The sequence below is a fragment of the Patella vulgata genome, chromosome 7 (assembly GCF_932274485.2).
Source record: "Patella vulgata chromosome 7, xgPatVulg1.2, whole genome shotgun sequence".
Classification (NCBI taxonomy): Eukaryota; Metazoa; Mollusca; class Gastropoda; family Patellidae; genus Patella; species Patella vulgata.
This window is the reverse complement of record NC_065885.2, coordinates 59,556,095-59,628,183: the sequence shown is the minus strand read 5'-3', so window position 1 is coordinate 59,628,183 and position 72,089 is coordinate 59,556,095. Positions and strand designations below refer to the sequence as shown.

The following is a 72,089-nucleotide window of genomic DNA, read 5'->3' as shown; positions in this document are numbered from 1 at the left end:
GGAGGACCGGGAGAAAACCGACGGGGTTGGACATGCGACCCTACTCCTTGTCACGTACAACCTGGGAATCGAAAACACGCCAGTTGACTCAATGACAGACTTTATGATACAGCGCGCACACGCTAACCATTCAGCCATCAACCCCCACCCACCCCATCCTAAGGACTATTGTCAGACACCCTATCCTGAACCACTACACGTACAAAGCTGGATAATTCCTGATCATACTCTACCGAGCCACTAGTCTTCCCCATTAAATGATCTAAACCGCTATGAGAGGTCTGGCGTATAGTTGTTCGGATGGGACCAAAAACCGTGTACACATTGGCGTGCACCGAAATTGTCACTTGCCGTAGCGTCGCTGTCCGGGTAAAATTACCCTCATAGCACACTATACGGCATATGCCCGCCTTCATTATCCCAGTCGGAGTAGAACAGTAGGACGTTAAACCCCATTTCATTTCTAAACCTCTTTGAGTTAGTTAAAATAATGTATTGAATTGGGGATGATATGTGACAAAATATATGTGACAAAATTAATTGCCCCCACCCCCACCCCACCACCCCACCACCCCATAAGATGTTTTATGGGTACTCGAATCCGTCGTCTACCTTTGATCAAAGTGAATTTAAATATCATAATCGTCGTTGTTGAGTATATAATGGTCGTTGTTGAGTATATAATGGTCGTTGTTGAGTATATAATGGTCGTTGTTGAGTATATAATGCGCTTTATAAATTCAACAAATTTGTTTTGAACGTTCGATTCTTCTTTTCTATCTTCACCAAAATAAACAAAATTTATCGGTGTAAATATTTCACACGGGGATCCAGAAGAATGCCGCTGTTTTGTGTACATCGTCACACTCTCCGAGTTTGATTTTGGCGAATTCTGTCGATTTGGCTAAAGATGTGTAACATGTGAAGAAAGAAGATGGCGTCGTTGTTGTGAAGTATGAAGTCAATGTAAAATACGTTTGATGTATCTAGAAAGTAGATATTTGTTTGTGGTATTTAAGCTAAACCCTTAGAATGTCTATTTTCTGTCTGGGAGATAAATGTGTAAACTCGAAGACTGGAGAGTTCAATTAAAGCCACAAATTTGACAGCTCTTTATTGAGAGCCGCGTTGGCTCGGCGAGTATACTGCACTGGATCAGAAACCAGACGGTCACGGGTTCATCCATGGTGTTCGCCCAGGAAGTTCCTTTAATGAGAGCCGCGCTGGCTCGGCGAGTATACTGCACTGGAGCCTAAACAGGAAGGTTTTGGCCAAAAAAGTTCCTTTATTGAGAGCCGCGCTGGCTCGGGGAGTATACTGCACTGGATCAGAAACCAGAAGGTTTTGGCCCAGAAAGTTCCTATATTGAGAGCCAGGGTGATCATTAAAGTATTGTGCTGACTTCCAAACCAGAAGGTCAAGGGTTCGTTCCTGGTGTTGGCCGAGACAGTTTCTCGGGTTCTTACAGGAGCCACGGTCGCTAGCTGGGCAAGACGTTGGCTCGCTAGACTGAAGGTCACGTGTTCGATCCATGCATTGGCCGAGAAAGTCCATCGGGATTTTCCGACGTGAATTCCCCTTTTCAGTGGTGCAGGGCGGAGGGCCTGACAAGGACAGCTGTCTAGTCGTTCGGATGGGACGAATATCACAGGCCCCGTGTATACATTGGCGTGCACGTAAAAGATCCCTTGGGAATTGGAATTCGATAGTGCCGCTGCCCGGTCAGAATTTCCCCGCATAGCACACTTTTTTTGCTCGTCTTCATTCGCCCAGTATAGGAGCAAAATAGTAGGACGTTAAAATCCATTTCATTTCATTTAGGACAAGGAAAAACGAAAACACGAGATCCTGTGTGTACCTTCACGTTAAGTGGAAATCGAAAAACCCTCGAAGTTGTACAGCTGACTCTAGTCCTTGTCACGTACAAGCAGGGATTTGAAACCACGTCACTTGACTCATTGACAGACCTGTCCAACCTCGTGGGTTTTCTCCGGGTCCCCCGTGTGCCTCCTAATAATTGAAATAAAATTGAACCATATGTTAATCCCGAAATGACCTAGTTTGGGTCGAATGGACGTTAAATCCCATTTCTCTCTTTTTCTACAGGTCATCGGAAATCCGGTTTAAAACCAAAAGCTATAAATACATTGACAAGAGTCGTACACGAGGTAAGGTATGCTTACTCTTTATTTGATATGTTTGTTCTTAATGTAAATTCCAATGCGTAATAAATCTAATATAACAAATGTCTACCCTGTTCGTTCTATAAAGTAATAAAGAAATGTATTTGTCTACACTCATGTTACTACACAGGATGATGTCAAGCGAGAAATTGACTACAAACTTGTGGTATAAATAGACTTATATTATAAAGTATGAATATATTGTTATATTGTTATATTTCAACATCAAAGACAGATCGTCGGTCATTGAGTAATCGTGTTTCAATACGACCTATTATAACGTATGAAAATACTAAAGTCTCTACTGTGTAGTTCGTGGAGACCCGAGAGATAAGTTGTTGAGGGCTGTATTAATATAGATTTAATTAATTAAAAAAGATGCCAGTCTGGCTGGTGTTGACAATATCTTATATAAAGAAATGAAATGGAGTTTAACGTCCTACTGTTCTGCTCCCAACCTGGGCTAATGAAGACGGGCATACGCCATACAGTGTGCTATGAGGGAAATTTTGCCCGGGCAGCGGCACTATCGCCTACTCTTATATCGAATTCCAACTGCCAAGGGATCTTTTACGTGCACGCCAATGTGTACACGTTACCTCGGTTTTTCGTCCCATCCGAACGACTAGACAGCTTTCCTTGTCAGCCCCCCGTCCTGCATCACTGACAAGGGAGAACCAGGCCGGAAAATCTGGATGAACTTTCTCGGCCAATGCAGGGATCGAACACCCGACCTCCAGGCTAGCGAGCTAGCGTCTTACCCACTTAGCCACGTGATCCCCCATATCTTATATATTTATCATCATGTCCCTGAAGCAACACAGGGAGTAGGGTCGCCTGTCAAACTGGCATGGTTTCGATTCCCTGGTTGTACGTGACAAGGAGTAGGGTCGCCTGTCTAACCTCGCGGGTTGCCTCCTACTGCAAAAGACCCCTACGCGCAAGCGAATTATTGAAATAAAATCGAACCATATGTTAGTCCCAAAATGACCTAGTTTGTGTCGAGTGGACGTCAACTTCCCCCTCTCTCTCTCTCTCTCTCACTCTCTCTCTCTCTCCCTCTCGCTCTCTCTCTCCCCACCCCCCTGAAGCAACGACTGCGAGTTTTACAATATCTAGCCGTTGCTAGATTAGTCTGAAATTACTAAACTTTTAGTTGCGTTATCCCCCTTTATCACAGACATGCGATACAAACACGTAACGGAATAGATTTGTAAACAGTGAAGGGAATTGAAGCATTTCGAACTTATATTCCTTTAGACATTATCAAACTTTTAGAAATTATCATACTTTTTATAGAAAGTATCATACGTTTACAATATTGTAACTTGCAAGGCATTTAAAGTCTCTATGCGACTTTAATATATAAATAGTATTTCCCCAGAAAAAAAAACTAGGAACTTTTTGTTTTTAAAAACAGAATATCTACAAACAGGAAATTTAAACTGAAACAGTCGTAAATTCGATTTTCTCCTGCGTGTTTTTTTATCCGTCTGAAAAAGTATATTCCATATTCCCCTGCGTGTTTCTTGAAAAAGAGTTTAAAAATGTTGTTAGTTTTATCAGCTGCTTTACTTTATAAACAATGGCACGTTTATGAGAACCGAAAGCAACCAGTTATTTAATGTTTTTGTTATTTTATTTACGTTCTTGTTAACCTTTCGATTACATGTAACTAACTCTAAGCGTCTGCACTTCATAATATTAGCAATTTTGACATTTTAAAGCTTATTGAAAGAAATCTATTTAAGTACCGGTACGCAGGTATAGAAAAAGTAATTATGAATTGGGTAAAACTCCATTAATCGCTTTTGGGATCCAGTGAAGTTTTACCGGAATGGTTATTATAACGTTTATTTATCCTCGCAAATCTATGGCGAGCCAAAGCAGTAGCCCGTCATGCATTATCACTTGTCTGCGATATCACCTTAAGTGGAAGCGGGCGTAAAGCCACAAAAGAAGAACTGGAAGAATAGCTCTCTAGACAGTGCCGGGGGTGTATCATTCGGCTTAACCTTTTCACTTGCAAACGCTACACCCCCCTGGCTTAAACACACCGGCGTTTTACAATTAGTTTAGATATAAAAAGCACTTGAACGGCATATTTGTCTGTGATATCACCGAAGGAGGGAGTGGGTGTAAAACTCCACGAACGAACGAACGGCTACCATTAAAATATATGAAATGGGTTTAACGTCATACTGTTCTGCACCGACTGGGATAATGAAGACTGGCATACGCTATGTAGTGTGCTACGATGGTAATTTTGTTTTACTTGTCTTCACAACACTATGATCTGGAACAGTTGTTATATAATGGGCGTTCTAGTTGATTTGAGGAATTGGCAAATGAAACACTCTGTTATCGCTTGTTCTTGGCGTGTGGGTAAACCGCTAGAAACGTCAACGCTGATTGATTAATCAATGTCCGACGTCATAAGGTCAAAAACCTCTCTCATTACCCCTTACACGACCCCCTGTACAACTGGTCAGATCTTCATGTAGTGTAGGCCATCGAAAGTATGAAAAACGAAACGAAATACAGATCTATGTTTGAATCAATTGAAAGTATTTTCAACCAACTGCCATTTTTTTTGTCACTTTGCGATTGTATGTTGTTTCGCAGGAAGGGAGTTACAAACTAAATAAAAGGGTGTGTCATTTGGCTAATCATCATGTACCATCAAGAGAATTTCTAATCAATTTTAATCGCTACTTGCCAGCACTCGAAGTTAACCGTACCAGTTTTATCCTTTGGCCAAAAAAAGTCTCTCAATGGATTTTGTCACAGATAGAGATTTATAAATTTGGGTAAAAAATGGGTCGAGGAAAAAATTTAACAATCGTCTTGACACGTAGCCTATTAAACCATAAACCATTTAAGATAAATGGTTGCATTGACCCAATATCAAGAGAGAGAGAGAGAGAGAGAGAGAGAGAGTTTAACGTCCACTCGACACAGACTAGGTCATTTCGGGACTAACATATGGTTTAATTTTATTTCAATAATTCGCTTGCCCGTAGGGGTCTTTAGCAGTGAGAGTAAACCCACGAGGTTGGACAGGCAACCCTACTCCTTGTCACGTACAACCGGGGATTCGAAACCACGCCAGTTGACTCAATGACAGGCCTTATTATACAGCGCGCACGTGCTAACCATTCGACCATCCAAACCCCCTAGTCCCACATTTAACAGCGAAAGTATCTCGAAAGACAGTTCCTTTAGCAACGTATTACTCACAGAGGTTCCCATCATTAAAAGAACCAATCAACATACCCGTTTCACAAATAAACATTTGTGGACAGATGTGAAGGACGGGCGGCCTGCCATGGAAACATTCCTGTGGTGCGGAAACCCGTCGTCCTGTGTACAAATGTACAAATTGTAGATGAACGTTAAAGTTCCCTTGGCAGTTGGAATTCGAAATAATGGTATACAATAGCACACTACTTAGCGCACACCCGTTTTCATTAGCCTGGGTGGTGTTGAAGCGTTAAACCTCATCTCATTTCATTTAGTGGAGGACGGAGGACCTGGTAAGGACTGTGTCTAGTCCTGCGGATGGCACGAAAAACTGAGGTCCCGTTCACACTTTGGCGTGCGCGTAAAAAAACCCTCGATGCCTCAACAGTTGGAATTCAAAAAATAGGCCACCAGAAAAGTTAAACCTATTTTATTGCAAGCGTGTACACGTAAAGGAGTCCTCGGCAGTTGGAGTTCGATATAAGAGTAGACCATAGCGCCGCTGTCCGGGCAAAATGTCCCTCATAGCCCAGTCGGAGCAGAACAGTAGGACGCTAAACCCCATTTTATTTCATTTTATTTGTGAAAACAAACCGAGATCTTTCTATTTAGATGTGAAGCCTTTAGAGAATTTAACAAATATTATAGTTTATTTCCTAGTTTGATCACGTTATCACGTACTGTTGATGGGCAGCCATTAAAAATCTAATGGCGATATAATTCGTTCCTTCCTTCATTTAATGTCCAATGTGTTATTTTATTAAGTTAATTGTATTTCGATAGATTTATTTTAATACCAATTATAGCTGGAGCCATTAATCTGGCATGACTACATGCGTGGTAGTCGACGGTGATCATTCATTAATAGTTTGAATATTATGATACGCTTAAAACTTAATATTTGTAATTATTGTCTTTTATATGATATTGTTACCACGTTTTTTGATTGTTTAAATTTTAATCCTTAGATACTAGCTTCTTTAAATACCAAATTGTACATTCATTCAAGAGTCTAGGTTTTATCCCGTTTCCAGGACAGTCACTCTGTCTGTCGGACGTGCTGTTCTGTGTATATGATACCTTTCCATTATTTTAAAGGATAATTGCAGTGTGTATTTAGTACCGAATGATTCTAACTTCTACAATATGTTATTTACTTATTTTAAAGTTCAAACAGATCCACTAGTTTCATCACATAAACACGTACAGTTGATGGATAGCCATAAAAAAATCTGAAACTTCCTTTAAGGAAATCAACATAGAAACATGTTATGCAACAATTTTTAAAGTTTAGAAACATGCACATCACATAGGCACGTAATGTTGATAAGCAACTATTAAAAATCTGATTAAACTACAGATCTGTATTTCGTTTCGTTTTTTATTTTTATACTGTCGATGGTCTCTACTACATGGAAATCTGACCGGTTGTAGTGGAATGTCGCGTCAGAGGTCATACGAGCAGCTTTTGACCCTATAACGTCAGACATTTGATTAACCGATCAACGTCTGCAGCTCCGTGCACCTCACACCAAAAACTCTCCGTAACAGATCGTTTCATTGGATAATCCCTCACATCATCCAGAACGCGGGTTATATAACAACTTTTCCAGATCTTAGTGTAGTAATGACAAGTAAAACAAAATTTTGAACTAAAAAAATCGAAACGAAATAGGATCTGTGTTTTAATCATACTGTCTGTTGTTCAACTATATCTAAAGTCTGAACAGATTCCTTAGTTTTATCATATAAACACGTATTGTTGATAAGTAACCATCAAAAATCGGAAACTTCTTCGCGTGAATTCTGTGAAAGTTAACAAAAATGTTAGATTTGGCAAAAAACAGACGTTTAATTAACAAATATGCATTAGTTGACATTTTCGCCAAAAAACCCAAAATGTTGAAAATCTCACACGACGATTAAACCTTACCCAATCGATAAAGCAAACATTTAAAATTAGCAATTAAATATTATTTTATTTATCTACTTTATGTTCCTAAGTATCTAAAATTACTTGATAAATATGAATTGTTAATTCGTGTTTGCTCAAATTACGGGATTGTTTTTTATTCAATCGACAAATTCACACCTAGGATGAAGGATTTGGTTTAATATTTGTCAATTAAGAAGAAGGGGGGTTGGATGGACGAATGCTTAGCATGTGCGTGTTGTATCTTAAGGTCTGTCATTGAGTCAACTGGCATGGTTTCGATTCCCCGGTTGTACGTGACAAGGAGTAGGATCGCCTGTCCAACCTCGTGGGTTTTCTCTGGGTCCTCCAGTTTCCTCCCATTGCTAAAGACCCCTACGCGCAAGCGAATTAGTGAAATAAAATTGAACCAAGTGTTAGTCCCGAAATGACCTAGTTTGTGTCGAGTGGACGTTAACCCCCCTCTCTCTCTCTGTCTCTCTCTCTCTCTCTCTCTCAAATTAGAAGAAAGTAAAAATTAACGTTATTCATATTAATTTATATGTTTGCTTAACACGTGCCCAACTGGAAAATGCAATCAAAGGATAGACAAAGCACAAAATGTTTAAGAAATGTGAGGAACAGCATTGAAGAAAACAAAATTAAAATTCAAATAACATATCGACATTTATCATATTTTGAATTCTTTCTTGGATCATCACCATTTCTTGTCAGTTGTTGTGAAGGATGGACGGCATGGCAAAAAGAAAACGTCTAATCGCATATTAAAGATCCCATGGCAGTCCTAAAAATAAAACAAGAGTAGGCCGTAGCGCCGATGTCATGACCCCCCACCCCACCCCATGGCATATAGGGGGGGTTGGATGGCTGAATGGTTAGCGTGCGCGCGCTGTATCATAAAGTCTGTCATTGAGTCGACTGGTGTGGTTTCGAATCCCCGGTTGTACGTGACAAGGAGTAGGGTCGCCTGTCCAACCTCGTGGGTTTTCTCCGGGTCCTCCGGTTTCCTCCCACTGCTAAAGACCCCTACGCGCAAGCGAATTATTGAAATAAAATTAAACCATATGTTAGTCCCGAAATGACCTAGTTTGTGTCGAGTGGACGTTAAACCCCATTTCTCTCTCTCTCTCTCCATGGCATATATCCGTCTTCTGCAGTCTTCACTATATCGGTTGGTGCAATAAAGGCGACATTTTTTAAATAAATTTATTTGCTTGTTTTAAAAAGCCTATAAATCTAAATAGCTACATACTATGCTTTGATCTGTAATCTTAAACCCTGTGATTTGAACTATTAAACTCTTTTGTTAAGGTATTTGGCAGGGTTAAGCTTTAAGTCTATAATCGTATAGCACGGTTATTAATTTTACCTTAAGAGAATCAGATAACATCGACTCACAAAATCCCCTGACGGAATACCACGCATAAAAGGCGTTCAACCACGCATAATTTCGAGTAACTTAAGCACCCTTTGGAAACAAAGCATATCAGAATAAATGGATTAATTCCTTCAAGGAGATTAATTAGAGATTATCTCGTTAATTGTAGTATCGGTTCACTAATCGTTGATCTAACCCGAGACCAGATTTCATATTAGATTGCCATGATCAAATTATAGGCTCACACAGGCGAAAGAGAGAGAGAGAGAGAGAGAGAGAGAGAGAGGGTAGCGTCCACTCGACACAAACTAGGTCATTTCGGGACTAACACTTGGTTTCATTTTATTTCAATAGTTCGTTTGCGCGTAGGGGTCTTTAGCAGTGGGAGGAAACCGGGGGATCAGGAGGAAATAGACGAGGTTTGACAGGCGACCCTATTCCTTGTCACGTACAACCGCGGAATCGAAACAACGCCACTGCCTGGGCTAAATTCCCCCACATCGCATGTAACCATAGAAAAAAAACCATATGTTTGTGAAATATATGGTGTTGGCGAGACGTTACATTCTATTCATATCCTTTTAAACAACTCTCATTAAAGATACCTTCCCGCGTACAAACTGTTTTATTTGATGATATATTTGGACTAAAAATATACTCAAACTAATTAATCTATCAAATATGTGCTTCATATCCCTCTCAAAACTTTGTATTCGCGAGGAGATACCACACGCTATACAAAATCTATTTTTAGAAGCCATGCTTGTCACCTAACTTTATTGAGGGAGGAGGGCATTTTTCAGAATGTTTTTGTCATTACTTACTGTCCATTTACTATACATATTGAGGCCTAATTATTGTCTGCCAACTTCTTTTTCTGAATTGCAGAGTCTATTATACTTTCACACCCCTCAATGTTCCCAAAACCGCCTAGAACCATTCGATCAAGAAGTAACAACCGCTCCTTAAGTCAAGCTGGTAAATAATAAGCCGTCTGGTAGCCAATAAGTGATACCCTGACATTTTCGCCCAGTGCTTGTCCCATAGGTGTTTTTCGGGTAATCCAGTATTTTTCTAGTAAGATTGGGCGTCTATACTTTCCATATATACCAAATTTGACATACTTTTATTGGAAATAACTACCTGATAAATACTTTCGTGAGAATGTATCTTTAAAGTAAAAATTATACTAGACGAGACCTCAAACTCATATCCATTCTATGATATTTACTATTTATAGCTCTTTGAATTGGTGTAAATTTACCACCCTTGTGTCCAAATATGGAGAAGTGTGACACTACGGGAACGGATGTGACTATCCTTCGGCTCGGCACCGAAAAGCGGTACTGTGACACTATCCTGTCCGCAGCCTCCAGAAACCGACCAGTGAAACTATCTTTCTTCTCGGTAGGACTTTACGCTGCGATCAATGAACTCTGGAACACTATGTTTATATATTAAATACAGGAAACTACAACATCTATGATAGTACATTAAGTTCCCTATCCCTTAGCGCGTGTTCTGTGGCGAGAACCATTCCGGCCTTTGAGCCGAGCGGCTAGTCGTATTGTAGTAGTGTATATTTTTATGTATAATTTGCATACGTATTGAATTAATAAGATTTAAATTGCGTATTTTATTTTAAAACTAAAGTAACATTTCTTTTCTGACGTTGATAGATAACAGTTTAATTCTGTTATATAACAATATTTTTTGATTAAAGAGACACTAGAAGAGGCCTTTATTGTGTATCATTTAGATTGGTTTTTATGAAAATACACTACTACAGTACGGCTTGGAGCGCCGGATGATTGTCTCTCCTAGGATCTCTAAATGATGTCTAAAAAACTTAAACCCGGCACGTTCCTTATAAAGAGGATACGTGCATGAATTATGTACTGACCCCGTGGAAATTGGCCAGGTACTTCCTTTGTCTGATTGGGCAGTTGCACAGAAGCTACCCTGGATTTGAACACAATGTTCTAATATGGGCACCGAGGAGGAGGAGGAGCGGATGACGGGTTATCACTTTTCTAAAGCGTGGGATTCCATATTTGGATAAGTGTTTCATTAATCCTAAGTTTATAAAAATGAGCTAATCTGTACTCCAGAGATCTCCGATCTGATGTCTTATCGTAATGTATATTTAACGTCTAATTAATAGTGTATATAACATTTCAGGCCTAAAGAAAAACCTGAAATAGGCAGATTTAGCTCTTGCATAATGTATGTTTAAGTATACAATTTTTTAAAAAGATTTTAGGGTTTTGATTATTTTTTTTTATTAAAAGTGGAAGAAAAGAATGATAATTATACGATCTAGCTTCTAATTAAACCAACAGACCGCTATTATATAACATGTGTTGAATTATCAAATTTCGTCAACATGTTTCATATTACCCTAATCAACATGGATCTTCTCCTTGATATATTTTATATTAAGTTAGGTCACCTTCAAGGTATTTAATAGCATGTCCGTGACTGTCAGTATTGTTTTATGTGAATATAATACTCCCACCATGTTGGGAATCAAGGTATTTAATAGCATGTCTGTGACTGTCAGTATTGTTTTATGTGAATATAATACTCCCACCATGTTGAGAGTCAAGGTATTTAATAGCATGTCTGTGACAGTCAGTATTGTTTTATGTGAATATAATACTCCCACCATGTTGAGAGTCAAGGTATTTAATAGCATGTCTATGACTGTCAGTATTGTTTTATGTGAATATAATGCCCCCATCATGTTGGGGGTCACGTTAAATGAAATGGCGTCAAACGTCCTACCGTTCTGCTCCTACTGGGATAATATAAACGACATACGCCATACTGTGTGCTATGGAAGAAATTTTGCCCGGCCTACTCTTATATCGAATTCCAACTGCCAAGGGATATTTTACGTGCACGCCAATGTGTACACGGGACCTCGGTTTTTCGTCCCATCCGAACGACTAGACAACTGTCACGGTATCACAGTGAGTAAGATGTTCGCTTGCTAACCTGGAGGTCCCGTTTTCGATCCCTGTGTTGACTAAGAAAGTTCATTGTGATTTTCGGGCGTGGTTCCCCTTTGTCAGTGGTGCCGTACCAAGGGCCTGATAAGGGATAGCGTATAGTTGTTCGGATGGGATGGAAAACCGAGGGCCCGTGTACACACTGATGTGCACGTAAAAAACAAAACAATGTCCCTCATAGCATACTGTATGGCGTTGCCCGTCTCCATTACAGTAGTTCCTATTTCATTTTATTTCCCACCATGTTGCTCGGAATACAGCGTTTCCGTACCCTTTTTCGACTTCCGGCATCGTGCCACGCCGGAAAACCCCAAGGAATTTTCGTACAACACCGAAGCGAACCTGCGACCTCCAGGCTAGCGAGCCAGCGTCTTACTCACTTAGCCATCGTGGCTCCCTAACAACTGAGAACCTGTTTTTGTTACTTTCGGCCCATGTCAGCATTCAAACAAGGAACTTTCAAGTCTAAAAAAAGTCAAAGTAAAAAACTAGTGCGGATAATAATATAAAATCTCGCAACATGGTAAAAAGGGTACGAAAAGGAGGGCCCTTGAACCCCGAGTAGTTGTCCATTGAGCCGTGTTTGCCCTTGTTTATTTAATATCATATATATATTCCATTTTACATATTTTTTAGAAAAAAAAAATCATGATTTATTTATTGTAAGCGTTTTTTGTTAAGTTATCTACACGTCTGTATCGACGTATCATGAAACTGCTCCATTTTCTTATCCTAAGCCGAGTATAGGACCTCAGTGTCATGTCAGTGAAACTGTTTTTTGAGAGTGCTTGAGTTAAAACGGGTTATTTATTATTCTACTTAACAGGGACTTCACAGCAGTCAATTTCCCTGTTTGTAGGAGAGAGAGAGAGAGAGAGAGAGAGAGAGGTTAACATCCCCTCGACACAAACTAGGTCAATTTGGGACTAACATATGGTTCAATTTTATTTCAATAATTCGCTTGCATGTATGGGTCTTTAGCAGTAGGAGGAATCCGGCGGACCTGGAGAAGTAGCAGTAGTAATAGTAATAGTAGTAGTTGTAGTAGTAGTAGTAGTGAGAGAGAGAGAGAGAGAGAGAGAAAAATGGGGTTTAACGTCCACTCGACACAAACTAGGTCATTTCGGGACTAACATATGGTTTAATTTTATTTGCATAATTCGCTTACGCGTAGGGGTCTTTAGCAGTGGGGGGAAACCGGAGGACCCGGAGAAAACCCACGAGGTTGGACAGGCGACCCTACTCCTTGCCACGTACAACCGGGGATTCGAAACCACGCCAGTCGACTCAATGACAGACTTTATGATACAGCGCGCGCACGCTAACCATTCAGCCATCCAACCCCCCAGTAGTAGTAGTAGTAGTAGTAGTAGTGGTAGTAGCAGTAGAAGGAGTAGTAGTAGTAGTAGTAGTAGTAGTAGTAGTAGTAGTAGTTGTAGTAGTTGTTGTAGTGGTAGCAGTTGTAGTTGTAGTAGTTGTAGTAGTTGTAGTTGTAGTAGTAGTAGTAGTGGTAGTCGTACTATTAGTAGTAGTAGTAGTTGTAGTAGTAGTAGTAGTAGTAGTAGTAGTAGTAGTCGTCGTACTAGTAGTAGTAGTAGTAGTAGTAGTAGTAGTTGTAGTAGTAGTAGTTGTAGTAGTAGTAGTCGTCGTACTAGTAGTAGTAGGGTTGGGTTTAACATCCGCTGTCACCTAGGGTAATATCGCAGATAAAAGTTTCCTTGCGAGAGGAGCCAGTCGCAAAAGCCTTGAACGCTCGACTTCTACGGCCCCAGAGGTAATATTAGGTTTTCCAGAATAACAGACCTATGGATATAAAAGAAACTTAATAAATAACATACAACGCAAGTGTGGGTTAGTGCGCTTCGAATTAATAATCGTAATATGTAACGCAATTGGCTGACAATCAAAATCATATTATACCTACTAAACACGAGCCAGTGAGCAACCTTTAATCACAATTATAATTTCATGGACCAGTTGTTCCCCTTGTTGATCACGAATAAAGCGTTATGTTTGGAGTATTGTTCAACATTTACGTCTGCATATTTGTGTCTTTGGCAAGACAGTGTTAGGTCCTTTGTTGGTAGACCAGTATTATAGATTAGAACTGGTTATTGTCAAGTGTTGATATGATATGATTGTATGTATATGATCGGTGATCGCTGGGTTGAAATCAATATATCGATCCATTGTTAGATTGTGTATCGACGATCGTGAGTCAATCGACTGATTGATTTCTATCAATATTATACATATAAATATATATAGGTGGGTTGGACTTATATGTCATTTAATATCCAGTTAGCACACAGTCAACATCGGAGAGATATTCACTTAGGTTTGAATTATTGGAGATGTTAGACCAACTTAATATATTTCTGCTCATGTGACGTAAAACGGGATACTTGTGACGTTGGAACTTGTGGCTTGGACATGGTAGAACAGATTAAAGATCAACTCTAATTCTAGAGGGGATCAACTAGTCCTGAATTTATCGGATAACTAACAACTTTTAAGTATATCAACTTATTTAAGACCAAGGATATACTTGTTAAAACTCACCTGTGTCGTGGACAATAAGGTAGAAAATCTTTCAAACATTTCAAGAACAAATAAAACGTGATTGATTGCTTCATCTTTGTGGCGGACACATCGAACTTTTTATTATTGCATAGAGACTTTTTATTTTAACGGAATTAAAATTGTTTGTGTGTTTTGTTGAAGTTGATAATTGTGATCCGATGTGTGTTTAACGTCCGCTTTAACATTATATACAAATCTATGTTCATGCAAGATACGGTATCTGCCTGAATATTTACAAAAAAACAACACGTTCAAACAAGAGTACATTATGATTTTTCAAACCGGTTAAAATCAATGGAAAGCATCATCTGTGACGTCAACGCACACCACCCGCTAATGACGTCATCTGAATGACACGTCACAAAATGAATGGAATAAGTTTACCACCGATTCCTGGGGCAGCGGCTAGTTCCAGACCCACATCTTCCAGTAGTAGTACCGGAAGTACATCATTTACACTGGTGCCTCGAGTCTATTATACTCGTAAGTTTTATTAAAAAAATTTTTTTTTGCAAACGTTACACCGTCCATCCAAAATTGTCAGCTGTCTCATCTTTCCAAATAAATGATAATTGATTTTATAAAGTGTAAACAGGCTCCGCTTTGCCCCCCCCCCCCCCCAAAAAAAAAACCCCAAAAAACAAACAAAACGCGCATTACATTTAAGGGACATTGGGTAAGATTAGATAAAGAGCCGATAGTTCTTGCTATAATAGATAAAAATAGATAATGAAAACAGAATATGCTGAAAATTTCAGTCAGATTGCTTCACTCTCAACCGAAATATTGGCGATTAAATTTTAGGCTAGCCTCGATTGTTTGTTACGATAATAAACATTTTTACGTTAATTCATCCACCACAAACCGTATTCCAATCCGTTAAATATCGCAGGCTAACGATGGCATCGAGAGTTGATTATTGTTTAAATAAAATAAGTTCATTAATGTCTAATTGATAATTTAGATAACATTTCAGGCCTACAGAAAGACCCGCAATAGGCAGATTTCGCTCTTGCATAATGTACGTTTAAAGGGACAATAACACTCTTGCTGGCTTGACAGCTCCAGAAAATAAAAAGTAGCCTTATTCTAAGTACTAGATGTATTAGTGTCCTACCTGTTGTGTAAATTATCCATTAAATCCTATTTTACTTGTCCAGAGGGTTCAAAAATATTTTTAAATCCATGTCACATTTGAAAAGCTTTACGTCAGGCTTTTCAAATCATTTAGTTGAATTTTCCAATATTTTAAATTAGGTGTGTTAAGATGAAATTTATATCATCAATTAATTGGAATATTGTAAAATAGTACAATTTGTTGACCAGAATAAAGATTGGGAAATATTATTCAGTTACAACCAGAGTGGTATTGAGCCTTTAAAGAGAGATCGTTAATGCATAACACCATCATACTAATCAGGGTTCCTGGGTTTTTTTTTATTTCATAAAGTACTTGGCTTGTCAGTACAGTATAGTGATATATGTATATTTATGTTCTGATATATGAAAGAATTAAAGAACACCCCGACGTCTTTAAAATATTTCAGAATTTACCTATTTGTATGTAAGCATATGGTGTTGTTGTTTTTTAGTATGTTTTAACTCTATATAATCATTTTAAAATATTAATGATAGGTAAAAAATAAATTTTCGAATTGTCTACATTTTTTTTAGTTTAAACTCTATATAATCATTTTAAAATATTAATGATAGGTAAAAAATAAATTTTCGAATTGTCTACATTTTTTTTAGTTTTAACTCTATATAATCATTTTAAATATTAATGATAGGTAAAAAATAAATTTTCGAATTGTCTACATTTTTTTTAGTTTTAACTCTATATAATCATTCTAAAAATTCATGATAGGTAAAAAATAAATTTTCGAATTGACGGCCATATTCAAATTAGATTGTATGCCAAATTTGAGACAAGTCTGCGGCATATAAACGTTTTATATTTTAATTAAAGTCCGACATAAAATTTAAATATAGTGTTTAAGACTCAGCGTGTGACTTGCGGTATCGGTTGCTGCTTCCGGTCTGAATAGCGGGATTGTACTGTAATTTATTGGGTGAGAATGAGAATGCCTCTTCAGATCGGACCAGTTCACGACTACGTGAGAAAAGTACTTCGGCTGTTGGACTTGCCATTCATGATGAAACATATACCACGATTAATTTCCTGAATTACCTCTTTCAATGTTGATTAGTGAGTAATTTGTGTAAAAACAGCATCGATTTCTACCTGACTGATTGTCTTTTTATTGGTTCCATTATCTCGGTGAAGTCGTTAAATGGCGAGTTAGTATGGTTGTAATTTACTGAAAACCAGAAATTGTTTGCGAATTAATGCGAATAACTTCTTGTGAAGGCTTAAAATGACACCCACTCTTTGATTCGGTCAAAATTAATATTGCTGCCATTATTGCATTTCAGGTTGTAATTTACTGCAAAAACATGAATTATTTGCAACATAATATTAATGCGAATAACTTAAAATGGCGCCTACTCTTTGATTCGGGCAAAATTAATATTGCTGCCATTATTGCATTTCAGGTTGTAATTTACTGAAAAAACATGAATTATTTGCAACATAATATTAATGCGAATAACTTAAAATGGCGCCTACTATTTGATTCGGGCAAAATTAATATTGCTGACATTATTGCATTTTATTTTGTAATTAACTAAAAAACCGGACTTGTTTGCAACATAATATTATTAACGCGAATAACGTCTTGTGAATACTTAAATGGAGTCCACTCTTTGATTAGGTCAAAATTAATATTGTTGACATTTTTGCATTTTTATTTTGTAATTTACTGAAAAACCGGAATTGTTTGCGACAATTTTATTAATGCGAATTACGTCTTGTAAATACTTAAAATGGCACCCACCCTTTGATTCGGTCAAAATTAATATTGCTAACATTATTGCATTTTATTTTGTAATTTACTGAAAAACCGGAATTGTTTGCGACATATTATTAATGCGAATTACGTCTTGTAAATACTTAAAATGTCACCCACTCTTTGATTCGGTCAAAATTGATATTGTTGCATCTTAGGTTGAATTTACTGAAAAACATGAATTGTTCGCGACATATAATTAATGCGAACGAAGACTTGCCAATATTTCAAATGATTTGCTGATTGTGAATGAGTTGACGCCCCTTTTACGCTAAAATTAAGACATTGTTCCAAATAATTTAGTGATTATCATATAGAACGAGAGAGAGTGAGAGAGAGAGAGAGAGAGAGAGAGAGAGGGGAGGGATAGAGAGAGAGAGGGGAGAGGGATAGAGAGAATGGGGTTTAACGTGAACTCGACACAAACTATGTCATTTCGGGACTAACATATGATTTAATTTTATTTCAATAATTCGCTTGCGCGTACGGGGTCTTTAGCAGTGGGAGGAAACTATATAGGAAGAACACCCCACATATTTAGAATAAAGACATTAATACCCCTAGATTAGCATGATGCATACCAATTTCTGAAAGTCGCAACTACGGCCCAATATCATAGCTACCAAAAATACTACATGTATTAGATAACGTAATGGCTTGATATAAACTCCCTTCTAACATAATCCAATAAACGAACGTTGTCCAAGTTAGTGTTTAAAAAGGTTTGATATAAGTGTAAAATAAATACACTAGTGACTTAGATGTTATCAATAAAATTATTGTAGGTCAATACAAATGGGAGAGAAAGAGAGAGGCAGGGGGGGGGGGGTGAACACGCAAACTAAGCCATTCTAGCAGGCGACGCCACCCCTTGTCACGTACGACCTGGGAATCGAAACCAAGCCACTTGACTCAAGGAAAGACCGTATAATCTAGAATTCCAATAGGGTTGGAGGGTTCTTTTACGTGCACCCTATGTGTACACGGGCAGATCTTGGTTTTACGTACCATCCGAATGACTAGAATGTAGACGCAACCTATGAAAAGTAAGAACCAGACTTGAAAAATTCCGGTTCCTACTCGTTCCAAGCTGAGATCGAACCCGGTAGATTGTAATTGAGAGCCCCGTGTCCTGCCCACTCGACCAACACGTACCCTTTGATACAAATTAAAAAGGTACCCCCACTTTAATGTAAATATATGTTAATGGCGCCCACTTGATATGTTGATATTGGATAGTCTTAAAGTCTGTGTGCGTCATTTTTCTTTTTCAAAAAATATCAAATTTTCAACCGCTTAAACACACATTATGCAAGAGCTGAATCTGCCTATTGCAGGTCTTTCTTTAGGCCTGAAATGTTTTCTAAATTATTAATTAGACATTAGTTAACTTATCCAGACCATAATCAACTATCGATGGCATCGCTAGGCTGCGATATTTATTGGATTAGGTTCCGATTTGCTGTTCGACTTAGATTCATAATTAAATCATAAAATGGATAATCGAGACTATGTTTTTTTTTATCCTACCGACTATAGTAATGATGATCGAGGCTAGCCCCAATATTCAATCACTAAAATCTCGGTTCATAGTCGATCAATTTGACTGAAATTTTCAGCAAATTCCCTTTACAGTATCTAGTTTTTAACTATTATAGTGAGAACTGTCAGCTCTTTATCTAATCTCCCATAATATATCTTTAATCCACGCTAAAAATGTACTTCTTTAACAAATTTTTATTAAGAAAACAGAATCAAAATATCAACAGCAGATATTCGGATTAAAAAGAAACCCAGCGAAAATCATATTTGGTGTTAGCTTTTGACCATATCCCGTTTTTATCGTCAATTCATCAAATCTTTTTAATATTAAACGCAACTGAATCATCTTTTGATTGATATTACTATTGGAGATTCAACTTTCACCTTGTTGTAGTTTGTCAGGGATTCAAAGTCCCGCAAATGATGTTCTGGGTCTTTAAGTATTGCTCTACGGGCTGTCAGTTATCAGGATGATATATTCAGATGGTGCCATATACCGTGTGCGAGGCAGACAATGCTTACTCTTTGTTTTACTTTTATATTTAAAGATACATTATGGGAGATTCGATAACGAGTTGGCAGTTCTCACTATAATAGTTAAAAACTAGATAATGTGAAGGCAATTTGCTGAAAATTTCATTCAAATAGATCCACTATGAACCGAGAACAAAGCGGTTGAAATTTCCGGCTAGCCTTGGTCATCATTACTAAAGTCAGTACGGTAAACAGCATAGTCTCGATTATCCATTTAATCGTTAAATCGTGAAGGAAAGTTATGCAGTAAATCGGCTCATAATCCACTAGAGATCGCATACTAGCGATGCCATCTAGAGTTGATTATGGTCTGGATAGGTTAATTAATGTCTAATTAATAATTTAGATAACATTTCAGGCCAAAAGAAAGACCTGCAATAGACAGATTTAGCTCTTGTATAATGTATGTTTAAGTAAATGTAATACTCCCATGCAGACCAAAATATCACGAATCGATATTCAAATAGTACAAAGAAACAATATCAAAATGACAGTCAACAAATTTATGTTCGCAAAAACTTAATTATTTAAAATTTTGAAAAATATTTAATATTATCCATTCTCCATTATCCATTTAATATTTTATTAATTCCCTTTGAACCCGAGCGGTTGGGGGTCCGACCTTGACATTGTAATGTCCACAATACGTGTGGTCTGTCTTCCGGTCACTGCCATCACTCTTGTACGTTCAGACGTTAGACTTCCGGACAATAATTTTTAGTATGACTAGCATCACACGGTGGAATATTAGAGATATTGGCCCTAGTGTGAAAATTCCTAGTTTCGCTCTTGTCATTGAACACCTTGACGATTCATTAAATAATCTATTTCCGTAACGACATTGCAAAGATACTGTATTTTGATTGTATGGTATGTTTGTTTGACACCCCCCTGGAGCTTGTCCTTGACACGTTCTGTTTTTACAAGTGTTAAACCGGATCAAGAGTACAGTAGAAACAAACACTACTATTGTCCGAACATCAAGTGTTAAACCGGATCAAAAGAACACTCGAAACAAACAGTACTATTGTCCGAACATCAACCAAATTCTTTAATCTCAAAGTCAATTTGATTTCTAACTAAAAAGACAAACTTTTTAAACCGGCCATTCCACATGTTCTTGTTGTTTAGTTTTTTTGGTCTCTTCTTCACGTAAAACATCAACGTGTTGCTGTTTCCGGTTGACCACCAGGGATGGGTCAGTCGACATTTAGAACAAAACTTGTTGAAGTTTGAAATATTTAGTCTTTGTTCGTGTTACTTGAGGCATGTCTAGTTTCACTACCAAATTCAAGTCTCGACAAACTAGCCCCTGTTTCGGTCATTCAGACAGCATTCCTCATAATGTCTTGACAAAATTTAAACCAATATTTGGAAATTATCTCTGAAAATGCACCGAGTGAGTGGATTGTCGAGAAATGGACCATACTGAACTTAGGCTGTCTGTCTGTCTACAGTTAGCTTCTTTTAAAAACAGACACTAAGCTAGTTGACCGACATTTAAGTCCTAAATCGACGATTTTAGTCGAAAACTCTAAGTGTACTTCGATAATTTTGAAAAGTATTTATTTCGCTTTATTGAATTCAAATATTTAGTTAGTCTTTGTACATAACAGATGTGAAACGGAGCAGAACCGCATTGCTAAACAATATACTTATTTTTGGATATGGCGGCCATTTAGGGCAGAGATCTATTCTCAAAGTACAGGGCCCTTATTGACGAAAACTTAAACTAAGATACAATTGAAATTTTAAGAAATACTGCAATTCGATTGGCTGACCAGTAAAATCAATTTGCATATATCCAATGAAGTTGCAGTATTTCTTAAAATTTCGGTTGTAACTTAGTTTAAGTTTTCGTGAATAAGGGCCCTGGAGATAGTTTTCTGTGTGCAGAATGTGTCTACTCGTCAAGGAATATTTTATGTGCGCGCCATATCCATATACGCACACAGGTGAGCCTCGAATTTTCGTACCACCCAAACAACTAGGCGCTTTATAATAGCCAGGTCATCCTTGGTGTATAGATGGTATAATCGTTAAGTACAATTTTTAGCAGCCTCTGTTCTATCATGAAAATGGGCCCTGTTTTGTGACAGAGAGAGAAAGGGAGAAAGAGGGAGAGATGAAATGAAATGAAATGAAATGGGGTTTAACGTCCTACTGTTCTGCTTCTCTACTGGGCTAATAAAGAGGGGCATACGCCATACAGTGTGCTATGAGGGAAATTTTGCCCGGACAGCGGCACTACGGTCTACTCTTATATCGAATTCCAACTGTCAAGGGATCTTTTACGTGTACGCCAATGTGTACACGGGACCTCGGTTTTTGGTCCCCTCCGAACGACTAGACAGCTATCCTTGTCAGGCCCTCAGTCCTGCATCACGGACAAGGGGGAACCACGCCGGAAAATCTGGATGAACTTTCTCGGTCAATGCAGGGATCGAACACCCGAACTCCAGGCTAGCGAGCCAGCGTCTTACCCACTTAGCCACGTGATCCCCAAGACAGAGAGAGAGAAATGGGGTTTAACGTCCACTCGACACAAACTAGGTAATTTCGGGACTAACACATGGTTCAATTTTATTTCAATAATTCGTTTGCGCGTAGGGGTCTTAAGCAGTGGGAGGAAACCGGAGGACCCGGAGAAAACCCACGAGGATGGACAGGTGATCCTACTCCTTGTCACATACAACCGGGGATTCGAAACCCCGCCAGTTGACTCAATGACAGACCGTATGATACAGCGCACGTGCTAACCATTCAGCCACCCAACCCCCCGGTTTTGTGTTAGATACTCGTTCACAATTCATTCATTCATTCATTCATTCATTGAATAAAAATAAACCAATTCATTCATTCATTGAATATAAATAAACCACCGCCATATTGCAGTGCTTGGTATTTATAAGTTTTATTTGATATTTTCAGAACACAATGTGTTTAAACGAGCTGCGGGAGCCACTCCTGTACCCAGAGCCAATGGCCGTTTACCCCCTTTACGTCACGGCGGCCATAATCGAGGCAGGGTAAGTATAAATTATTCTTGCATTGGGCTATTATTAGACGAACTTTCCGAAGACCCGCAAACAACCTCATCAGTATAGTTACAGAAACACCCACAGCCAATATCCCGAGGAGTTTAAAATTAAAAATGATGTTTTCGTTTCTGCCATGAAATATTGAAAACAAAATGAAAGTTATAAGTTATTTTTATTTTTCTTGGTGAGAAACATAGTCCACTCACAATAAACGTGATTTAAAAGCAAATACACTATATTATTATTTATTATTATTTATTATCATTGTAAATTTTTATAGCGCACAACTTCCACGACTAAGTGCTCACGTGCGCTTTATAAAATATGATACAGAAATTAAACATATATACATTATGCAAGAGCTAAATTTGCCTATTGCAGGTCTTTCTTTGGGCCTAAAATATTATCTAAATTATTAATTAGACATTAATTAACTTATCCAGATCATAATCAACTCTCGATGGCATCGGATCTCTCCGATATTAAATAGATTAGAACAGTTCAGCCCTATTTTGATTTAAGCTAAAAATGGAGGAGCGAGACTTAGCTTCGATCAACCAGTACGGTGGTTGAAATTATTGCACACGTCTTATCGAACCGTCAAAGGCTAATATCTTTGCTCGCAATAGTGTAATTTGAATGAGATTTTCAAATTATTCATTTTACATTATCTATTTTCGAACTATTATAGCAAGAATGACTAGGACTAGCTCTTTATCTAAATCTTACATAATGTATCTTTAAATATACAAGTAAAATAACTAAACCAAAATACAAATAAGACATACATGTAAGCTTTGAAATTAATTTCAAATCTTATAAACTATGGATACTGTTACATTAAAATGATATATCACCGAGAAAAAACCTGTAAGAATAAGTGAGGCACTTCACATTTTTCTTAACGCCAACGATGAACAGGTTATAATATCTTAAAGTAGTTTGTTTCAGGGGCTTGAACAAAAAATGAACATAATTTATATGTGTAATATAATATGATTGGAAAGTTGTGCTGTGTCATATTTCGAGGAGAACTTCGTGCTTTATCGTTCTTAATCAGATATGAATAATATATACAGCATTTAGCAATCTGATTAGAATACAGATCTATATTTCGTTTCGTTTTTTTTATACTTTCGATGACCTACACTACATTAAGATCTGACAGGTTGTAGCGATAGGTCACGTCAGAGGTCAGACATTTGATTAACCAATCAGCATTGATGTTACTAGTGGATTACCCACAGTTCCGTGCAAAACACACCTAAAGCTCGCCGTAACAGGCCATCCAGAACACGTCAATGATAACAACTCTTCTAGATCCTAGTGTAGTAAAGACAAGTAAAACGAAATTTTGAACTATAAAAACGAAACGAAATAGGATCTGTGTTTTAATCAGATTGAGCATTTAGAACATGAAATGAAAGGAAATGTGGTTTAACGTCCTACTGTTCTCCTCCAACTGGGCTAATGAAGACGGGCATACACCATATAGTGTGCTATGAGGGAAATTTTGCCCTGACAGCGGCACTACGGCCTACTCTTATATCGAGTTCCAACTGCCAAGGGATCTTTTACGTGCACGCCAATGTGTACACGGGACCTCGGTTTTTCGTCCCATCCGAACGACTAGACAGCTGTCCTTGTCAGGCCCCCGTCCTGCACAGCATTTACAAGTAAATTGTCTACAGCAACAATGTTAGAAATAGAACACGTACTTAGTATAGACAGTGTCGGGCATTAATTCAGGCTTTGTCAGGCCACCGTTCCTGTGGTTGCCTGTTATCTTGTCCGGTACAGATGGGTCTTATTTCATCCAATCCAATATTATTACAGCCTGGATGGGGATAATAATAATGAAATGAATCCTTCGGTAAATTTATGACCTCCATCATCGGGACATATTCTGGAAAGTGGGACTTTATGTCCATATGATGGAGGTCGTAAATTTACCGGGTAGCCATTGTTTACCTGCTTATAGACATCGTTAGTGGGAGTCTTCATTATCCCAGTCAGTACAGAACAGTAGTCTGCGTTGGTGTGGATGTATAGAATAATAGTCAGAACCTTGTTTAAAAATCACAAAACACGAGTTAATTCCCTTTACCCGTGATGATATTTAGTAATGGTCTGTAACAACAGGTGGAAACTTGGGAACCTGGAGAAAACCCACGTCTACTCAACACTAACTGGGTTATTTCGGAACTGACATATCGTAAGAGAGAATTACGCCAGGGGTTAAATGACGTCGCATGATCATTGCGTCGTTAATCTGAACTAGACGTAAACTGCGGACAGTGATGAAAATGAGAGATAGAGGGGCAATGTGTGTGTGTGGGGAGAGAGAGAGAGAGAGAGAGAGAGAGAGGGGGGGGCTGGAGAGAGAAGGAGAGGGGGCGTCTACTCGACACAAACTAGACCATTTCGAGTCTACACATGGTTCAATTTTATTTCAATAATTCGCCTGCGCGTAGGGGTCTTTAGCAGTGAGAAGAAACTCGAAAACCCGGTGAAAACCGAAAAGGTTGGACAGGCGAGAGCGACAGAGATGGATAAACGTTGTACGGTTGTTTGTCCGTATATAACACCTATAAAACATCGTCATTATCGACAAAATTTAAGATTTATAAGCGACAATTAGTTAAATCAATAGGTAAATGGCGTCGTTGATTAATTTAAGCTATTTGATTAAGTTAATATATAATCGGGATTGTACATTGTATTAAGAAAGAGATATTTCAAATGGATTAGAGTAGATTAAGAGTGTAAAGGTCGTTTATTGGTACTCTCCAATAGTCCGAATAGTGTTGGCCTTATGCTGTGCATTTGTCCTCACGGAAACGGTGATACCAGCTCTCTCTCTCTCTCTCTCTCTCTCTCCCTCTCTCGTCTTCACAGTTTAAGGGAATGAATGAGATATTTTTAATTTGATAAGGATTAGTAAATTCAGAATATAAAGCTCATTGACTAGTTACACTTTTGTTCGAACTTTAACCTCGTGTTGTTGGGTAGCAATCCTATATGCTTTAATCTGTTGACTCACTGCACTCACTGACATGTAATCTACAACCGATACATATAGAAATTGGGTTTAACGTCCTACGTTAGTGCGAAATGAAATGTAATGGGGTTTAACGCCCTACTGTTCTGCTCCTACTGGGCATACACCATACAGTGTGTTACAAGAGGAAATTCTGCCCGGACAGAACCGTAATTACGCCTATTCCCCGTCGAATTCCAACTGTCAAGGCATACTAAACTTAGGCTGTCTGTATACAATAAGCTCCGCTTGAGAACAGACACTAAGCTAGTCTGCCGACATTTTAATTCCTAAATCGACGATAGTCGAAAACTCTAAGTTTACGTGGATAATTTTTAGAAATATTTATTCCGCTTCAATTTAATATCACTGAAAAAGTTTATTTAGTCTTTGTGTATATGGCAGATATGGACTTGGTAGAACAACATTACAAAATAGTATACCAATTTTTTAATATGGCGGCCATTTGGGGCAGAGATCAAGGGTTCATTTTTACTTGCACGCCAACGTGTACAGGGGAGTTTGGTTTGTCGACCAATCCCAACGACTAGACACTCTCTATCCCAGCCCCGTCCGACACCTCTTGACAAGCGGACAGCACGCTGGAATATCCCGGAGAACTTTCTCGACTACTTCTGCAACCGAACCCCGTACCTCGTGCAGTGGACCAACCTCGTGGGTTTTCTCCGGGTCATCCGGTTTCCTCCCACTGCTAAAGACCCCTACGCGCAAGCGAATTATTGAAATAAAATTGTACCAAATGTTAGTCCCGAAATGACCTAGTTGTGTCGAGTGGACGTTAAACCCCATTTCTCTCTCTCTCTCTCTCTCTCTCTCTCTCTCTCTCTCTCGTGCAGTGGGCCAGCGCTTCACTCACCGAGTAAACGTAACCGTGAATTGTGACGCTTACCACATTGATCAATATTTACAAGTATATCAAATATCGTACATTATCAGAATCCAGTGTTTACTATATAAAAATAGTTCGAAAGACGATCTTTAAGGTTAGATAAAACAATTATAAAGTTGATCAGTTAGATCACAAACACGTTTTTGCATTTAACTAAAAAAAATACAAATATTATTTAAACTCAAGTCAGTTTGTTAAAGGAGATGTAACACGATAGCCATAATAATACACCGCCATTGTAAAGGGGTGTGTTCCTTAGGTTAACATAGCAAAATAGTATGTAAAGGGAGAGAGAGGGAGAGAGAAATGGGGTTTAACGTACACTCGACACAAACTAGGTCATTTCGGGACCCGGAGAAAACCCACGAGGTTGGACAGGCGACCTACTTCTTGTCACGTACAAGCGGGGAATCGAACCTACGCCACCCAACCCTCATTATGTAAAGGAATTTTAAGTCTCGTCAACACTGATTCGGTAATGTGGAGACTCTCATCTAGATATTGGCATTTTTGCCCTGTCAGCTTTTTTCCGGCCATCAACAACTGTCCGTGTACCGGAAAACCGAAATAGCCAAGACGTGGCGGTTTTCGTTCCCAGCGAAAGAATCGATACCTTTCCTTGCACGGGAGGAAAAGGGTGTAAAAAACGATTATTTTACTCTGGGCCTTTGTCTATAATATATGCGTTAATGAATTTTTATGCCCCCACCTTTTTTCAGATTTAAATGTAAAAAAGACAACAAAAGAGTTTTGCTTGTTGTTATAATATTTATTCGGTACAATTATTAAATATATTACATTTTATTTCCCCTCTTTATTCCTGTATTATGCAATTATTAAAATAGACCGAAATTATGACTATTCGTCTAGAGTTGCTCAAAGTGTTTTTCCACCCTGAGCGCCTCGTTGCTGAATGTGTGTGTCTAAAATGTATAGACCGAAATTATGAGGACCCGCGTGGAAGTGTCCTAACATGTTTTTGTCCCTGGGCGGTGAGAAACCTCGCTACGCCACGCCATTGAATTTGTGTGCATAAAATGCATGAATTTGTTGCTGAATTTTGATAATAATGTTGTTCACCCTTTAAATCCTTCTGAAGCGACATTTCTCTTTAAATTTGAAATAAAAATATATTCATGATCTGAACTGAAATAAGCTCACTCACGGTAATCAAATAAATTGACTAATGTGACTGAACGTGTGTACCCAGCACTTAACAATAGATCTGGATATAGCCATTGTAGGGGCTACTGTTTCTTAATCAACACAAAGCGGATTAAGTTACTTAGGGATTTTCTCAATGTTTTGGCTGCTTGACAGAAAACATTTAGACGCCGTCACTAACAGTGATTTGAAAATCAAAATGGCCGTCATGCACCAGATTGCATTCTAAGTGGTGTATGTTGACGTATTTTTTTGTCTAATGATTTCTTTGTGCAAATTAGTTGAACTGGAGATTTTAATAGTAATTTGGATTTTTTAAAACAGATTATTGGATTATTTAGGAGCTTCTGTGATGATTTGGAGGGGATTGTTTATTTTTAGTGTATACGGAATTTAATAATTGTGCTTAGATCACCTGTGAATTCATGAAACGAGGATTTGTAGATTTTTAGTAGAAGTAACATTAAGCAACAATTGCAAACGTTAATATCTCCATAGATCGCTCTAATCGAAAATGTTCGATACTCTGGAAGAATGTGATATCTAAAGGCGGAAACGACAAATATTTGGAATTTAATGAAGCCGATTTGAAGCCCAATTATAAACCTTGAAACACCCAATTTGTTTAATGCGAATATCGGCGTAATAGACAACTTTTGATTTTTTCGGAATTGTTTGAAATTTAAATGGTCATTGTTGGATCTTTAATACAGCAAATTTGAAACACCATTACAAACTCTGAACCACCGAATGGATTCATGCGAACGTCGCCTGGGATGACTGTGACTTGATAAAGAATGACAAGTATTTGACGAATGTACGTTTGTAATTTCTCTGTCCACCATGTGAAATTATACGCTATACATACACGAGGGTGCCATAAACGAGAGAACATCGGTGTAATATTGGTATGATTCATATATTGCAATAACTCGAGTCAAAATGCCGAGGGCACTACGTGAGATAAACCATAAATATTTAATAAATTCAGCTGAAGAAATTTTACAATCCCAGAAAGATGGGATAGGGAACAAAACCGTAAACGTAAGTACTAATTTTAAAAGGTACTAGCTTATTTATTTTCCCAGATAGATTTATAAGGAGTGTTGCCAGGGATGGGGCCCTGGGGTCAGCATTTTACAAAAAAAAGAGTAGAATAAGTGGGGCTGTGACATATTCAATTTTTTTCGAGTACATATATATTTTATACTGAGCAATGTACATGTCACAGCCGGGTATTACTTACATGGAGTAACATTAAATCAATAAAATAATAAATAAAGAAATCGATACTTATAAATGATCATCTTCACCCTTGACCCCCCCCCCCCCACAAAATATATTATTAATAGTTTTACCATTAAACATTAAATCAATGGATACGCATTAGTTTCTTTCGCATTTTTCATCAATGCGCAGCATTATTTTCAGTTATAGTATTAATTATTGAAGGTGCATTAGTTTCTGTTTCGTTGTTACTCAGTTGACACGCATCCGTTAATCAATAGACACGCATTAGTTTCTGTTAAATTGTTTTGTTACTCCATGTACACGCATTCGTTTCTTTTTAATTGGTAATCATTGGAGAGAGACGCATTAGTTTCTGTTAAATTGTTCATCAATGCACACGTATCAGTTTCTGTTAAATTATTAATCTCGGGAGACGCATTAGTTTCTGCTAAATTGTTAGTCGATCGATGTACACGCTTAATTTTCTGTTAAATTGTTCTTCAATGCACTAGTTTCTGTTAAATTGTTCATCAATGTACAGGAATACGTTTCTGTTAAATTGTTCATCAATGTACATGCATTAGTTTCTGCTAAATTGTTCATCAATGCATACGCATTAGTTTCTGTTAGTGACGGATGTCGTGTACCGGCCAGGATATGAATACTATTTCCAGCAGGGACTGGGGTATTACTTTTAGCCAACACGGTATTTTGAGACTAACACATGGTATTGTCCCTTTATATGCCCCGGACAATTGAGAACCTGGACGTTAAACCGCATTTCTCCCCCCTCTCCCTTTACATACTATTTTGCTATATAAACCCAAAGATCCCCCCTCTCTCTCTCTCTCTCTCTCTCTCTTCTCTCTCTCTCGCATTTGTTGTATTTTGTATATCAAGATTAAAGACACACTTAATGGTTTATTTTATATATATTTTTTTAAACATTATTTCTTTTATTTGCAAGATGAAAAAGTCAATATATACGTATTTGTTTTATTATAGTATGATTACAACCACCATTATACTAGTTGTACAGGTATATATATAGAACAGATTTTAAATTGTTACCCCAGTAAAAAAAACCAGTAGCCTGTTGTTAACGGTAGTTTGGCAACCTAAAGTACTTAGATCTAATAATATATTGATCTGTATGCTAAAGCGATTAGTAAAATCTAATCTATAGTTAGATTGAAGTATACGCCATGTTATATCTTGACGTGTCGTGACACAATTATACACTCTGCACACAGAGATTCATCTACTTCATACTTCGAGAATAGATCTCTGTCTTAATTGGCCGCCATATCTAAAAATCAGTGTACCGTTTTATGATGCGGCTCTACTCCGTTCTACATCTATCATTTACAAAAAGACTAAATAAACTTTTTTTCAATTTTATTGAAGCAGAATAACAACTTAATAAAATTCTCGAAGTATACTTATTTTTTTTCGACTAAAATCTTCGATTTAGGACTTAAAATGTCGGTCAACTAGCTAGGTGTCTGTTCTCAAGCGGAGCTAACTGTAGACAGACAGCCTAAGTTTAGTATGACAACCATATACAACTATTTGTGGGGTGATTGAGATTGCGGTACATTTTTTCACAAGGCGAGAGCATATCTGCGACATTAATTTCTGTGCGCTGTCTTTAAAAACACTAGACCATCACGCTCAAATAAACACAAAACAAATAAATTAAAACAACTGCGCATAATATGTTTTAAACAACGTACATTTGAGATATATGGGTGCACGTGCTATACCGGTGTCAATTTCACAAGAAACAAATTAATTTTATTATGAATACAATAAATACAAAAATATACACGATATTTGGCAACTCGACACAAACTAGGTCATTTCGGGATTAACATATGGTTCAATTTTTATTTATTTACTCAATGGCAGACCTTATGATACAGCGCGCACGCGTTAAACATTAGGCCACGCAATTCCTCTACATTTTGCGTGTTGTGGTGGTGTGTGTGTGTGTGTGTGGGGGGGGGGGGCACAAGGTATATCAGTTGGCACGGGGATTCTTACTATATTACGAATACTTTATTATCTTTATATACATTTTGTATATAAAAATACCTCTCCAATATTTTGTTATTCTATTCTGTTACTTGCAAGTTCGTAATATACAGTATATATACATTAAGCATACTATTCCACAGAAGTAAGTAACAAAAACCGACAGGATAATTAACGTGTGCCTTACCGCTGTGTTAAAAAATCTATGTCCCGTGTTAGACAACATTTTGTAGCATCTATTAGTTTATAGTCAAGAATTTGGCAAAAGAAGACTTATTGGGAGTATTTTGGAATTTTAAGACACCTTGTATTGGCATATCGCGAGTGCCCAATTGCGTAGGAATTACGAGTTGCCTTTTCCAGATAGCTTTGTGGCGGCGATAGAAGGTTAGCTTTTCACAGATTATCGCATATCAATTCGGGTTTGGACTGAACAAAACAGAATGTAGCCAAATGAAAATGACGTGCTGTTATCCAGCCGTGTCCGGTTGAAGCAGGATTGTAATTTGCATTTTCGACCAATATCTAATTGTTCGCGGCTTGATCCAGACTAAAATATATTCAAGTTGATTATTTAAAGATACATTATGGGAGATAAGATAAAGAGCTGACAGTTCTCACTATAATAGTTAAAAACTATAATAGTCTCGATCATCCATTCCATGATTAAATTATGAATGAAAGTCAAGCAGCAAATGGGATCATAATCCAGTAAATATCGCAGGTAGCGATTCCATCGAGTGTTGATTATGGTCTGGATAAATTAATTAATGTATAATTAATAATTTAGATAACATTTCAGGCCTAAAGAAAGACCTGCAATTGGCAGATTTAGCTCTTGTATAATGTTAAGTTTAACATTTACAAATCCCTCAAATGATGAGTAGATACTTTAAACCCCTAGTATCCAATATAATGAAATATATCTTGTCACCCCAATTCAATACATTATTTAAACTAACTCAAAGAGGTTTAGAAATAAAATGGGGTTTAACGTCCTACTGTTCTGCTCCGAACTGGGCTAATGAAGACGGGCATACGCCATACAGTGTGCTATGAGGGAGATTTCGCTCGGACAGCGGCGCTACGGCCTACTATTATATCGAATTCCACTTAAACATACATTATGCAAGAGCAAAATCTGATTATTGCAAGTCTTAATTTAGGCTTCAGATGTTATAGAAATTATAAATTAGGTCTTTATTTAAACAACAAGCCCAAAATCAGCTCTGTAGACCCACGGATGGCTCGGTTACAGCTCGGATTTAAATAGGATTTCGCTTATCAATTAATTCAAATATGGCGCATCCTGATGAGAATACGTCAGTTAGATCGCGGCTAAATGATAGAGTGTACTTAGCAAGGCCGCTGTAGAGCGTTTCCGCATGCCATTGAAAACTTTACTTGATAATCGAGATATGTAGGTGGAGTTAACGCCTGTCAATCAAACGATCAGCCACGGTGAAGGTACATTTCACTACCATTTCTAGTCAAATATTACAACGATGATAACTATGTTCAGAATAAAGTAATTTGACTGAAATTTTCGAAATATCTTCTTTCATCACCTACTTTTGAACTGTTATAGCAAGAATGGCCAATTCTCTGTAAAAAAAAATCTCCCATAATGTATCTTTAACAAGGGATCATTTACGTGTACGCCAATGTGTACACGGAACCTCAGTTTTTCGTCCCATCCGAACGATTAATGCTTATAAAGAAGTGAGTTAGGTCTACGTCAATTCAATATAACTAGGTAATTTTGAGACTAACATATGGTAATATTTTGTTTCAATAATTACAGGGAAATCCACTGCATGATATAAGAGCCAGATTTTCTGCTAAATACAGAAGAGCTGCCGGTGTGGAGTCGCGACTTTGTGCAAGTTCTCCTTTTTTACCAAAGGTACACTCATGATCATTCGCGTGTCATAATCATGGTCATTCTCGTCATGAGCAGGTCATTCTCGTCATTCTACCCATACCCATCGTCATAATTGCCATTTACGAACACCGTTCGCATCATAACCCACAGCATTCCTATGACACCCGTCATCAGTCACATCACAAGCACCATTCTCACTCCAACCATCACCATTCCTATCACAACCATCATTATTGTCATCACAACAATGATCGTTATCATCACAAATATCACCATTCCCACATCACCATTCCTATCACAAACATCACTATTCCCATCACAAACATCATCATTTTTATTACAAACATCACCATTCCCATCACACACATCACCATTCTCATCACAACCGTCATCATCCGCATCACAACCATCATCATTCTCATCACAACCATCATCGATCTCATCAAACCAATCATCAGTTTAATCAAACCAACCATCAGTATCATCACAACCATCATCAGTTTCATCACAACCACCATCACCGTTCCCATCACAACCATCATCATTGTTCAATACTATTGTATTTTATCTGTGTTTTTGATAATGTGGATGGAAATCTTCTAAACTATAAGATAGCATTGTAAATATTTTTATGATAATTTGGATCTTTTCGTCCTTTTAGACTTCTACCGAAGATTGTTTGAAATGTTTGATGAAAGTTCCTCATAAGAAATGTGAATCAGTACGTATTATTGGATTTTATCTTCTTTTTATATAATTAAATTGATGCTATATTTACTACCTGTCTATCCCATAGAAGCCATGTATGTAAAAATAAATGTTTTATCTTGTTGATGTCACGGAAACCACGCTGGCCCAGCGTGTACGGTGCTGTAGTTGTCTGTATTTGGTATATTCCCCTAATTAAATAATGTTATATTAATGTCGTATTTAGTACTTTCCCTAATTAATTGTGTTTAGCATTTTACTCTAATAAAACAATCTTGTATTTGATATTTTCCCCTAATAAAATAATTTTCTACTTAATATTTTCCCCCTATTCAATAATCTTGAATTTGATATTTGGCCCCCAATAAAATAATCATTTTATATTTTCCTCCCAATAAAATAACCTTTTTTTTGATATTTCCCCCTAAAAGTATGAAGTTGTTTTTGTGTATTTTTCAGCATAAATATATACGTATAGGAGGTGGTTATAGACATGGATATTGGTATATTAAATGTTTGTTAGAAGAAATAGAACTACAGGTAAGATAGATATTAAATAATATAAACAATATGAAATGACCCGAGGGATTAACTTCCATGAGACATGCAGTTCTCTATCTTCAGAGACATTCTAAGACGTGCATACAGCGAACCCCCTTTAACTTAATTTGTATTTTAATTAAATATTTGAAAACAAAACATCCAGTTTAGGTACTATTGTCAAGTATCTTAATACTTTTAAAAATATTCACATTGAAAATCGAGAAATTCAAAATCGCTAAATTAATTACAATTTCTTGAATCATGTTCAATGTTTATCTTTATATAGAAACAACGAGAACTTATAAAGCAGAGAAGACTTGAAGCCATAAAGGAACACAGTAAGTTTATTACAAGCAATTTAGTACCTTAACGAGGAGGTGCAGGATGCATGGTTGAGTAGGCTAACGTATGCCAATTTCGTACCTTGGTTGAGTAGGCTAACGTATGCCAATTTCGTACCTTGGTTGAGTGGGCTAACGTGTGCGCTGTAGGTGAGTCAAGGGTTGTGGTTTCGGTCCGAAAATGAGAAGTGTCGGCTGCCCAACGATGTGGGTTTTCTGTGATCCACCAGTTCAATCACTGCTAAAGACATCTATTATTCTTTGCCAAAACTTGACAAAACATGCAATTCCAAACCCCTTTCTTCGATTCTACCCCAAACAGTCAATAAAAATACAAAACTGGGAAAACTTAAAGGGATAGAATGGTTATTATTAGATAGAGATTTCATTCGTTGGTAAACAAATGTACGAATTTATTTTGTCCATCGTCCATATAAACAGATTGCAATTTTGTGGAATACAATTACTGCTTGATAATTACCAGAGAAGCCTAGTCAAAACGTCGCTCAGTAATAAACAGTTATTGTATTCCATAGAATTGTGATCTGTTTATTTCATTTCAATTACTAAATGCCATTGAAACAACTTCGTCCATAAACTAGAAACTTTAAGACACCAAAAGATTCTTGGCACCGAAAACGTTAAACCCAACCCGTAACGATTTTAAACTAATTTGTTTGTTTGTAGAAGTGCGAGCTATCAAGACTTACATTAGAACAAAGAGTGGTAGGTTGGTGGAGAAGGTCATCTTTCTGTCGGAAGAGGACTATGAAGCATTTAAATCGGGAAAAGGTGTGGAGGATATTTTGGGTAAATATTTATCCAAAGATGAAGCTGCTGGACTTCAGTCTTGGGACAAAGATGAGGTCAAGGCCATCAAAACGTTTGTCAGAACGAAGAGCGGTCGGATCGTGGAGAAAATGGTTTACGTGTCGAAAGAGGACTACGAGGCTATAAAAGAAGGAAAAAAGGACGCTAAAGAAATCCTAAAGCATTACGTCAACGCGGATGAGCAGGTTGCGGGATGGGAGGAAGCGAAGATGAAGACAATTAAAACTTATGTACGAACAAAGAGTGGTCGTTTAGTTGAGAAGACCATCATGATTTCTCAAGAAGACTACGACGCCATGATCAAAGATGGACAGGATCCGAGTGACATACTAAAGAAGTATATTCAGATTGAAGATGGGGAGCAATTGGAGTCCTGGCAGAGTGCGGAACCTATGAAAGCCATCAAAACAAAGATACGGACAAAGAGTGGACGAATTATTGAGAAAACGATTATGGTTAGTGCTGAGGATTATGATAAGATGATTAAAGGTGGAGGTGATCCTACTGATATCCTCAAGAAGTATGTCACCGAGGAGGATGGACAGATAGAATCTTGGGAGAAGTCACCAGATGGGAAACCTATGAAGGTGGTCAAGACAGTTATTAGGACCAAGAGTGGTAGGTTGATCGAGAAAACTATTCTTATGACCGAGGACGAGTTTCAAGAGTTCCAGGAATCAGGCGGGAATCCGGAATTTTTAAAGAGATTCATCACCTTAGAGAAAGGAGAAGAGATCGAAGATTGGGAAAAGGCTTCTACGGTTTACTCTGCTGCTTCTGATGATATTGAAATGCAAAAAGGTAATAACTTTTTCATCTCAAATTATTTTACAATATAAACATTTAAAAAAAAACTGGGAGTTTACATAACTGGAGGTGATATTACTATTTCTCGATAAATGATGTCTTGTCCGAATGAATACCCGTATTGATGAATAGTGCGATTTTGTTTGTTAGACATGATCTAAATGTAATCTTAAGCTCATCCTTATCACACTTGTTCCGGGATTAATCCAATACATAAAGAAAACGTAGCAGTGGTCCTTGCGTCTGCCCCTACCGCCCTCGAAAAACGCAACACAATACACATTAAACATACATTGACTGTTAAAATTTTGTCTGAAGTTTCGTAGCTTTCTATTTTCCCGGTAGTCCTACATTTGCGCCCCCCCCCAGTCTCCGTCCGTTCCTTTTTAGGTGAGCTTCTGGTTGCATGTACTGGTCTTATTATCATTGCACAATAACCTTTTCTGGTACTTTATTCTTACAGCTAAACCAGGCCAAAGGATTGTGGGTAAAGATGGCGCTGTGTATGAGGTGGTGGTGGATCCAATCACGGGTAAAAAATATAAAAAGTAAGTTTTTTCAATCTGATGTTTGTGAATTCGTTTTAGATTTTCGATTTTACCGAACTCAGTTTGGCTTACATCTGACGGGTTTTACCATTGTGTGAAGCTTATACTTGTGTGCTACGAGCAGACAATGAAAGAGAAGCTCGGTTCGCTGACTAAACTCTGTTCTGCAGGCCGCTACAATCACTGATAAGGATGACATCGATGCGATTTAATGAGCCACAAATATTAACTTAAATTCTAAAACATATTTTTTATGTATTAGAAAAATAAATAAAGACGTTTGAAGTATTTGTAGCTAAAAGATTATTTCCTATTTTAGTGTAAATAGGTATTAAAATGAGTAAAAGGCTCTATTCTGCTCGAATCAGTAACATCTTATGTAAACAATGCACGCGCCATTGAGCCAATGATTGACGTGGCGTGATGTGACGTCACGTGTTGAAGGCAGTCATTTTTTACAGAGATATTAGAAGACTTACGTAATCCTCTGTGAAACAGATTGACAATTACATGTATGGCAAATGGTTGAATGCCTGTTGTGTTGAATGTACCATAGAAAATCGGAAACATAAAGATGAAACGAAATAAAGGCATATTTTGGTTTGTTTTTAGATTTGTCGATTATATATTGTTTTTTCGGAAAGGGTGAGAAGGTTGTTACAGTTTAATTTCAGGATGCTAGTATCAGTTTCATTAATCTTTATTTTTATTTCTATCTAGAAAACTGAATCACCCAGAATCTGACGTAGACAGTGGTATTGCGTCCATGAAACGCGGAAAGGGTAAAAAGAAGAAGGGTGGTAAAGGAGGGACTGAAGGGGACTGGGAGGAAGAGACACCCAAAGAAAGGGCGAGAAGAAAAGCTGGAAAACGAGATGAAGACAGCGATAGTGAATACAGTTATAAAAGTTATAAGAGTGATGGCGGCACAAGGCACGTGACCAGAAGACGGAAGAAAGAGGATGGTACATATAGTGAACCGGAATCCTATCACAGTGACCAGGACGTGGAGGTAAGCCCAATACAATACCATGAACAAAGATACCAATGCTGGTATTTTCTATCAATATAAAAGTTATTGACGTCACAGTAAACATATATATCATGTCTCAGTAATTGTGTGTAATCGGATTAAAACACAAGTGGGTAAGACGCTGGCTCACTAGCCTGGAGGTCGGGTGTTCAATCCCTGCATTGGCCGAGAAAGTTCATCCAGATTTTCCGGCGTGCACCCCCCCCCCCTTCCTTATCAGTTGAGCAGGACGGACGGCCCAACAAGCACAGCTGTCTAGTCGTTCAGATGAATGAAAAACAGGTCCCGTGTACACATTGGCGTGCACGTAAAAGATCCCTTGACAGTTGGAATTCTATATAAGAGTAGGCCATAGTGCCGCTGTTCAGGCAAAATTTCCCTGGTAGCAAACTGTATGGCATATGCCCGTCTTCATTAGCCCAGTTCGGAGCAGATCAGTAGGACGTTAAACTCCATTTATTTCATTTTGTATGGCGTGAATGCTAAACACCATCACTCTTCCCGTCCCGTTCAAAAAGTTTTTTGTCAGAATATATTTACATCGTCCTCAGTTTACATCTAAATTGTTTCAGTGGCATTTAGTAATTGAACTGGAATATAGAGGTCATAATTCTATGTAATACAATTACGACTTACGACGTTTCTACTAGGCTTCTCTAGTCACTATCAAGCAATGATAAAATATGATTAATTCTACTTTCGGTTACCAGCACGAAGCAATGAATACCTACTTTATAATTATGTCGAACTTTCACAAAGATGAAGATTTGTAACTGTATTTACAGGGAGCTGCCCGACGTCGACGTCGTAGAAGAGAGCGAGCACACGAAGGAAGTGCGCACAGCTATTACAGTGTGGTGAGCGAGGGTGGTACAAGGCATACTAAACGAAAGAAGAGAAGGGCGGATGGAACTTACAGTGCTAGTGAGTCTTATCATAGTTCCGACAGTGAGTTAGAAGGCGGAGGGATCGCTAACAAGAAGAAGGGGAAGAAGAAGCGACGACAACATGGTAGTGACAGCGACCATAGTTACTATAGTGAAGTTAGTGTGGGAGGAACTCATCATAGAAAAAGAAAGAAGAAACTCCGTGATAAAGATGGGAAAGTTATTGGTTATGCTGCTCCAGAGGCCTATTCATCAGGTAGGAGGCCATTTTTACTTGTATCGTCACCAAACAGGGACGCGGTGACCCATGATTTTGCCTGAGGAACCAGATCCCGTCCGGGCAACCAAAAAACAATATTTATATGTGTGTGCGGGGGAGGGGAGGGGGTGGCAGTCCGTCCTAGTGTCGCCGGTTAATATTGGGCTGTGTTGAGCATGCTAGAGTCGCTTTGTAGCATATTTGACCCACGGTATATGTTTGACACTGGTTGAGCATTATGATTATGATTAGAATGTTGAAAATCGCATTGAAAGCGCGTGATCTTTTGCAAAAACTCAAGGGGGTGCAAAACCTCAAAACAATGACACAAAGCTCGTCATTGCGTCCCTCTCACTTAGCCCCTGTCACCAAGGTTACCAAATGTGGGAAAGGTTTGTCTTAGTTATGTTATGGACACTGCTTTAAATCATACAGATTCTGTGTTATATTATTAGGGTTTTGCTTGGATTTCCTGGTTCTTTGCCAAGGCAGCGTTATTGTCACCTTGATATTATCGTCTATGACTATTTGATCATAATTGTTATTGTTATTTTGTTTCAGATTCCGACGATGAAACGTAAGTGGTCTTTTTCAAATGTTGTTAGAAAATAATTAACAAGGTCCCCGAGTTCACAAAGCATTCTCAACCTCCAATCACTGTTCTTGAGAAATATCTTTGAGCCAGAAACACACAACTTTGCACATAGTTTCTTATTAAAACAACAAAAGCTTTATAAAAGGCTATATTTTAGTTAAAATAAGGTGAAAAATTTTGAATAAATTCTTAACTTAAGCCTGAGAATGCTTTGTGAACTCGGGGCCTTGTAGATAAATGGTTATTTATATATGAAATAGATACATATTTAATTCTTCATAACTACTATTGTTTTTATTGTGCAGAATTAAGTCTCCGGAATAGGGGAAGGTGTTTATCAAAATTGTATAGTATTGCACAATCTAAATCCCACTTACTACAGCTTATGTAAAATTAATTTAATTTTTAGTGAAAAGTCGCAATATTTCATAGCTTAGACTTCATTAACTGTAATTTAGGCAAAATTAATTTAGTTTTTAGTGAAAAGTCGCAATATTTTATAGCTTAGACCTCATTTACTGTAAATTAGGCAAAATTAATTTAGTTCTTAGTTAAAGTCGTAATATTTCATAGCTTTAACCCCATTAACTACAATTTAGGCAAAGCTCAATTCGGCTTTTTTTCTTATAAATAAAGGTTTATATAGTTATATTCCGTTTGTAGAGAATCGGTAGTTAGTTATTTCATTGATAGTCTTTTTATTTTAAATTTACATTTTTCAATAACGATCTTATTAGTGTTTATACGGAAGTATCGGATGGTAAAGGTGGGAAAATGAAAGTTAAAAAAGAAAAAACTAACAAGAAAGGGGCTGGTGGCGGTGGTAAAGGCGGGCAAGGTGGTAAAAATAAAGGCAAAGGAAAAGGGAAAGGGCGGCGAAGCTCATCCGCCATCTTCAGTGATGACAGCACCATTTCTGAGGACGTTGATTTGGAGAATATGACAGAGGAAGAAAAGAAGCAATATTTTGAGGAAAAAGCGAAACGAAAGGCTGCCAGAGAAGAAAGGCGACGAGAGAAATATGGCGATAAATACGATGAAATGGTTAAAGCGAATGACAAGTTGGTTTATTGTGTTTTAAAGAGTTTTAGATGTGACGTGCTGAATCACTGTGTGTTGACACGATCTTAATCCAATCACCTGATCAACTAATCATACCACCCTAACAGATCTTCCAACCTCGTTGGTTTTCTCCGGGTCCTCCGGTTTCCTCCCACTGCTAAAGACCCCTACGCGCAAGCGAATTATTGAAATAAAATTAAACCATATGTTAGCACCGAAATGACCTAGTTTGTGTCGAGTGGACGTTAAACTCCATTTCTCTCTCTCTCCCCCCTTAACAGATCTATGCAATCAACCCGAGTAACTCACATATCATACAATAATATAGCATCCGCTAACAGATACAATCAACACGAGTGACCCATCTATCATACCATTTACCTTCCTAACAGATCAACCCAAGTAACCCATATATCACACCATTTACCATCCTAACAGATCAACCCGGGTAACCTATATATCATACCATTTACCACCCGAACAAATCAACCCTAGTAACCCATATGTCATATCATTTATCATCAAAACAGATTATTATATAAGCCACTTATTCGTTCACCCACCTGAATTATTAATTCAAATATCAACTGCTTAATTTTATAAAATCCTTTAAACGAAGGCTTGCTTCTGTTTCTTCCTAATTTTCTTCCTACCAAAGTAGAACACTGTATATAATATGAACTCTGTCATGTATTAGGGGTTTTTTTTCCAGCCGCATCGATTTTTTGAACTTTAGCTTGAATAATGAATATTTAAGAAATCAAAAAAATATTTACTTTTATCCTTGAAAATATATCTTCTTTGAAAATATAATTACTAAAATTTGACATTAAAGTGTGGTTAGTGTCTTTATAAATAGGCTAATTCTTTATCATGAAATTCTTTAAATATTCTCAACTGAAAAGCGACCTCTTGATAAAGACTATTATTCTTTTACTTCCAGACGTAAGAAAGAGAAAGTCGCTGCTGGGGGTAAGAAAGGTTCCATCAGTGGTGATGGTAAGAAACCTAAGAGTATGGTTTCGTATGAGAAGGGATCGAAGAGGGATATTTTAGACCCTATTAAGAAAGAAGATGGACGAGAACCAGGACTAGGGCATACTGGGTAAGTTCTTATTTTGGCATTTCAACCCGACTATAGCCATCAGTTTTGCTATCCGTTTTTCGTTCTCTTTGTTTCATATTGCGTATGATATTTTACCGGATAACCCCTTGCCCCGGTACTAACCGATGTATCAAAACTATCGACTGGTATCGTGTACGAACCAGGGTATTGTTTCTGTTTATAGAGCAACTTGTACCATTTCCTATTTACTTGGGTATTTCCCGGTTACTATTCGATGTAACATTTTGGACTCCCATCAAAGGGAGGTAAATAAACAGGATGAAAGTTTTGGAATGATATCATGGTTGATTTTATGTTACAGTAAGGGCAAAAAGAAAGGCAAAAGAGATGGACACGAAGCAGATGACGAATCAGACGATGGTATGTTTTTTTATTATTATCTTTTTCGATCACTCTTCGTGTAATATATTGATATTATTCCTTTATCCCTCTCTTTGTATTTTTTCAATTTTTTGGACTGCATTATTTAATTCTTAGCTTCATTTTACACATCTTACTATGTCTGATTAACCCCTCCCTCTGTTTACTTTATACTGCCTGCTTTATATTTTGTAGTATCCACTTTATATTGTGTGCTATTTGCTTTATACTTTATGTTATTCGCTTTATATTTTGTCCTATCCGCTTTATATTATATTCTATTCTCTTTATTATATGCTTTTCGCTTTATATGTTATTCGCTTTATATTTTATGCTATTCACTTTATAGTTTGTGCTATTCGCTATATATTGCGTGATATTTGCTTTATGCTATTCGCTTTATATTTTGTCCTATCCGCTTTATATTATATTCTATTCGCTGTATATTTTGTTCTATCAGCTTTATATTATATTATATTCGCTTTATATGTTGTCCTATCCGCTTTATATTTTATGCTATTCGCTTTATATTTTGTGCTTTTCGCTTTATATTTCGTGCTTTTCGCTTTATATTTTCCTCGTCCTCGCTTCTATTATAACATAAGAGTAGATTGTTCCTCGACTAATCCGGGTGAGTAAAATTTATCCTCTTTCTTTATGCTAATATTTTAGTGCCAATTAGTTTATATCAGTAACTGTTTGTCATACTGTAACCTTAGTTTCCCTTTACTTATATACATATTAGATTTCTTTTCCCTATATGTTTCCATACTTTAGAATTATAATTATTAATGTAGATCCTTATCTCATTCATACTATTTATTCTTGGTTGCTCTTCACTACACTAGGACTGTCTCGAGGTTGATATTTGGAGTATAAGAGCAAGTGGCGTAGCTGCACCAACTCTTCCTGTTTCATTAAAATCGTATTATACTAGCTAGTTTTTCCTATAGGCTAGCCAATATAGAATGAGCTCTTGTTTGTTGGTTTGTTGGGCTGTAACCGATATATTTTACATTATTTTTTTTTACCTTGACAGAGTATGATGTCACAACAGGGAAGAAAAAGAAGGGAAAACAACACCGACCACAAAGTAGCGAATCACAGTTTGATTATGTAAGTTCCTTTAGATTCGAGTCCAGGGTAATAAAATGAAATAAAATGGGGTTTAACGCTTTTTTTATCAAGGGTGGACCCCGCGACGCTGAAAAGGAACTTGTCCAGTGTCATTGGGATGGCACGCAGGCCCGTAACTAAGGGGGGGGGGGGCGAAACTTTTTGTAGCCATCCCTGTGAAAAAATTGTCGACCATAAAAACAATAGATATACATTGTCCGTCAATATTACAGCACCCCTGAGAACACTTCCCGCCCCCGCGTTGATCTGAGCTAGTTACGGCCCTGATGGCACGGAATACCAAGTTCCACCGATGTACTTATGAGCGTACACGTAAACGAACCGTGACAATTGGACACGAGCAGGGTAGGAGGAAATGTCACTGCTCAGGCAACATTCTCGTATTTTTATTTCCAGGGTTTTGAGTAAGTTTACTTTTATATTTCAGGAATATGATGACAAGGGTCGAATTATTAAAAAGACACGACGAAAGATGGTGGTAAGACTTATGTTTATATTGTTTTAATCATTTGACATAAAATGGACAAACTCTTACATAGTGGATAAGGCATGTACTAATGCATGTGGGCATTATCCCGGAGATAGCCAATCTGACTTAAAGATTTATTTGTACAAGATGGTCTCTATTGCCAAATAATGTTGGACAATCTGTGAGACATTCATGGGCTACACAATGTGAACATAGAAGATATTGTTTGTTACACGAATTTATTATTATTTCTCCGTTTAGCTGGTTTTATCATGATAAGAAAATCATTTTCTTTCAGGACGGAGACAGCGGATCAGAATATGAATATGAATATGGTAAGTTTTTAAGATTTATAAATTCATACCAACGTAGCTATTACGCGCCATATCGTATAATAGCTAATATCTTTCTGTAAAAAAAATAATAATTACATTTGTAAATTAGTCTCTTTTTTGTGGAAACTCCTTTTTAGTGTTGGGGGGGACCAATAGTTAGCGCATGCGCGCTATATCCTAAGGTCTGGCATTGAGTCAACTGACGTGATTTCGATTCCCCGGTTGTACGTGACAAGGAGTAGGATCGCCTGTCCAACCTCGTGGGTTTTCTCCGGGCCCTCCGCTCCTCCCACTGCTAAAGACCTTTACGCGCAAGCGAATTATTGAAATAAAATTGAACCATATGTTAGTCCCGAAATGACCGAGGTTTCCTCTCTCTCTCTCCGCCCTTTTAGTGGTGCCCGTGACAGTATAGCTCGGATCGATTTACTGGCATGCATTGGTGGTGTCTGTCTGTTATGTTTTAGTTACACGTTTATTTGTATGTAGTGCAGTCTTCCTGTACTTATTATTAAATCAACAACTCTAGTGTTTTCTATTAAATTCAGATAAAGATGGGAATTTAAAAGAAGTGAAAAAGATTGAAAGTAAAGATAAACAAAAGGCAAGCAAAGGTAGGGCAACATTTGTCTCTTTCCCTTTCCGCTGTTATTCCTTAGATTATTGACATACGTTAATAAATTTAACAAGATATGTTTCAACATTTATAGATATATTATAATCTGTCTTTCATATTTTCCCCGATATCCTATCCGTTTGTTATATCTGTGGGTTAGTGTACAGTTATCCGTATTTACAAATGCACTGTTCAAATTACATATTATCATATGAAGAGCCCCTCGGAAAACGATCCAAGTCACTTATTCAACGACCCCCAGTTAATAGCACCATCTGGTAGCAAATTGCATAAGCTTTCTATGGAACAATCAACTTCAGGTAAAAACGATTGGAGTCACATCGAACCAAGGCCCTTCTGAAATGGTCCCCCGGACAAACACGTCAATCGTACCCTTTATTTGACCTTAATTTGGCTGAAAAGTGGAAGTTAGTGGTTGTACTGGTAATTATGATTCGTATTAAACATCATTTTGAAGTTGTAATTAAACCCACACGTTGTTCTGTTCGTGTTAAGCATTCTCGTCCAAAAGTCTGTTTTGCCTTTTATGCGAAAAGACAAAAATGTGACTTGGATCGTTCTTCCCCTGGACTCTTCATATGGGTGTGCTCCATTTGTTATGTTGGTCAATGTGCAGTTATTCCTATTTACAAATTATATTGACATTGATGTATATATATTGTATTTCAGAGGATGGCAATCCGTTTGAGGTAGACGAGGCCGGTATGCTAAAATTAAAGGCAGGAAGAAAGAAAATAGACATAAGTCGACTCACTAATGATGCTTTATTAAAACTGGGTATCGACCCTAATGCAAGTAAAGAAGAAATCGCTCGAAAACTTAAGGTAATAAGTTTGTATTTGTCGATGCAATCTGATTAAAATACTGATTTATATTTCGGGGGTTTTTTTATATTTTTTTCGATGGCCTACACTACATGAAGATCTGGAAGGTCACGTCAGGGGTCGTATGGGCGGCTTTTGATCCTATGACGTCAGACATATGATTAACCAATCAGCATTGGTGTTTCTAGTGGATTACCCACAGTTCCGTTCACCTAACGCCAAAAGCTCGCGGTAAAAGACCGTTTCATTGGCTAATCCCTCACATCATCCAGAACACGTCAATGATAACAACTCTTCCAAATCCTAGTGTAGAAAAGAAAAGTAAAACGAAATTTTGAACTATAAAAAACGAAACGAAATAGGATCTGTGTTTTAATCAGATTGTTGTCGGTGTTGTGTATTTTGTAACGCCTCCCTCTGGTTCAAATTATTGTTTAAATTATGCAAGTCGCCATAGTTTTATTTTTAAGAATTTGAAAATTAGATTCCTGGGATTGTTGAGATAGTTGAATTGGGATGAATGTTTGAGTGAATGAAATGGATTTTTTTTGCCCCTACCAGGCTAATGAAGTTGATGGGTTGGAAAGAAATGGCTTGCTGGGATTGTTTGAAAAGCCATAATGATGAATGGAGTGTGGTGGACCTCGTTCTTTTTATAAACTGGTCAAATCCTTAACAGGGGAAGTAGTCTTTAAAGTCAAGGCTACAGACAGAAGTTTTCTGGTTTTTCATAATTAGTGAGGGATACATATTATAGGCTTGAATAAATTTAATTTCGTGGGTTTTCTCCGGGTCTTTCAGCCCCCCCCCCCACACACACACATACATTGCTAAAGACCCTTACGCACAGTGAATTATTGAAATGCTAGACCGGAAATGACCTACTTTGTGTCGAGTGGACTTAAACCCATTTTTTCATTCTCTCTAAATAATTTTAATGTTGGTGATAACTGTAATTTCAGGAGATGTTTGGTGACGATCTTGTAATAACAGATGAACATGGTAAAATTGGAACCAAGCGTCTCGCTGAGTATGGTAGCGATGTTGATGATGATGCTTTAGCTGCAGATAGTGACCTAGATATATCTACTTGTAAGTTTAAACTCCCCAATATCTTCATCAGATGGCGGATCTACATTTTTGGGATCCCCAAAGTTTCAAGAGAACACCCGCCCAGTGCAATTCTTAAGTTCTGATTCTGTCTAAGACATTACGAGAACCACGTGGGTAAGACGCTGGGTCGCTAGCCTGGAGGTCGCGGGTTCGTTCCCGGTGTTGGCCGAGAAAGGCCATCTGGATTTTCCGGCGTGGTTTCCTCTTGTCAATGGTGCAGGACGGAGTGCCTAACAAGGACAGCTGTCTAGTCGTTCGGATGGGGTGAAAACCGAGGTCCGGTGTACACATTGGCATGCATGTAAAAGATCCCTTTGCAGTTGGAATTCGATATAAGAGTAGGCCGTAGCGCCGATGTCCGGGCAAAATTTCCCTCATAGCACACTGTATGGCGTATCCCCGTCTTCATTAGCCCAGTTTAGGAGCAGAACAGTAGGACATTAAACCCGATTTCATTTCATTACCCCCCAAAACTTCCCTATACTGTGTAGTAACGGTCCGCCATTACAGTAGAGGCTCCGTTATCATAGCACATCTGTCGATGGGGGAATGTCAACTATTCATACCGAATATTATGTCACTTCCCTGTTATCACGACAGCTATGACGCAATGTAAGGAACTGTCAGTATCTTACAATACTGCATCCCCAATCAAAGTTGTCAATTCATAAATTCGAAAGCAACAGTTCAAGGTCGTCTAAAGCTATAGAATGAACACAAAAATACTGACGGATTGTACCACGCAGCACCGAATCGCTACACTCGTTCGTGTAGTGATACACAACCGAAAGTATAAAGCATATCGCAGTTTGACTGAATTAGCTCTAAATTGTTGCACCCGTTTATGTAGGGATATACATAGAATCGTAATAGTTTTTTATGTATTGTTTAAAGTAACATGAATGAGACGAGTTAATGTATTTATAGTAACAGGGATGAGGCGAGTTAATGTATTTATAGTAACAAGGATGAGACGAGTTAATGTATTTATAGTAACATGAATGACACGAGTTAATGTATTTATAGTAACATGGATGACACGAGTTAATGTATTTATAGTAACATGAATGAGATGAGTTAATGTATTTATAGTAACATGAATGAGATGAGTTAATGTATTTATAGTAACATGAATGACACGAGTTAATGTATTTATAGTAACATGAATGAGATGAGTTAATGTATTTATAGTAACCTGAATGAGATGAGTTCGTGTATTTATAGTAACATGAATGAGGCTAGTTAATGTATTTATTATTTATAGTAACAGGAACGAGACGAGTTAATGTATTAATGCGTCGAGGTGGACAGGAAATCATTGATCACATGAAGAAAGTTTTACAACTATGTAAACTTAGAGATGATGATCAATACGCAAAAGATCTGGATGAAAAAGGTAGGATTATAATCTAGTCTGGATAATCGATCTGGCGGGATGGTTTGGGTGGTTTTTGGGCTTTGAGTCTTTCAATATAGCTTCGACCCTTTAATATTTTAACCCATCTCGTAAACCCTCCATATGTCAGTGAACCAAACCTCCTCTGTCCAGCCACGTTCCTCGTTTGTAAATGTTACATTTTATTTCCATTCTCCAAGAAAGGATTTCTTTTGCCTGAGCGTGAAATCTAAAATAATAGTAAAAGTAAACAGAAATTTCACATTTAGAAAATCATTTTGGAATTTCCAAATAACCTATAAATATACAAGCGGTGTGGATATTCTTTATTTAATTTGAATTTACCTTTAAAGGTGCCGATATAGACTTCCTGTCTCATTATCGACTGGTGGATTCTAAGAAATTAGATTCCTATGCCCGAGCATTTGTTGTGGAAGATATGGACCGCGATGTAGTGCTCTCTAGCAAGGTTTGTAATGACGTCATTTCTATTTTGACGTCGATCAAGTTTTATTGAAAGATCTGTAGATGTTAAAGTATGACACCATTCTTTGTTAAGCATACATTATGCAAGAGCTAAATCTGCCAATTGCAGGTCTTTCTTTAGGCCTGAAATGTTAACTAAATTATTAATTAGACATTAATTAACTTATCCAGACCATAATCAATTATCAATGTCATCGCTAGCCTGCGATATTTACTGGATTAGAATCTGGTCTGCTGCTGCTGATTAAATCAAAAAATGGATAATCAAGACTATGTTTTTTTTATCGTACCCATGGAGGCTAGGCCCAAAATTCAATCGCTAAATACTCGGTTCAGGGTGAATCTATTTGACTGAAATTTTCAGCAAATTATCTTTACATTATCTAGTTTTTAACTATTATAGTGCGAACTGCCAGCTCTTTATCTAATCTCCCATAATGTATCTTTAATTTGAAGCTGCTTTTGTCAAATTTTCGTATTGTTTGGTTCTCCCTTTTAAAGGTAACGGTTGTAATACAAGATTGAAAACAAATGCAAGATTTGAAATAGCAATGTTTCTTCTCTTTAAATCCAGGATTCACGAAGAGCTCTAGGTGGTGTTCCTAGCTTACAAGAAATAACGCCAAAACAATTAGATTACGTTCTAAAGGTGTGTATAAGTTTTTATTCCATACATTTTCTATTGGGAAATAAATATTGTATAATTGTTACATACATTATGCAAGAACTAAATCTGATATTGCAAGTCTCTCTTTAGGCTTTAAATGTTATATAAACTATTAATTAGACATTAATTAACTAATCCCCGGTTGTACGTGGCAAGGAGTAGGGTCGCCTGTCCAACCTCGTGGGTTTTCTCCGGGTCCTCCGGTTTCCTCCCACTGCTAAAGACCCCTACGCGCAAGCGAATTATGTAAATAAAATTTTAAAAAACCATATGTTAGTCCCGAAATGACCTAGTTTGTGTCGAGTGGACGTTAAACCCCATTTCCCTTTCTCTCTCTCTCTCATTAATTAACTTAACCTGCGATGTTTATTGGATTACTTTCCGATTTGCTGTTCGACTTCCATTCATAATTAAATTAAAAAAATGGATAATCGAGATTATGTTTTTTTATCCTTTACATTATCTAGTTTTTAACTATTATAGTGAGAATTGCCAGCTCTTTAACTAATCTCCCATAATGTATCTTTAAGCATACCTGGGTTGTGTGTGTATTAAAAATTGGGGATCACGGTGGCTAAGTGGGTGAGGCGCTGGCTCGCTAGCCTGGAGGTCGGGTGTTCGATCCCTGCATTGGCCGAGAAAGTTCATCCAGATTTTCCGGCGTGGTTTCCCCTTGTCGGTGATGCAGGACGGAGGGCCTGACAAGGACAGCTGTCTAGTCATTCGGATGAGACGAAAAACCGAGGTCCCGTGTACACATTGGCGTGCACGTAAAAGATCCCTTGACAGTTGGAATTCGATATAAGAGTAGGCCGTAGTGCCGCTGTCCGGGCAAAATTTCCCTCATAGCACACTGTATGGCGGCGTATGCCCGTCTTCATTAGCCCAGTTCGGAGCAAAACAGTAGGACGTTAAACCCCATTTCATTTCATTTCAGTATTAAAAATTAAAAAAAACAAAACACTTTTATCTCTACAGGTTTTGAAGATAGATGATGCTTCACAAATAACGTTTAGGATGTTTGCCGTTATATCAGCTTTATCTGAACGTGTTACACAAATGGAGTAAGTTCATTTCTTCACTCAAATAACCTGCAAACAGTAGGCGATCTTTTAAACAGCTTCAAGAAGATATGTTATAACATGGACGGGACATCTTCCTTTGTTCTTTTCGTTGAATAAGCAGATTTTTCCCTCTCGTAGATTGGGTGGAGCTTAACCGTGCAATAACTAGACATGTTCAATGTTATTGCACACTTTTGCTGGTTTACACTAGTTTTAGTAGAAATCATATAGAGAAGTGGGGTGGGTTTTCTGTGCAATAACAACAAGCGTATTGAGCAGGTGTCAATGTTATGGGCCATTTATAGCACGCTTCATGGGTTAACAGGTTTAACATCTCAGCCTACGGCCTCGATGTTTAAACCTGTTAACTCATGAAATCCGTGCTATAAATATAACTTTTTATTGAGCCTTGCATTAGAATGTGTAGATGTTTAAAATCGTACGTTACCATCAGGCGTCTTGGTGACCTAGTCACTATCCATTTACTAATGCCACTAATCCACTAATGAATTGAAATGAAATGGGGTTTACTGGGCTAATGAAGACGGGCATACGCAGCAATACATTGTGCGATGAGGGAAATTTTGCCCGGACAGCGGCACTACTCTTGTATCAAATTCCAACTGTCAAGGGATCTTTTACGTGCACGCCAATGTGTAGACGGTACCTCGTTTTTCGTCCCATCCGAACGACTAGACTCGACCCGACTTCCAGGCTAGCGACCCAGCGTGTTACCCACTTAGCCACAGCGACCCCCTCTAAATTATCATTATACTTTTGCTTTTAAGTTATACGAACTCTGTATGCAATATGCCTGACTGCCTTATATTTTCCCTGTCCCCTGAGTAAATATATATATAACTGCCTTATGTTCCCGTCTATTGCTCCATCAACTTATTAAATGTCTGTAAAAATATAGAATACTTTTTAACATTTATTTGTACTAATTGTTTATTCAATATGTCTGCTTTATTTTGTCCAGTTCTCTGGGGTAAACATTTATTCAATATGTTTACCTTATTTTGTCCAGTCCTCTGAGTAAACATTTATTAGAGATGTGTCTACCTTATTTTTCCAATCCTCTGAGTAAACATTTATTCAATATGTCTACCGAATTTTTTCCAGTCCTCTGAGTAAACATTTATTAGAGATGTGTCTACCTTATTTTTCCAATCCTCTGAGTAAACATTTATTCAATATGTCTGGCTTATTTTTTTCCAGTAAACATTTATTCAATATATTTACCTTATTTTCTCCAGTTCTCTAAGTAAACATTTATTCAATATGTCTACCTTATTTTTTTTCCAGTCCCCTGAGTAAACATTTATTAGAGATCTGTGATTTGCTGGACATTCAGAGGAAGATGGATCTCTATAGAGAAATGTTTTATTGTAACGCTAATTCTGATCGAGATCCTAATTACATCAAATGTGAATCTTTAAGAATAGAATTAATGGCCGGAGGATTGAATTGGAAACAACAGCAGTTTATCATGGACCGTCTTCAGCCCAATAATTTTAATGAGGTAAGAGAAAGGGGTGAATTCAGGGTGGGTTTCTCCTTGAGCAACACCCTTCAAAAGAAATGTACGGCTCCGCCAATTCGAGTAGATCACATGAAACTTGACATGCTTTCGATTTGTTATGTGGGAGAGGGAGAAGTGGGGTTTAACGTCCACTCGGCACAAACTAGGTCATTTCGGGACTAGCATAAGGTTCAATTTTATATCAATAATTCGCTTGCGCGTAGGGGTCTTTAGCAGTGGGAGGAAACCGGAGGATCCGGAGAAAACCCACGAGGTTGGACAGGGGACCCTACTTCTTGTCACGTACAAGCGGGGAATGGTAACTCCATACCTAGAGCTCGAATTTTGTGTTTTTATCTCCTTGTTGAAGTCAAAGTCGCATTTTAATCGCAATTTTTTTTTCTATTTTTCAGATTTCCTTTCTGGACTATATTTGTTATATCCCTCTCTTCCTGTCTATGCATGAAAACATTTGTGATAATCCACTCGATATGTCGGATAATAAATACGATTCAATGACGAGAAAACCGTCTGGGGGTACAAGACAGAGGGATATTAACCCTTTAGGCTTCCCTCTACGTAAAGAGTCGTCTTATCAGATGCGGCAACAGGCCCAGGATCTTATTGCAGGAAAAATTAAAATTGAAGATGTGAAAGAGGAAAAACGAGATTTATTACAAAGATATGCAAAGTAAGAAAGCAACAATTATTTCTCCTCTAGTGGTAATAACGAGATAATCATGCGTGGAATAAGAGTCAATTGCGATATAATGGCGCTATTGGTATTTAATGGTTCATTATTCAAGAACTAAATCTGCCTATTGTAGGTCTTTATTTTGGCTTCAATTCTTGCATAAACTATCAATAAGACACTTATTGACAAGGCACGCGGCTATAAAATACCCACCAGATCATCGGATGACGGAGATTTAAACGGATTCTTACACGGTCGCTAAGTCTCGAATGACAAGTAGGCTACCGTTGATAATAAACAATATATGCCACATCTTGTAAAACTTCAAACCGTGATATCTTCTCTCAGAATAAAGTAATTTGAATGCAATTTTCAATAAATTCATTTTGCATTATCTAATTTTGAACTTATATAGCAAGAATGGCCAGCTCTTTATCTAAATCTTACATAACGCATCTTTAATTACCCTTTATTTATCAATAAATACCGCTATACATATATCTAAAAATCATTCTAATCTGTTTATATTTCAGACTACCTAAGTTACTCGAGAAGGAACCAGAACGCCATTCTGGGGATTCCTCTCGTTCATGATCCAACTAAACTGATCAAAGTTGAAGCTGTGATATTTATAGTGTGAATCTGTCGATATATGTTTAATATATTTATTTGCAAAACCAAAAAAACAGTTACACCGAGATGTACTGAAATTGTTAGTCCCGATGTAGCCGCCGAAGATCGCAGTTGGTTGTAACTATGGATTCGAAGTGAATAGCTTGGTTCACGGCTCTGTGCATGCCCAGAACCCTGTGCCATAATATTTAATAAAGAAAGCAACACACGTGTGCTTAAAATCTTTATTTTTGACCAACGATTTGTAATAATCGGGCAATTAATCACTGAAGACTTGGTCGTTAATATTATCGTGCCATGGACTAATATAAGTCAAAGTTGTATTCCAGAATGTTACTACAAGTTTATACAATATATTATGGTGCCATGAAAAGAGCTAAACCAAAATCAAATTAGAAGAACCGACTTCTTCTGATTCAGGAGGTTTTGTTGCTATCCGATAAATCAGTTGAATTTATTGCAACCGAAATCTCTGTGATTATATATTTATTGCTGTTTTACTTAAATCTGAACGTTTGTAAAATTCAACCTATTCTAAACAAAAGCTCAATGCTCTAACTGTGAGCTTATTCTACACAAAGCTCCAATTTTTGTAAGATTTAACCTATTCTAAAAACAAAACAATGCTCTACTTTGAGTCTATGCAACATAAAGCCTTAGTGTTTATAAAAGTGATATTACTTGCGACCTCGTCTAAATTTAGACTATTCTATGCAAAAATCCAGTGCTTGCAAAATCTGAATGTGTTCGGGTAATAGAAACCGAAAGTAGTTGATTTTTTTTAAAAACCTAACAGTATTATTGTGGAATAGTTTAAAAGAGTGCTTATAATATGTACACGTATTGTTATATTGTATCGTAAAATAACAAAATCTTGCGGATTGATAATATTGCGATTGGCCTTGTTGGGCGAAAAGTTATGCGACATGCTGCTTGGTGGTATTCGCATTCGACTTCCCCTAGTGCTTACTGCGATATCACTACCGTGGAAGCAGACGTTAAACCACAGCTACTACTACTACTACTACTACTACTACTAGTAGTACAGGTGGTTTTCATTCTGGTGATATGCGTTCGCATTTTTGGTATTGATATAATGCACGCATTAATATCTTGTTTTACGGTATTGATATCATACACACAAATTAATATCTTGTTTTACGGTATTGATATCATACACACAAATTAATATCTTATTTTACGGTATTGATATCATACACACAAATTAATATCTTATTTTATGGTATTGATATCATACACGCATTAATATCTTATTTTACGATATTGATATCATACACGCATTAATATCTTGTTTTACGATATTGATATCATACACGCATTAATATCTTGTTTTACGATATTGATATCATACACGCATTAATATCTTGTTTTACGGTACTGATATCATACGCGCATTAATATCTTATCTTACGGTATTGATATCATACACGCATTAATATCTTGTTTTACGGTATTGATATCATACACGCATTAATATCTTATTTTACGATATTGATATTATACACGCATTAATATCTTGTTTACGGTATTGATATCATACACGCATTAATATCTTGTTTTACGATATTATACGAGTGAGTTGACATGTTGTTTTTATTATTATACAGTTGTACATTTTATTGTTTTGTTTGTTTCCATGTTTGTATTTTTTACGTTTTTATACGCATATGAAATTAAAAAAGAAAAAAAAACCAACTAATATCAAACGTACTTGTTGTTGTTCTATTCTTTAAGTGGCATTTAGTAACTGGGCAGATCAATCAGTAGCTGTTTTCCATAAGTATGTTTATAGTTTATGTACTTGTTGTTGTTTTATTGGTGAGGTTGAGTTGTTTTTTTTGTATTGTTTGGCTAAAATTATATCGCCCTAAAAAATTGATTGAAATGGTGATTTTAATTCTGTTATTTTTACATTTATACCATTCAAGGGAGGTAACTGCAATTAAAACTCCCCAAAGACTCGAATCGAAGCACATCATATTCGAGTCGAAAACACAATATAAAGATAATTATGTACCATAAACTGTTTGATTTTGTTGAACCAGAAACTTGGGCTTCTTCATCTTCTTTATGGGGCAACGCTCTTTAAAGAAAGCCTAAAGCTCCGCCATTTCAAGTTCGACCTACATAAGCTTGAAATGCTTGTTCTTTTGGCAATGTCCGGTTTTCTCCCACTGCTAAAAGAAAACCACGCGCAAGCAAATTATTAAAATAAAATTGAACCATATGTTAGTCCCGAAAATACCTAGTTTGTGTCGAGTGGACGTTACCCCCCCCCCCCCCCACACACACACACACACCCCCTCCCCCTCTCTCTCTCTCTCTCTTGGCAATATTGCGCGTCGATTTTTGAATTGACGTCAGAATTCCAAGATGGTTGGTTCCAGGTTTATAGTAAGGGTGCACCTGTTCCTCCATGGAGTCCAAAACAAATTCCAATTCAACAAAATAAGAATAATATCCATCACTGTAAAAGAAGAGTCGAAAGTTTTGTTCATTAGTTGCATAAAATGGAAATGTTTCTTTTCAACACTAAATATCTCTCAATATTAGAAAATCTTTTAGCTTTGTTATAACCTTGTTTCTTTTGTTATAATTTTAGAGAACCGACAGTTTGTAGACGAAGACGGGAATGTTTATATTATGGCGAAAGATCCTAAAACAGGAAAACTTATAAGAAAGTAAGTCCAAAAATAATTATTAAAAATTTTTGTAGGGCTTTTTTTAAAAAAAAAAAATGAACGAATATCAAGAATGAATATGGATATTATATAAAATAAATTAACAACAGAACAATAAAATAAAAACTTAATAAATTTCATCGCTTGAAATATAACAGGTTGCATTACGTTGTCCAAGTACATATGTTTCATAGTTTGTTTAAAATTGTGTTTGTGCTTGGCCCCGGCAATTCCAAGAAAATAAAACTGGCATACTTGTTCTCTAGTATTGTGTACCGAGAAAGAGTTATATTGATCAACTGCCCTTTTCTTCTCCTTCGTGCGACGTGATGAAATTTGGCATGCAGCTTGTTCTTTGGACAATTACGCTTAGATTTGCGATTTGTCGTCGTTACAAATCCAAGATGGTTGCGATGACGCGTCATACTCGCTGTGTTAAATGTCCAAAGCATTTTTTTAATGATATTATCATTTAATCCCCATTCCAGAATCCTTAATGTAACAAAAGCTTTTAAAAAGAAAGGTGGCGGAAAGCAAAAGAAGGCAAACATGTCGAAGGAAGAGAAGGCTAAATACAAGACCGGAAAACGCAACGAAGATAGTGACAGCGATTTCAGTTATCGCAGCGTTTATACTCCTGGTGGCACACGTAAAGTTCGCAGACGTAAGCGTCTCGAGGACGGAACGTATGCGTCAAGTGAATCGTACCACAGTAGTCAAGACGAAGACGGCGAGGCCAGACGACGACGGCGACGACAAGATCGTGATCACGAAGGTAGCGCTCATAGTTACTATAGTGTCACGAGCCCCGGAGGTACAAGACAAGTACGTAAGAAGAAGAAGCGCGCGGATGGAACGTATAGCGACAGTGAATCATGTGCTAGTTCGAATACAGAGGAGACAAAAACAAAAGCAAGTAAAAGTGACGAGGACAGCGATTGTAGTTATAATAGTGATCTCAGTGAAGGCGGAACAAGAACAGTCACCAAGAAAAAACGGTTACGTGACGAAGATGGTAATATTATTGGTTATGGTGAAGCGGAAGTTGTTGATGATCCAGAAAACCAATTACTACTGTCTGATACTGGTTCCATATCACCCAGAAGAGGTAACCATATTTTAAGGTTTACTATGCATGGTTGAAGCTTAAACATACATTATGCAAGAGCTACATCTGTCTATTGCAAGTCTTTATTTAGGCTCCAGATGTTATAGAAATTATTAATTCGACTTTTATTTACATGCCAAGCTTAAAATAAACTCTGTAGACCCTCGGATGGCCTCGATAAAGATTGGATTTAAACAGTCGTCCATTTAAAATTAAATCAAGAAATGGTTGACCAAGCTCACGTTTACCGTTAGTCACTGACGTCACTACCTGTTACCGCCGATGAACGGCCTGCCAAGCGAGGCTACCGTTGACATTGAAAATGTTACTTGATAATCGAGAATATGTGGGTGGAGTTATCGTTTGTCAATCAAACGATCGGTAATTCTCGTAGACGTTGCGGACACAGTTGATGTCTATTTCTAGTCCAAACTTCCAACAGTGACAACTCCGTTCAGAATAAAGTAATTTGACTGCAATTTTCAATATTTTCTTTTTTTTATCGTCTATTATTTAATTATTAAAGCAAGTATGGCAAACTCTTTATTAAACTATTAACTACTGTATCTGTTAATCTAATTAAAACTAAAAGTAGGCTGGTATGTGTTTGAACAGCCGATCCTCTACATTTGGTAGTACAGACAAACTATTCCATAGAAATGGGTAAGACTATGCCAACGCCCAGCACACTTGTCACATGTAAGTAACACGCCGACAGTCGCAGATGTCACACACGAGGTCTCTTTCTAAAACACCCGATACTAAGAGATACACGTGTACCAAACGTGTGGTGTACTTATATTCATTTTTAGTATATTGGCGGTGTGAAATACTCGCTTCATTAAGCGAGTTTGTAGTTTTTAAGGGATGTAATAGTACAGAAACCATAAATGAATAATGATGTAATATATTGTTTTGATTTAGTCCAGAAACTATCGGGAGTGTATTTTCATTAACAAATATGTATTCTATTATATTTTCAGGTTCAATATCAGACGGGTAAGCACTGATTTAATCTTAATTTTCAAAACTGATTAGTAAATTTATAATAAAGCCACATTGAAATGAAATGAGATCCTGGCAATCTGATTACAGATCTATATTTCGTTCCGTTTTTTTAATACTTTCGATGGCCTACACTACATGAAGATCTGCCCGGTTGTAGCGATAGGTCGCGTCAGAGGTCATACGAGCGGCAGTTGACCCTATGACGTCAGACATTTGATTAACCAATCAGCATTGATGTTACTAGTGGATTACCCACAGTTCCGTGCAAAACACGCCTAAAGCTCGCCGTAACAAACCGTTTCATTGGCTAATCCCTCACACCATTCAGAACACGTCAATGATACCAACTCTTCCAGATCCTAGTGTAGTAAAGACAAGTTAAATGAAACGAAATAGTATCTGTGTTTTAATGAGATTGAGATTCTGGTGACTGACTTTTCTGCTGGCTAATCAAGATGGACGGACACCATGTGATATGCTCGGGGCCCGGAGCTAGGTTGCCTAGACAACACCTCTTCTATGTTGCGTTTGTACATTATCCCGTTCCAAACGAAGTTATGAGAGGGTATATTAAAATGGGTTCTGTCGTTCCGTTTCGGTTTTGTTTCCGTTCAAGAAATCTTTCTGAAACTGTGAACTCACATCAACCTATTATATCAGTTTTGCGTTCGGCTAAAACAGGCATTCTCTTCTCGGATTTAATAATATTTGTGTTTCTATGGAAACAAATTGGATTTAGATTTTGGTGAACAAGGACGTGGGATATTGATGACTCGTTCTTCTTGTTTCAGTTCAGAAGGTGCTTATGACAGATATATGTCCAAGAAACTACAACAACTAGAGGATGTCGCCAACACGATGCAAGAAGATGAAGAAAGGGAACAGGAAGAAGAGAGAAAGAGAAAGATGTTAGAGGATGAACACAACAGACTTCAGCAGAGAGTCTTTGATCCAACGTGGCCTGGAACCAAACCGACCGACAAGAATAACATAGAGTTACCGAACTTTGACGATCAGTACAAACGTCTTGGTGGGCCACGAGACCGGGCGGGCAAATCGCGAGAGAAAATGGGCGGTTCCCGGGAGAAGAAGGGTCCTAAGCTTGCTAATATGACGGAAGAAGAAAAGGCGAAATATTTTGAAGAACAAGAAAAGAAGGAACAGGAGGAAAAGGAACGAGAAAAAAAGGAGCGAGAGAAACGGGAGAAGAGAGACAGGTTTGTTAATTTCTTTCAATCAATCAGTTTCGTCCTCTGAAATTCAAATTGAAATGAAATGGGTCTTAACGTATGTCTTTGATGCACCATCCAGGCTTATGCAGACTAACATACGCCATGCAGTATGCTATGAGAGACATTTTGTCCCGACAACTATGAGAGAAGTGTAACCCGGACAACCGCATTCCGTCTAGTCTGTGTCGAATTCTAGCTGTCAAGTTTCAAGTTTCGTTTTACGTGCACGCCAATGATAACATGGGTTTACGTTGGTCTTTCTTCCAACCCGGTCTACTAAACGCATTTTCCTGCTAGGCCCTTTAACATTCACCAACAGCCTGGATAATCTCGACCAACACCGGGATTGAAACCCAGAAGATGCTGGTTAGTGAGTCAGCCGCACACTCGCCGAGCTGAAATCGAAAGTAGTAATTAACACAAATATGAGACGAAAAAATTACGCCGCCTTGGGATTGGTGACCTGGTATTCGACCTACAAAGACACTAAATAGTCCCGGTAACTGTTGCTAACGCATGCACGACTTGAAAGAACACTGGTCTTTTTTATTCCGAAAGCGGAAGTCCCACTTCTTTCTCTTTTCTGAAACTAAATGAAAATATTGTTGTTTTTTTATGCAGACAAAACTTGAGACGGGAGAAGACACAGGACAATATCGAAGAAGAAAGAAAACGGTTATTTGAAGAACGAGAAAAAAGGCGGGAAAGTATCATGAGTCAACACCGTCTAACCACGCCCTTGAATGGTAAACCCCAGAGTATGGTGACGTATGAAAAAGGCACTGCTCGCGATATTAATACGCCTATACAAAAGTATGATAACAGACAACAGGGATTGTCTCATTCCGAGTAAGTGTGCTATTTCTGCAGGACACATCTGCAATATATATCCCCTTTTGGAGAGAGAGAGAGAGAGAGAGAGAGATAGAGAGATGGGGTTTAGCGTCCACTCGAGACAAACTAGGTCATTTCGTGACAAACACATGGTTGAATTTAATTTCAATAATTCGCTTGCGCGCAGGTGTCTTTAGCAGTTGGAGGAAACCGGAGGACCCGGAGAAAACCCACGAGGTTGGACAGGCGACCCTACTCCTTGTCACCTACAACCAGGGAATTGAAACCAGGCCAGTTGACTCAATGACAGACCTTATGATACAACGCGCACGTACTAACCATTCGGCCATCCACCCCCCCTTATCCCTTTGGACTAATTTTCCACAAGGTGTATCACCTTCTTCCGGAAACCCCAGACATATCTCTTGTGCACCGGTCTATAATTTGGGTCCGTACATTTAAACCATTTATATCTTCTTTATGTTCGTGGGGTGACACACTTCAAATAAAGCCTAAGACTCAAGATGGCTTCGATGGCGTCGTATAGTTCTCCCGTAGCTGTTTTTTATACCATTCACAATCTGGTTGATTTATTGTTTTACAGTTGGACGAAAAAAACTAAAGATGTGAAAGGCAACACGAGGAAGGGTCGAGGTAATTTTAATTTTTAATTTCAATTGGTAAGTCAGGTTTTGGAAAATGACGAGCGTTTATTTGACTTAAAAAGTGTCACGTGGAGAATTTTAAAACATCATCGCAGACTCGATTGTCTACCTAGCGAAATTTAGTAACTATTGCCACTGGTTGACGGAATCTAAAGTAGTGAACTTTGACCCCAACTATTTAATTCCAACCGTTTCTCACCTTGGTAGTATTATATCGACTGAAAAAGAATCAGTTTCAGGCGAGTTATTTGCCCTTCAATTAGAAATCGGATTCAGACCACATGGTCGTAACAGACTTTAGACATTACATTTAGTCATATAGCTTAGGTCTAATGTTATTTTTGAAATATTTTGCTCGATACAGGCGCTTGTGGGTGTGAGCATATGCTCTTAGATATAGGCACACTGATCAGCAGTGAATTTTCGCTAGGCCGCTACAATCACTGATAAGCATCATATCGATGCGACTTGATGAGTCCCAAAAATTAACCCTTTTCCCCCGACAAATTAAATTCTAAAACATATTTTTCATTTATTAGAAAAATAAATAAAGACGTTTGAATTATTTGTAGGTAAAATTCATTTCCCATTTAGTGTAAATGGGTATTAAAATAAGTAAAATTCACCATTTAGCACGAATCAGTAACGTCTTACGTAAACAATGCACGCACTATTGAGCCAGTGATTGACGCCGCGGGATGTGACGTCACGTGTCGAAACAGTCATCTGTAACAGAGATATTAGAAGATCTCTGTGAAACAGATTGAGATATAGGTACGCCTTCTTAACCTCTTGGGATTACTTCGGTTTCGTCCCACAGAAAATAAAAATAAGAAGCGGACGTTAAAAAGCAACAGCAACAACATAATATGTTTCTCAATTATTAAAGTTCTAAAAAATTAAATTGTTGTAATGTTTAACTCTCCTTACAGATAGTACCGCATTTGATTATCAACCCTCTAAACTGAACGCCCTAAACAGAAAATATGGCTCAGGTATGTTGCAAAGAAATTTTCTATAGCATGTTCTAGTTCTGCTTTAATATTTAAAACGCCTCCATGTCTGTGATGTGCGTCAAAAGGAAATTGGAGGTTTGATTGCTTCTTATTTGTTGATTTCATTTGTGAGATGACAGTATCATGTGGTGGAAAATTTGACAAAAGAATATTCGCGGCGGGAATTCCTTTAGTTGAACGTAATGAAATATCATATAAAATTGAAATGAAACGGGTGTTTAACGCCCTATTGTTCTGAATAAACCGGACCATCATATACGCCTGATAACGACATTATTGGGACTCCAATCTCTCATATTTGCCTATTAGTATGCTGTTATTCTTGATTGCTGTTTATATATGCAAATGTATTTGTTTATTTATTTATGCAGATAAGAAAACAGATGATAATTCTGGAAGGCTATCAAGAAAGGAAAATGTAAGTTTAATAATGTATTTTTTAATGGCGCCAAGTAATTAATTCTGAATAATGCTACTGTTGGTATCTATGTACAGCTTGCTTGAGAAACTATTATATAAGGAGGATTGAATACTCAATCGTTACGGAAAAACTTCTGAGACGATTTAGACAGCCTTGACGTGGGGACACCAAAATGTCCCCGTAGTGAGACCATGTCCCACTAGCGTTGGTCTTATACTGTGCCTTTGCCCTCACGGAAACTCTCTCTCTCTCTCTCTCTTCTCCTGTTCTGACCAACAGCAATTTCTTTCTCCTTTGTTCTGACCAACAGCAAAAGGGAATGAACTCGTGATATTCCATATATTATATTTTTATACTTTAATTGATTTTTTGTTATCATTTCAGTCCATATTGAACGACGTCATTAGAAGTGGTAAGGACGTAACATATTTTTAGTCTCCTTACAAACTTTTCTAATGAAGAAAAAAATGTTTTCTGTGATCTGAAAACATAGATAAAGTAGCATGTATTCGTTCCTTATATAAATTAAGAAAGGTATTTTAGACCGAGGAGGCCATCGAACGTCTAAAAGAATAAATGAAGTAATGAATGTATTTGATTGTATGTTGGCTCAATGGGTAAGGTGCTGATTTGCTGATCAAGGTGTATCGGGTTCGATCCCCGTGTTAGTTAAAAAATTTCCTGGTGTCAGTGCAGAGCAGAGGGTGTGGCACGGAATGGTGTCTAGTCGATCGGATGGGTCAAAAAGCGAGGTTCCGTGTACACATTGGCGTGCACGCAATAGAACCCCTGACAATGGGAATTAAAATGGCGTATGTCTGTCTTAATTGCACGCTAAAACCCACTGTATTTCCCGCTTGCTTATTTCGTTTTTAATTGTATCTTTATTTATTTTCGGGGGGTTGGATGGCTGAATGGTTAGCGTGCGCGCGCTGTATCATAAAGTCTGTCATTGAGGCAACTGGCTTGGTTTCGAATCCCCGGTTGTACGTGACATGGAGCAGGGTCGCCTGTCCAACCTCGTGGGTTTTCTCCGGGTCCTCCGGTTTCCTCCCACTGCTAAAGACCCCTATGCGCAAGCGAATTATTGAAATAAAATTAAACCATATGTTAGTCCCGAAATCACCTAGTTTGTGTCGAGTGGACGTTAAATCCCATTTCTCTCACTTTTTTATTTATTTTCTTCTGTGTTATAGATAAAGATCACAATGACAACAAAGATAATAACGATAACAAGACAGGTAGGTCAAAATATAATATTGCTTGATAAAGATACCTGTAAGAGTATTGAAACGTTGCATGTAATAACCCAAGAAGTAGTAAATCCATAAAGTTGTGTTATTATGAATATTTTACCTCTACGGTTTTTTTAATAAACAATATTTTATTTAATTTTAGGATTAGGAAACAGTCAGAGCCTATATAATCCCTCTCCCTCTACTTCTAAATGTCATTTAAGGATATTTTTAAAAACATTAATTTCAAATATAATTAGAGGAAGGGGATAGATGGCCGAATGATTTAACGCCCGTGCTTTAGATCATAAGGTCTGTCATTAGTCAAGAATGCGTGGTTTCGTTTCTCCGGTTGTCCTTGGCAGTTGGAATTCGATATAAGAGTAGGCGGTAGCGCCGCTGCCCGGGCAAAATTTGCCTCATAGCACACTGTATTATGTATGCCCGTCTTCATTAGCCCAGGTTAGGAGCAGAACAGTAGGACGTCAAACCCCCATTTCCTTTCATTTCTCCGGTTGTACGTAACATGTAGTATGGTCGCCTGTCCAACCTCGGGGGGGGGGGGGGGGTCTCCGGGTCCTGTCGCTCTGTACCCTGTCATTTTAGACGGTCCTGATGCTGGTGACAAAATATGACCGTTTAGCTCAAAGTTTCGAATATTCAACATAGTTTTATAATTTGATAATAATATGTTTGTTCGGTTTATTTTCAGGAGAATGGACGAAATTTGAAGTTGATGAAAACGGGAACGTATTACTGAAGCCTGGTGAAAAAATAGATATAAATAAAATGACCGACGAGGACTTGATTAAATTAGGAATTGATCCAAGTTTACCCAAATCAGAAATATTGAAAAAGTTACGGGTAAGTTGTTTATAATAACCTTCGCTTTCACGACATATGTTCAGAAAAAGTTAAATTTAAATGGTTTTATACGCATTCACGACCTGTGTTCAGAAGAGACAAACCGGCTCAATCTTTTTTTTTTTAAATAAATTTCTAAGAGAAAAAAAGCGTCTGAAGTTTTTAAAATGGGGCTTGTTTAAAGTTCACCCGCAATTTTAGTATAATATATATTATACGGATATTATTATATTATAATTTAGGAGAAACTGGGTGATGATATTGTGATAACTGAAGGTGACAGAGTTATATCAGCGAATGAGAATGGTGAAGAGGAAGACTCACTGTTAAATATAATGAACAAACAGAAGAAACTTGCAGAAGATAAGAACAGTAAGTCGCACCTGCTCACACAATAACACCCGACACCACTTCTTACAGAGTTAAACATTGTTGTATATTTATATTGAGAAGTGGGGGGGGGGGCACAGTGGCTTAGTGGGTAAGATGCTCGCTAACCTGGAGGTCCCGTTTTCGATCCCTGCGTTGGCAGAGAAATTTCATCGGGATTTTCCGACAGTGCCCCCACCCCCTGCCAATGGTGTAGGACAGAGGGTCTGGCAAGGGACAACGTACAGTTGTTCGGATGGGACGAACATCCAAGGTCCCGTGTACACATTGGCGTGCACGTGAAAGATCCCTTGGCACGGACATTGTCAGGCACAACCTCTCTGGTGTTTGTTATTTTGTCAGGGTTAAATGTGTCTTGTTTCTGTTCTTCTGTTGATAATAATACAATTTCAGATTCTAGTTGAGGCGTTTGTGGTGTGTAATATGAACTTGTAGCTCAGATATCCAAAGACTGAGTGAGTCTTTCTTCTATTACACTGATGCTCAGTTTACATGCATAATCATTGTTATTTTAGTAAAAGGTGTCCGAAGGGTGAATCTGCTACTACGTTCAGGTGGCTCAGCACTCCGGCTTCACATGCAGAAAGTTGTAGATACGTCACATCTTAAAGAATACAACTATTCTACAGACATAGATGAGCGAGGTTAGTACAGTTTAGACGAGAATTATTGAACCAGAAACTAGGCCCCAAACGCTACTAACCGTGTTCTTGTTCTTCTTTACGATCGATATGAAAATGGACATGTTTGTTCCTTGGACAATTGCGCATCGTTTGACGGAGTTTTGATATGACGTCACAATTCCGAGATGGCTGCGATGACGTCAAGCTTGGTTCCTAGTTCATTGTATGCTCACACTTGTAAATCATATTGCTGGTCATTATAAAATTATTGAGTTTTTGTTTTTGACCGCCGTTGACTGGGACACTATATCCCCATATTCCTGTTGAGTCCGCAGTAAATTGCTGATATTATGGAAAATTGAATTACTATAGCCTACGGTTAGTCTGAAGTGAGTGGAATTGGGAAGTGCTACGACAGTTCTTCGTATTCGAAGTTTAAATATTTATTATCAGAAATGTTCATTAAATTTATTTCAGATTCTTCAATTGATTTTATGTGCCATTATCGTCTGGTTAATCCAGATAGATTAGACTCGTATGCCAAGGCGTTTGTTGTAGAAGACGGTGATCTTGATACAGTTATCACATTTCAGGTAAACAAAAATGAAATACTATTAATAGTCGGGGGTGGGGGTTGGCCGAATGGTTAGCACATGCGCGCTGTATCATAAGGTCTGTCATTGAGTCAACTGGCGTGGTTTCGATTTCCCTGTCATATTAGATAAAGAGCTGACAGTTCTCGCTATAATAGTTTTAAAAAATAGATAATAAACTGGGAATATGTTAAAAATTTCAGTTAAATTACTTCACTCTGAATCGAGTTATCGGGGTTAGAAAAACGATGTAGCCTTGATTGTCATTGCTACCGTTGTTAAGATAATAAACAAAGTCTCGATTATCCATTTTTAAATAAATCATTAAATGGCCGTACAGTTCTGATCTACCTAAAAACGGAGCCATCCGATGGCTTCGAGAGTTGATTATGGACTTGTCATGTTAATTAATGTCTAATTAATAATTTATATAACATTTCAGACCTAAAGAAAGACCTGCAATAGGCAGATTTGGCTCTTGCATAATGCCTGTTGAATCAAAGCTTTTAAATTACTACAGTGAGCTTCCTTCAGTCGCGGCCATGAGTGACACAGACGAGTGGTGGCTGATTCTGGTCACATTCGAACTGTTCATAACAAGAGAAGAGAACGCAAGCGGCGATTAGAACACGTATTGTACAAGCAATACGACGTTAAATTAGAAATTTAAAAATATTATTTATTTGTTTCAGGAGATAAGAACAGCTCTAGAAGGCGTTCCATCAGTTCAACATATAACTAATAAACAAGTTGATTATGTCTTCAAGGTAAATTTCGTATGATAGGGTAAGGGTTCTCATGGTTAGGGTTAGGGGTAAGGTAGGGTTAGGGTAAACCTTATTTCATAAATACTGCATTTAAGAAGAAACCTTTATTCGTACAACACTCGTACGAGTAATATCGATTCGTAAACACCGCGGTAACGGGTAATCTTTATCCCTTTTCGACCAGACACTGTATCTTGTCAGGCCCCCAGTCCTGCACCACTGGCAAAGGAAAACAAAATCCCGGGTAAATATCTCGGTCACCACCGGGATCGAACCCGATCCTGACTAAATGGTAGGCAGAATATGCATTTATTTTTATTACGTGTTTGTGAGGTTGCCATGGTAACTAATTATGCACAAAAATGTGAAATATGTTTTATAACACTTCAGGTATTACATATAGATGATGCCACGTTGGTGACGTTTCGTATGTTTGCTGTCATCACAGCATTATGTGAAAGGGTAACAGCTATGGAGTAAGTATTCAAAAGCGTCCCATTAATTATTTGAATGGGCATGTTAGGTTTGAAATAACCATGTTAGGTTTTGAAATAACCATGTTGGGTTTGACATAACCATATTAGGTTTAGCGAAATAACCACTTTAGATTTGAAATAACCATAATAGATTTAAAATAACCATGTTAGGTTAGGTTTGAAATAATCACGTTAGGTTTTGAAATAACCATGTTGGGTTTGAAGTAACCATGTTAGCATTGAAAAAAACATGTTGGGTTTGACATAACCATGTTGGGTTTGACATAACCATGTTAGGTGTGAAATAACTATGTTGGGTTTGAAATAACTGAAGTAATAGACATCAGAATATAGGATTTTATGCAAATTTCCTCTCAAGTAAATTAAACAAATATGTGAATACTAGAATTGTTCGTGTGGGGAAAAAGAACCCGCTTGATTGATAGTAGACATGAATATGGATAATTTATCCTAAACCTCTAATTGTCCTTGTTTTATCCTAGAGTCAACATCTAATATTTTCTATATTTTTATCTTACAGTTCTTTAAGTAAACATTTAATGGAGATATGTAATTTGGCTGATATTGAGAGAAAGTTAAATCTGTATCAAGCCATGTTCTATCACAATATACCATCTGATAGAACTACCAACTTTATTACATCGGATTCCTTGAAAATAGAACTTATAGCTGGTGGCCTCAACTGGCAACAACAAAAATACATCATGGAGAAAATGGAACCCAACGACTGGGGAGAGGTGAGATTTTTAAAAAATACTTTTGATTTGGCCTCGGACGTTTTAGCTGCTAGTGGGTGTATGTTTCGTTGCCTGGCAGCATGTGTTTAGTTTATTCTCTCCATTAGGGTAGTTATGGGTGGGGGCGATGTATGTTTGTCTAAGCTAGTTGGTGTATGTTTCGTTGACTGGCAACATGTGGTTTTTGTATTCTCTCTATTAGGGTAGTGAGGATGGCGGCGAGGTGTGCTTGCTTAAACCATTTTTGTTTTAGCCCGAACGACTTAGCCGCTAGTATCCATATGTTTCGTTGCCTGCCAACATGTGTTTGTTTTATTCTCTCCATTAGGGAAATGATGGATCCCTGTACGCAAATTGTAATCAGTGCTATTTAAGGGTATCTTGCCAGTTGGAATTCAAAGATCAGCACGCGGACACACGTCTCTATCCGGGCTCAGATGTCACGTATAACCATAGCTAACAAAATGAGAACAGAAGTCTTGACTAAAAAAACCTCGTGGCAGTTGGAATTTGTAGACCCGTACGCGAAAATACCTCTATCCGGACTTACATTCTACACGTAAAATATCAAAATGAGAACTTTTAAAAGGTCTGTACTATATTTCGTTTGCATCCACAGACCAGACGTAATTTATAAAAACAACACGTTAAATTGCACACGTAAGATAAGGAATGACATTAACCATATGTTGGTCTCAAAATGACCATGTGTTCAACCTCGTCCGATTAAATGGATATAACAACCACATGTGTTTCTGGTTTCAAAATCCAAATAAATAGTGTCTATATTTAAATCTGCATAAAATGAAATGGGGTTTAGCGTCCTTACTGTTCTTCTCCGACTGGGCTAATGAAGACGGGCATAAACCAGGGCTTTTAACTGACTCTATACAATCGTTAACATGTCCATAATCTTGTTGTTTATTTATGATTATATAGTCACTTTGTAAAGTGAGAGAGAGAGAGAGAGAAATGGGGTTTAACGTCCACTCGACACAAACTAGGTCATTTCGGGACTAACAAATGGTTTAACATTATTTCAATAATTCGCTTGCGCGTAGGGGTCTTTAGCAGTGGGAGGAAACCGGAGGACCCGGAGAAAACCCACGAGGTTGGACAGGCGACCCTACTCCTTGCCACGTACAACCGGGGATTCGAAATCACGCCAGTCGACTCAATGACAGACTTTATGATACAGCGCGCGCACGCTAACCATTCAGCCATCCAACCCCCCACTTTGTAAAGTGCCCCTGAACATGTTATATGAAATAGCGCACTATAAATATGCTGTAATAATAATAATAAAAAAAAATAATATAATCACAATAATAATAATAATAAGGGCAATGACCTACTCTTATATCGAATTCCAACTGCCAAAGGTTCTTTTATGTGCACGCCAATGTGTACACGGGACCCCAATTTTAGTCAACATAAATATAGGTTTTATATTTTTTCTCTTCCAGATTTCCTTTATAGATTATATGTGTTACATTCCGTTGTTCATGTCCATGCATGATAATATATGTGATAACCCTCTAGACATGTCAGATACCAAATACCAGATGCCACCCAGAAAACGACCACCTTCCGTCCAGAGAGACATGAACCCCTTAGGTCAACCATTGAGTCAAAACTCGACATTCTTATTAAAGAAACAAGCGAGAGATTTAATGGAAGGGAAACTAGATAAATCGATACTACACGCCGACAAGATAGAACTCTTACATAAATATGCAAAGTGAGTATATATACGTAGATAAAGTACAAGTTCTTCCAGGGGCTCCGGAACGGCGCGAGGGCCAGGGTACCAAAAGATAGGGGGGGGGGGGGTGTCCGGGGGGGCCTCTAGAAAAAGTTGAAATTCCGAGAACGCTGTTTAGAGGGCCTATAGCATTCCATATTCCAACATAAAACCCATTAAAATACATGATAATGAAAGAGACAAAAGCCTGATTATTCACAAATGAATAGACTAGTAAAAAGGTTGAAAACTTTCATCATTAGGGCATGGGTATACATGTATACCCCAGAAAAGGACAGGGTACCATTTGTACCCGGGTTCCGGCACCCCTGAGTACTTCTTTGCTTACGGTAGATAAATGCATAAATGAATAAAAAAATACGTCCAGGTAAAAAATTCTCCACTTTACTTCATTCTGACATACATTAAATCATATAAACTAGCTGTCTGCCTTCTATGGTCGTCTTCAGATATTAATAATGTATACAAAATATTGAAATACCATATTTGTTATTATCGTATCTCTATCTGTCAGATAGGGGTTGGCGGCATTACTAGGGAGTCAGATAGGTCTCGTGGTGTGTCACTAACTCTGTCGGTTTTTTAGTTAAACTATGATACTTTTTTAAGGAATCTTAGCAGGCCTTTCCGAGTATAAAAGGGGGGGGGCTAGGTCTGATGGTGTTGCACTGTCATTTCTGGTTTCGGAGATATTCTACATCCGGTTTCACGTAACTCCTTGAAGGAAGCGTAGCCAGGTCCTATCCGTGCAATTGGACACCTAAACAGGTATTAATGTATATTTATGACTACCCAAGGGTCCAAAGATCCAGGAACTCTCCGCCTAGGTGTATAATATTTTTGACACTGTCATAAGCCTTTCCTACACGAAGGTCTATTCTATAGTCTTAAACATATGTCATCATCCTCGAGTTTGCTCAGTTTTGTTTAAAACACAATATTATTACTTGGTGATGCGGAATTCCATTTGGCTCACTTAAATGGAGGTCGTTGTTGCTCTATTCCTGACAAAAAAAAACCACTAACAGTACGCTAATCCAAAGATGCCACAACATTGTCAGAAGGGCTAAGTGCAAAGATTATAGAAAATTTTGGCTATGTGAATTTCCCATATATCTAGAAACAATAAGAATGCTAAAACTGATATTGGGCTTTTGTTTGTTTCAGATTACCAGAAATACCAAAGAGCCGCGAATCAAAAAAAGCCGAGGAAACCGACGAAGAAGAAAAAATGGACCTCATTTATTGAAAGAAATAAGACATACCACCTATTGGAAATGTTCTTCTAAGATTTATTAATTTATTTATGTGTTTTGTACTAAGGCGGAATAAATTATCAAGACATTGTGATAGTTTCGTGATAATTACGGAGAATGTGCTGTGAGTGGATTGACTGACATCTCCGAATTGAAGGTGGTCGGAATCTGAATAATATGAAATATATTAGTAACTGCGTGTAAGGTGGTATCTGAATAGCTGTGAGGCTTCCTCAAACGAGAAGTGTTATAAGGCATCCTAGAAAATGTAAAAATACGCTGCTTTGTGTTCGACACCCGCCACTACCCAAAGCTAACCGGAGCAATGGTTTGGACGTGACCATGGAATTTGGAAGCAGAAACAGTTCGTAAAATAAAATAAAGATATGAATGACAATTGGTTGATCTAGTGGGTTTTTTTCTTGTGAACTAAGAATGGTGTATATTTTTAATTTGTGTCAAATTTGGATAACGGAGAAGGGAAACAATACTTTGTTCCGAATGATAAATGGACTGGCTATGAAGGTATCTTTATTAGCTGTTGTTTTTAATTCAAATTCAACTTAAAGATGTCTTCCATGCTCTTGGAAATTTTCGTTTGATAAATTTACTCTTGTGAGAATGTTATTTATTTCGGAAGAATGTATTACGAAATATGTTATAGTACATGTATTGTTAATAATGCATGAATATTGTATTACAATGCCTTTTGGACTGTGTACACCCCCAACGATATTTCAGATCGCTGGTGGTCATAATACAGAAGAACATTATATGTGAATGATGACGTCATTTAAGAAACAAATGTTTATTGATGGTGACCGTAAGAACAAGTTGATGATGTCCATGATGAAACAATTATTTTGACAGTGATGACACTAATCACGACGGTGACATCATTTCTGAACAGGAACATCACGACGGTGACGTCATTTCTGAACAGGAACATCACGACAGTGACGTCCTTTCTGAATCGGAAGATCACGACAGTGACGTCATTTCTGAAGAGGACGACGATGATGTCATTTTTGGACAGGAAGATAATGACTTTAACAATGTTTGATAACACGTTTGTTATGACGGTCTTGATATTTCTGAGCACGACATACGAGCCTTATAGCTGCACCTTTGAAAAACACGATACTAGTAAGTTAGATGTGTTTGAAATGTATATGTAGGTTGGTTTGCAGTGATTGTTTTTAGTATCGTTCTTAGCAGCGAAAACAAATAATATAAAACAATAAATAATATTTTAACAAACAAGTAGAGTTGTAATTTATTTTGTTTCGTATCTCTCTCTCTGCGAGAGGCGAAGCCCCCCCCCTCCCCTCTTCCCCCACGCGATCTTGCTATTCCTGCCCACAAACACGGCAACTTCAAAGTGATCTAATATGCGATAATTTAGGCGGATGACTCGAATACCAACCAATTTCCTCGGTGTATGGAGGCCCCGTCCTCCCCATGAAAATTTGGAAAAGTTAACCGCCACAAATGCGTTTTTCTGCTATTCTGACCCGTGAGTTAAGCAACTTCAAAGTTGTCCAATCGTTTTGTCACCGAAATCCCACTCTATGGCGACCCGAATTCCAATTATCCAATCAGACTGCAGCATCTGCATTGACAAATAATAATCGATACCCGAAAAATGTGGCACAAAGTAGAGTAGCTCC

At 37.7% G+C, this 72,089-nt stretch overlaps 2 protein-coding genes across 3 annotated transcripts; both read left to right on the top strand.

Annotated features, from left to right (window-relative positions):
- Positions 1 to 14,063: 14,063 nt before the first annotated feature.
- On the top strand, positions 14,064 to 54,450 carry LOC126827500 (uncharacterized). Of its 2 annotated transcripts, XM_050556899.2 has the most exons (27): positions 14,064 to 14,817; positions 22,251 to 22,348; positions 32,546 to 32,647; positions 33,288 to 33,347; positions 33,794 to 33,874; positions 34,164 to 34,215; positions 34,906 to 35,850; positions 36,320 to 36,404; positions 37,125 to 37,416; positions 38,223 to 38,580; positions 39,145 to 39,160; positions 39,916 to 40,239; positions 41,184 to 41,345; positions 41,668 to 41,726; positions 42,766 to 42,842; positions 43,291 to 43,341; positions 43,631 to 43,667; positions 44,216 to 44,281; positions 44,974 to 45,128; positions 46,091 to 46,220; positions 47,506 to 47,637; positions 47,991 to 48,106; positions 48,698 to 48,772; positions 49,769 to 49,854; positions 51,163 to 51,379; positions 51,793 to 52,070; positions 52,607 to 54,450. In XM_050556899.2, the coding sequence occupies exons 1-27, from the start codon at positions 14,685 to 14,687 to the stop codon at positions 52,665 to 52,667; spliced, it is 4,248 nt and encodes a 1,415-aa protein (XP_050412856.2). In that variant the 5' UTR covers positions 14,064 to 14,684; the 3' UTR covers positions 52,668 to 54,450. The 2 variants fall into 2 exon arrangements, with proteins under 2 accessions (XP_050412856.2, XP_050412857.2); XM_050556900.2 differs by lacking the exon at positions 39,916 to 40,239.
- An 880-nt stretch (positions 54,451 to 55,330) lies between these two features.
- On the top strand, positions 55,331 to 71,652 carry LOC126827509 (trichohyalin). The gene is made up of 19 exons (XM_050556929.2): positions 55,331 to 55,408; positions 55,897 to 56,516; positions 57,500 to 57,515; positions 58,316 to 58,741; positions 59,378 to 59,605; positions 60,195 to 60,244; positions 61,188 to 61,250; positions 61,643 to 61,689; positions 62,077 to 62,104; positions 62,889 to 62,933; positions 63,640 to 63,791; positions 64,034 to 64,163; positions 64,697 to 64,825; positions 65,282 to 65,397; positions 66,090 to 66,164; positions 66,555 to 66,640; positions 67,182 to 67,398; positions 68,865 to 69,139; positions 70,331 to 71,652. Exons 1-19 carry the CDS (start codon positions 55,371 to 55,373, stop codon positions 70,410 to 70,412), a joined length of 2,823 nt encoding a protein of 940 aa, XP_050412886.2. The 5' UTR covers positions 55,331 to 55,370; the 3' UTR covers positions 70,413 to 71,652.
- The last annotated feature ends 437 nt before the right edge of the window (positions 71,653 to 72,089 follow it).

What these genes read in the sequence shown, in the direction of transcription:
- LOC126827500 (XM_050556899.2), top strand. Translation starts at nt 14,685, where the DNA reads ATGACACGTCACAAAATGAATGGAATAAGTTTACCACCGATTCCTGGG. An exon ending in CTCATAAGAAATGTGAATCA is followed by an intron (nt 33,348 to 33,793) that starts GTACGTATTATT and finishes TGTATTTTTCAG; the next exon opens with CATAAATATATACGTATAGG. An exon ending in AGACACGACGAAAGATGGTG is followed by an intron (nt 43,342 to 43,630) that starts GTAAGACTTATG and finishes ATTTTCTTTCAG; the next exon opens with GACGGAGACAGCGGATCAGA.
- LOC126827509 (XM_050556929.2), top strand. Translation starts at nt 55,371, where the DNA reads ATGGCGAAAGATCCTAAAACAGGAAAACTTATAAGAAA. An exon ending in AAGTTGATTATGTCTTCAAG is followed by an intron (nt 66,165 to 66,554) that starts GTAAATTTCGTA and finishes ATAACACTTCAG; the next exon opens with GTATTACATATAGATGATGC. An exon ending in GAAAGGGTAACAGCTATGGA is followed by an intron (nt 66,641 to 67,181) that starts GTAAGTATTCAA and finishes TTTATCTTACAG; the next exon opens with TTCTTTAAGTAAACATTTAA.